The 60,948-nt window shown below is 48.3% G+C and overlaps 1 protein-coding gene across 1 annotated transcript; it reads right to left on the bottom strand.

Moving 5' to 3' along the window:
- Positions 1 to 715: 715 nt before the first annotated feature.
- On the bottom strand, positions 716 to 45,743 carry KIF3C (kinesin family member 3C). Its single transcript, XM_084792528.1, has 8 exons — positions 43,392 to 45,743; positions 20,443 to 20,544; positions 19,816 to 19,938; positions 18,861 to 18,979; positions 18,057 to 18,173; positions 5,135 to 5,243; positions 4,821 to 4,993; positions 716 to 4,636 (listed from the first exon to the last, which is right to left on the bottom strand). Exons 1-8 carry the CDS (start codon positions 44,943 to 44,945, stop codon positions 4,540 to 4,542), a joined length of 2,394 nt encoding a protein of 797 aa, XP_084648654.1. The 5' UTR covers positions 44,946 to 45,743; the 3' UTR covers positions 716 to 4,539.
- Positions 45,744 to 60,948: the final 15,205 nt, after the last annotated feature.

Here is a 60,948-nt window from a genome sequence, read left to right as displayed (position 1 = left end):
TGCTAGAGAGCCAAACTCAAGGCTCATGACTTTACTGACTGGGCTCTTTCCCAATATCCTCTCTTAAGTCAAATAGTCTCTCTATGCGGATCACGGTTTTGTTTCTGTTGTTGTTGTGTTTGTTTGTTGTTTGTTTGTTTCTGAGACAGGGTTTCTCTGTGTGTATCCCTGGCTGTCCTGGACTCACTTTGTAGACTAGGCTGACCTCGAACTCACAGGGATGCACCTGCCTCTGCCTCCCCCGAGTGCTGGGATTAAAGGCCTGCACTACCACGCCCGGCTCTGTGGATCATGTTTTACAGTGCGCATGGGTAGTTGTGCCACCCACACCATAGCACAGATGTGGAGATCAGAGGACAGCTTGCAGGCATCAGTTCTCTCTCCACACTATGTGTGGGCCCTGGGGATGCAATCAGGCTGTCCTCTTTGGCAGCAGGCACCGGTACCCGCTGAGCTCTCTTACCAGCCTGTTTATCTAGTATCGCTTTCTTTCTTCCCATGCCGGGGATGGAACCGTGCCTTGAGCAAGCTGCACAAGCACTCTAACAGCCAGGCTAATCCACCTGACATCCTTTCACAGAGCAGCTACATCCCCTCTGAAGTTCTGATGGCTGCAGGTGGCCCTTGCTGAAAAAGCTGAAGAGAAAAGTGGAAGTGAGGAGGGGCGTGCAAGGAGGAAAGGCCAAGGGAAGAGAAGCAGGCGAGGGACGGACGCCACGGTGATACTTATTCCTTTATTGTCAACTGTGTTAATCTCAACAGGGCTGGGGCCCGCAGGCTGCTGGCAGCACCAAGCTAGGGTGCATCTCCACTTAACAGAAAGGCCTCCATCCTACACCAGGGGGACAGAGGTTAACGCTTTATATATATGTATATATGTATATATTTATATATTACATATGCCCCAGATAGTCTTATGTATAGAGTGACAAGAATGGGCCACAGCATAACTTTAATTAAAGACCATAGCAACAGACATGGAAATTTGGTCCTAATTAAGGCCCTTACTTTGTCAGTCAAATGTCTGATACAGTAAAAGAAAAGGGAGAGAGAGAGAAAGACAGAGACTGAGATCCGGCCACCTTTGGTAGCCTTGTCCCCAGGGTATCTCACATTGAGTGCAGTGCCCCTGTACAGGTAAACATAAGCACACACATAAACACACATATACAGTACCATAGGCAGGAGTGCCTCCTCTGACCGCACCTTGGGCCCCCGCACTCAGGCTGGGGTGCTGACGTGGGCTATATTGTGCTATAAGACTGTGAGGGACAAGTGAGGGGCGTGGGGAGTCAATGTGTCCAAGTGACGAATGGGTGACATGTGCAGCTTCATCTACAGATGCCAAAGTGGCCAGGGGGAGGCCCCTCGAGGCCCAGGTCACACAACTCCTGTCCCAGATAAAGCCAAACCTCTGATTTAAATCCTGAATGTCAAATCATCATAGGGCTCTGGTGAAAAACTAAGATTTCCTTAAAGAACAGGCAGCTGAGAGGCTCAACCGTCTGGTCCAGTAGAACAGCAGAAGACAGCAGTGGGAGGTCAAGCGGGTGATCCTCGGAAGAGAACTTGAATGGCGCAAGAAGGGGCTGATTTCCCAAAAGGACAAGAATGCCCAGCAGCCCTTTGCCACACATAAAACTTCTGGCAGATCTATCAGCTTCATGCCTTACAGAAATAACAGCGCTGCTCGTAAGCCAGGGGACTCTCAACATTAGAGCGCCTGAAATCTTAATTTCCTGTTTGCTTTCATTGAAATTACCCACCACCACCCACCAAAATATACATCTTTAAAATAAGTCAATGTATTTGGCAGTATGATTCTTAGTATTAAGTGAAATTTCTAGCCGGGTGTGGTGGCACAAGCCTGTAATCCCAGCATTCAGGGAGGCAGAGGCAGGAGAATCTCTATGAGTTCCAGGCCAGCCTGGTTTACCAAGAGAGTCCAGGATGGCCAAAGCTACACAGAGAAACCCTGTCTCGAAAAACCAGAGAGAGAGAGAGGGAGAGAGAGAGAGAGAGACTTAATTTTTTAACCAATAAATAATAATTAAATAGTAAACAGCAGAAATTACAATTCCTTATACAAGATACTATGTGCTCATCAACATCTTTTGAGTAGCTCCAAGACTTGGAAAAGATTAGACATGGGGTAGGCATGGTAATACACACCCATAATCCTAGCACTCTGGAGGCAGGGGCAGGAAAATGGCTGCCAGTTGCATGCCAGCCTGGGCTACACAGTGTGTTCCAGGCCAGCCAGGGCTATGTAGAGAGACCATGTCTCAAAACAACAAAACAACAGAAACGGAGGATCATGGATTTAACTTAGCAATTGGGGGAGGAATCCAAGTTAGTTGTGGAATAAATAGAACTGGATGATTTTAACTTAAATTGAAAAGTTTAAATTTTATTCTTTATTTCTTTTTGCTATGGAGCCAAGGAAGATCTTGAACTCCTGATCTGCCTACCTATACCTCACAGGTGTTGGGATTGGTATGTACCACCAAGCTCAGTTTAAACCCAAATGCTAGAAACTTCATCTTTAGTTGTGTGTACGTCTGTGTCTGTAGGTAGGTATGTGCAGATCACTGCAGAGGCAGAAGAGGGTGCCAGATCCCCTGGAGCTGCCTGAGGTGGGTGCAGGGAACAGAACTTGGGTCCCTCTGGAAGAACAGCAAGTGCTGTCAACCTCTGAACCATCTTTCCAGCTTTGATTTTTTTGTTTTTTGTTTTTTGTTTTGAAACAAAGTTTCACCATATATAATGGGCTATGATCACTGGCAATTCTCCTACCTCAACCTGAGTGACTTTCAGCAATGTTGGGGGGGTTGTAAATATACAAAAATCATTTTCAAAATAAAGACTGGGTATCATAGCTCACACCTATAACTCCAGCACCTGGGAAGTGGAGGCAGGAGTTGCCTCAAATTTGAGGCAAGGGTGGCCACATAGCAGGTGAATATTAGTAGCAAGCCCGGGCCACACAGAAAGGCCCTACCTTAAAAAAAAAGAAAGAAAAGAAAAAGAAACAGCAGTTAGAGATGGCTCAGTGGTTAAGAGCGCGTATCGCTCTTCCAGAAGACCTGAGTTCAATTCCCAGCACTCATGTCAGGCGGTTCCCAACCACCTGTACTTCCAGCTCCAGGGGGTCCACGCCTCTGACCTCTGCATTCATGTATACAGACACACATAGTTTAAAAATAATAAAAATAAATCTTTAAAAAATAAGTTTTATCTTGCATGTTAAAAAATAAAGGTCAATGAAAATTAACTTTTTTAAAATAGAAATTTACTTATCACTTGCAGTACCTGGAGACATTTGGGGCGGTCACAGAGGAAGGTAAGGAGGGACCAGTTCACACAAGTAGTAAAGAGTGGATCGATTTTTCAACAAAATAGTGTTGTTGTCCCCATCCCCCCAAGATGTGACTAAGAAATAGGGAAAATAAGTAAATCTGGCAAAGATTGTGCCTGGGTTTGTTTCTTAGCTGGAGGGGAAAGCGAAGGATTTTGCTATCTGCGTTTAGTAAGGGGCAGAATGACACCATTCTTCCCACAGCGGACTGAGACCTGACAGCTTCCGAGAACAATGAGCAAAGCAGGAAGAAGCCGCACCTCCCATGAGGAGAGGTGTCTGATCCTCTGTTCACCAAAGGAGCTTCTTGGAGGAGATAGAAACCCAGGGATCTGAGGAGGGGACTTCTTCCACGGACAGTCCACGCTGTTTCCACAAGGTTCCGTTCCCTGCAAGTCTCACGGTGGCAACAACTGTTTGGCTCACAATTCCCAAGGGTGGAGGAGGGGGCTGGCAATGAAGCAGATGGAGCTGGGGGAAGCCTCGAGGCCTTGCCCAGGAGGCTGCAGAGCCCGGGATGAGTCTCAGGCCACTGAAAGTCCTTGGGAAAGAGGCCTGGAGGCTGGAAGAGTCTGGGGCCCAGCAGGAGGAGAGTGGAGGCTCAGTCCATCAGGAGTCGCAGGCGCCAACACTACTAGGGTATACCTCCTGCCCTCACTGGTTGCCGGCAGTTCCCCAGGCCCAGAAAGCATTTCAGGGGCTGCTCACCATCAGATAAGACGATGGAGACGGTGGACTTGGGTGGGGAAAGGAAGCACTCTCTTCTCAGGCACTAGCTATCTTCCCTTCTTGGAGCAGCTGACAGGAGGAGGAGCTTGGCGCCTGAATGAAGTCTCTCCCCAGCCAGAAGAAAAAAAGGGGCTATGCAGTGATCACAGCAGGCCCAGGCAGCTCAGGTGAGGGGATTTCTCCTCACTAACCAAGCTCCATGAATAAATAATATGAATTAAATAAAGGAGGCACAGAAAACGGGCAGAGGCATCATCTGCCAGTTCCTTGTCCCTTCACACACACCAGTACACACATACACACACACACACACACACACACACATACACACATACATACACACATGCATGCATACATACCACACACAAACGCACCAAGCATCAGATGGGATGAGCCAGGGTTGGCTGCCCTATCCTAGGAGTCTGTATGATAGGCAGCCTGACTGAAGGCTGTCAGTCGTGGTCTACCACTGTGGCAGGGTGCAGGGGAGCAGAGGCCACGGCGGCATGGGCGGTGGAGGGTGGAGGAAGCCGCTGAGGACTCTGGCACCTGTGGAGAAGCAAGGAGACAGACCAAAGGAGATATTAGGGGAACCAGAGGATGGGACCTGGAGACTTTTCTTTTCCCTCCCCGTACTCTCTTTGGTTGCCACTCAAGCCCTCTTCAGCCTTGAGCAGTCCGTGCAGTCCTACCTCCTAAGTCTGGGGCTCACCTTGACCCTGGCAGTACTAACCAGGATCTCGACTTTCGCACTTTAGACGAGGAAGGCCTTTCCAGAAAGCTGTCCAACCTCATGAGCCTCTCCATGTGCAGGACCCGTGGATCTTGTTTTTGGTCATGAGAAAATTCCATCTCAAAGATAGCTGGTGGGGACACATCCAGTTCCAAAAACATTATATTTTCAGCCTGTGGTAAAACAATACATGAGACGTGAGGAGCAGTGTAGCTTCCAGGCGCTGGACCTTGGGCATCATAAGTATGATCGGATGCTTAAGGGGAAGTGCATGCGGTAAGCATCCTTTCTCCTTGAGTTTCTCAACTTCTTACCCTGTATCTGGGATGGGACCCCATTGCCATGGCAACCCGAGCATACTGGCTGATAGGTCTCTTGTAGCCCACTGCAGAAGTTGGCCGCTTCTTCATTTGACTGTTATTCCTGTAGGGAAAATGGGATATTAGAATGAGTTTATTGTTGGTTTAGTGGGCTGTTAGCTGTTTTTGTTTTTTGAGACAGGTTTCTCTGTGTAGCCTTGGCTGTCCTGGACTCACTTTGTAGACCAGGCTGGCCTCGAACTCGCAGCGATCCACCTGCCTCTGCCTCCCCAGTGCTGGGATTAAAGGCATACGCCACCAGAGCTGGCTCAGCTTTTAGCATTTTTGAGATAGGGTCTCATGCAATCCAGGTTGGCCTTGAACTCATGTAGCTACTGAGCCTCCTGCCTCAACTACCAAGTGCTGGGACTATAGTCATACACCACCACACTGGATTAGAAGGGATTTCCTCAAACCCAAAGAGGAAGTGGCATCATTAGGAACTGTTAGCCAGGTTGCTGGCAGGCCCTGCGGACTTCAGGCTCTACAATAACTTAAAACTAGTGTAATATAAGCAAGCACACATCTTACCTATCTTGTGGCTCTAATTTTTCTCTCATAATAAAAAGGCTGATTGCATGCTGGAAGGAGGAGCATAGTTCAGTCCCCAGAGCCCATGAGCAGTGATCTGAATGACCACGGCCCCCTAAGCTCATAGATTTGAATGCTTAGTCACCAGGAACTGGCACTATTTGAAAGAATTAGGAGGTGTGGCCTTGATGGAGGAACTGTGTTACTGGGGATGGAATTTGAGACTTTCAAAAGCCAAAGCCCGGCCCAGGGGCTCTCTTCTTGCTGCCTGTGGATCCAGATGTAGAACTCTCAGCTACTTGTAAGGAACAATGCCTGCCCGCATGCTGCCATGCTCCCCGCCCATGAGGATAACAGACTAAACTCTGAAACTGTAAGCCAGCCCCTGACACCCCCACTTTTTTTTTTTGAGACAGGGTTTCTCTGTGTAGCTAAATGCTTAAAAAAAAAAAAGATTTATTTATTTTTATTATGTTTACAGTGCTCTGCCTTCATGTACACCTGCAGAGGGCATCGGATCACATTATAGATGGTTGTGAGCCACCAGGTGGTTGCTGGGAATTGAACTCAGGACCTCTGGAAGAGCAGTGAGTGCCCTTAACCTCTGAGCCATCTCTCCAGCCCCTTAAATGCTTTTTGTTTGTTTTGTTTTTCAAGACAGGGTTTCTTTGTGTAGCCTTGACTGTCCTAGACTTGCTTTGTAGACCAGGCCTCGAACTCACAGTGATCCTCTTGCTTCTGCCTCCTGATTGCTGGGATTAAAGGCATGTGCCACCATGCCTGGCCTTAAATGCTTTTTAAAAATAAGTATTATTATGAACTGGGCTCAGTGGCACATGTCTTTAATCCTAGCACTCTGGGAGGCAGAGGCAGGTGAATCTCTGTGCATTTGAGGCCAGCCTGGTCTACAAAGCAAGTTCAGGACAGCCAAGGCTACACAGAGAAACCCTGTGTTGAAAAATCAAAAAATAAAAATAAAAAAAAAGTTATTGTGGTCATGGTGTCTCTTCAAAGCAATAAAACACTAGCTAAGACACCATGTAAAAATAAAAAGGTAAGCATGATCACATATACTTATCACCCTTGTGCTAGCAACACAGAGGTGGAAGATCCCGACCAGTCAGTCCTGCCTAATTGGTGAACTCCAGGCCAACGAGGGACTGTCACAAACAAAAGGCAGACAGTGTTCAATAATGACACCTACGGTTGTCCTCTTAGCTCCACAGGATGTGTACACAGGTGATGTGCATGTGTACCATAGGACGAGTACACACATACACACACACACACACACACACACACACACACACACATACACACACACATTGATTATTGATGGCCGCCTTTCCGTGCCATTCCTAAGAGTTAACAAAATAAAATGGTTAAACTAGGCCAGATATGTTAGTGCATGCTTTTGATCCCAGCTGGAAAATCAGGAGTTCAAGTTTATCTTCAGCTACAGAGTGAGTTCAAGATCAGTCTGGGCTATGCGAGATCCTATCTAAAACAAGCAAAAAGAACGTGCAAGAAGAGCTGTGGATGCGGGCTGGAGAGATGGCTCAGAGGTTAAGAGCACTGGTTGTTCTTCCAAAGGTTCTGAGTTCAATTCCCAGCAACTGCACAGTGGCTCGCAACCATCTATAATGTGATCTGGTGCCCTCTTCTGGTGTGCAGGCACATATGCAGGCAAAACACTGTATAAATAATAAATAAATTCAATCTTAAAAAAAAAAATAGCCAGATGCAGTAGCGCACACTTGTAATCCCAGCACTCAGGAGGCAGAGGCAGGCAAATCTTTGTGAGTTCGAGGCCAGCCTGGTCTACAAAGTGAGTCCAGCACAGCCAAGGCTATACTGTCTCTCAAAACAAAGCAAACAAAAAAACAGCTGTGGATGTGGCCCAGTGGTAGAATACTTGCCTGTCATGTTCAAGGCCTTAGGTTCAATCCTTAGTACAACAAAAACAAAGTAACAGAGACAAACACACAGGAACAGAGAAATGGAGACTACCAGCATTGGTCTTCTGTTTTGAGACAGAAGCCGTGTGAGAGCTGGACAGAGACAAGTGCCTGTGGTCCCAGAGCTGGGAGGCAGGGATAGACAGATCTCTGTAGATTGTTTCCCAGTCAGTCTAGTTTAGCTGCTGAGCTCCAGGGTTAGGAGTATAGATCTTGTCTCAAAAGATAAGGCAAGGGCCGGGTGTGGCAGTGTACCCTTTTAATCCCAGCACTCGGGAGGCAGAGGCAGGTGGATCGCTGTGAGTTCGAGGCCAGCCTGGTCTACAAATGAGTCCAGGAAAGCCAAGGCTACACAGAGAAACCCTGTCTCAAAAAAACAAAAACAAAAACAACAACAACAAAAAAAGATAATGCAAGGGCTGACTCAGGGGTTGATTCCCAACACCCACATAGTGGCTCCCAACCATCTGCAGCTCCAGTTCCAAGAGATCTAATGCCCTCTTCTGGCTACTGCATACATGCAGTACATAGGCATACACGTAGGCAAAATGCGCATATACACGGAAAATAACAAAATAAAGATTAAGGAATAAGGTAGCTGGGTATGGTGGAGCACACCTTTAATCCCATCACTGGAAAGGCAGAAGCTGGCAGATCTCTGAGTACAAAGTCCGCCTGGTCTTCCCTAGCCCAGCCAGGGATACACAATAAGACTCCGTTTCAGAAAAAAACAAAACAAAACAAAAACAAAAGCAAACTAAGAACAGCAAAGGTGGGGCTGGAAGGATGGCTCCGCTCTCAGGAGAACCCACACTCTTGCAGAGGACCCTGATTGGGTTCTCAGTACCCACATAGCAGTTCCAGGGGATAAGAACATCCTCCCGGCACTTGGGAGGCAGAGGCAGATGGGTCGCTGTGAGTTTGAGGCTAGCCTGGTCTACAGATCAAGCCCAAGCCAGCCAGCCAAGGCCTCACAGAGAAACCCTGTCTCTGAGGGCACCAGGCATGAACATAGTGCACATGTATACATTCAAGGAAAAACACTGATACGGGCTGAATGAATGAATGAATGAATGAAGGGAAAAAAATAAAAATAAAAATTTTTGTAAGTGGACCAGGTGACCCGTCCCTGTATTGTTTTGCTTTATTGAGACTGGATCTCACCTAGGCCATGGTGATCTGGAATCTACTACATAGCAGAGGATGACCTTGAACTTTTGACCCTCTAACTTCCACCTTCTGGGTGCTGAGGCTCTAGGAGTACAGTAATACACATGGTGTACCATGATGCTAGATGCAGAACCCGGGGCTTCATGCATGCTAGGTCTACCAGCTGAGCTAGACACCGATCTGTTTTCTTTCCTCCCCCCACCACCCCTCCCCCACTCTCTCTGTCTTGAGACAGTCTTATGTCACCACGATGGCTGGCCTTCAGTTCAACACCCTGCTTCTACCCCCAAGTTCTGGGGTTACATGCATGAGCCACCACATCCAGCCAGTTTTGTTTTTATGATGCAGCGTCTTGACATGTAGCTGGCCACAGACGCTCCATCTTCCTGTAATCTTGCTGATCGGGTTTCAGTCTCCGTAGTGCTTGGATCGCAGCCATGAGCTACCATGTCCGTGTCCACAGCCGCAGACTTCTCCCCCTCGGCCACTTAATGAACATAACACAGTATTTGAATCACTCAAAACCGATGAGTAGCAAACAAAGAAAACAAGAAAGTGGTGTCCAATTTTTAAAAAAAAAGAAGAGGGGGGCATAGGTTTGGGAGGGAGACAAAAGCTGGGTTTGAACGCTGTCTTGGCCCCTTACATCTCGGTCACCCTGGGAAGTAGCTTACTGTCTTTGGCCTCCAACATGCCCTCCCCTCAGAATCGCTGGGATACAAAAAGGCAAACAGCACAGGGCGTTGCCAGGGCTGACACAGGACTTCAAATTAACTCCATCTGCTAATTCAAGCAATGATACAAATAAAAGGAGCAATGACACATTCAATAGGTGACACTAGAAGGCAGAAGACAGGAAGGAAGGAGCCACAATAACTCTCAGACAGGACATTCTGTCCTTGCATAAAACTAACTGTACACACCAGAGTGGGGGGTGGGGGTGAAGGGGGGTGGCACACACCTTTAATCCCAGCACTGGGGAGGCAGAGGCAGGTGGATCCCTGTAAGTTTGAGGCCAGCCTGGTCTACAAAGCAAGTCCAGGACAGCCAAGGCTAACACAGAGAGACCCTGACTCAGAGGAAAAACAGCAACAACAAACACAAACAAACAAACAAAAAACTAGCTTTACACAAACCCCAAGGCTAATTTGCATTCTGCAGTAGAAATGAGAAGTTACATTCAGTGCAGGGTGTGTGTGTATGTGTGTGTGCGTGCATGTGCACGCTTGTGCAGTGCAAGTGCATATTTGAGAACGCCTCAATAAGATCAGGCCATAGGCAAGCCTGGAGGGTTTTTTCTTAATTAGTTATCACTGAAGGAAGGGCCCAAACCATTGTGGGTGGTGCCATCCCTGGACTGGCAATCCCAGGGGTCTATAAGGCTGAGCAAGCCATGGGGAGCAGGCCAGTAAGCAGCACCTCTCCATGGCCTCTGCATCAACTCCTGCCCAACAAGCTCTTGGGAGTGTATTTCTGCCTCTCCAGTGCTGGGATTACAGGCATATACTACCATGCTGCCTTTTTAAATGGGTGCTTAGGATCTGAACTTGGGTCCCCATGCCCGCTACTGACATCTCTCCAGCCCTGAGAAGCTACCCTTTACCATGCATACCGTGGCCTAGGTTCACTTTACCATGCATACTAAAAAGTGCTGGGAACAAGGACTAAAAGCCCCCATTTCCTTTTGTTCTCAGGAGTGGGGGTGGGGCAGGGTGGCTATAGGAAGCCAGAGAGGCTAAGTGCCAGAGGCAGCTTTAATGGCAGCCTTGCACAGCATGCTGGTGGAACAAGCAACATCACCCCACAGAGAACAAAGTGGGAAAATTAGGACAACAGTTTATCAATGAGAAGGTACAGGCCACACCTCTTTGAATCTTATAACCCGCTCCTAAGGTATGGATGAACCAGGAAGCCGGGCTTAGGAAGGTCAAGTACCCTTTGTATCTAAGGCTATAAGATTAGCAACCGCAGAAATTTGAACCTCCCCAAGTACTCTTTTTATGACTATGTACTGTCTCTCAGGAGTATATGTCGGAGAGGATCTTTGAACGATGCAGGTTCTGGGATTAGGACAGAGGAGCACGGCTGAGCAGGCTGAGCAGCAGCGGGTCAGTGGGAACTGGCAGTCTGACCCAATAAAGCTGCCAGGGTTATTCTGGGTGGCAGGCATGGGGAAGACAGGGCTGGGGGGAGGGAGTCCGTGACTGGGATACCAGTCCCTCCCTCCCTCTTCTGCCCCAAGCCGACTTTCATAGTAAACAGGTTATGCCTGATAGCTCAGGGGGGGGGGGGGGCCTGGCTCTGTAGTTATCCACATCTCCAAGAGACCCAGAACAACAGTTACTATGCTCAGCAGCGGTGAACACTAAGCTCCTAGGACTCTCATCCTAGCCTAACATCGTGACTTTCTCTTTAATATTAAAAACCTATGCCTGGGACTGGGGTTGGAACTCAGTTGGTAGAATGCTTGCCTAGCATGGACAAAATCCTGGGCGCCATTCTTGAGACTACACACATCAACCAGGCATGGGGGTATACTCCTGTAATACCCACACCCAGGGGGCAGAGGCAGGAAGAAGTTTAAGGTCGTCTTTGGCTAAATAACAAGTTCAAGGCCTACCAGTCAGCATGTGCTACATGAAAACCTGGCTTTAAAATAGTAGAGGGGGGCCGGGCGTGGTGGCGCACGCCTTTAATCCCAGCACTCGGAAGGCAGAGGCAGGCGGATCGCTGTGAGTTCGAGGCCAGCCAGGTCTACAAAAGTGAGTCCAGGACAGCCTAGGATAGATAGAGAAACCCTGTCTCGAAAAACCAAAAAATAAAAAAATAAAAAAATAAATAAAATAAAATAAAATAGTAGAGGAGCTGGAGAGATGGCTCTGGTAGCTTACAACAGTCTGTAACTTCAATCCCAGGGGATCAGATGCTGTCTTTCTAGGCTCTGTGGGCAGCAGGCACACAGGTGGTACAGGCATTCATGCAAGCAAAACACCCATACACATAAAATAAAAATAAAGTAAATAAAAATAATAGTAATAAAAGGGAAATTTAACTGTGAGTTCCATCTCAAAGTTTGATACTATTCTCATTGGTTTTTTGTTTGGTTTGGCTTTTTTTTTTTTTCCAAGAGAGGGTTTCTCTGTATAGCCTTGACTGTCCTAGACCAGCTTTGTAGACCAATCTGGCCTCAAACTCACAGTGATCGCCTTCCTCTGCATCCCAAATGCTGGGATTAAAGGCGTGTGCTACCATGCCCGGCTCTATTCTCATTTCTAATCACTCTCTTTCCTCTTAAAGATTTAAAGTGTGTGTGTGTGTGTGTGTGTGTGTGTCTGTGCGCGCGCGCGCTCGCGCGTACAGGGGATGGGCTGGGAATCTGGTTCAGTTGGTAGAGTGTTTACCCAGCATGCAGGAAACCCTGGGTGGGTTTGGTCCTAAGCACTGTGCAAACCAGGCATGGTGGCACAAGCCTGCACTCTCAGCATCTGGGAGGTAGAAGCAGGACATCAGAAGTTGAAGGGCATCTTCAGTTACATCGGGAATCTGAGACTCAGGAGACTCTCAAACATAACCTCTCACCCCAAAATCCAGATCAAATAAAGGTTGGAATCTTAATGTAAAAACTCAACATCTGGGGCTAGAGAGATGGCTCAGAGGTTAAGAGCACTGGTTGTTCTTCCAAAGATCCTGAGTTCAATTCCCAGCAACTACATGGTGACTCACAACCATCTATAATGAGATCTGGTTCCCTCTTCTAGCCAGAAGGCATACACGCAGGCAGAACACTGTATAAATGATAAATAAATAAATCTTTAAAAAAAAAAAAGTGAACCTCCAAACCAAAGCAGCAAAGAGTGGCACTTCTCGGGGACAGACACAGCCCTTACTTTGCTGTCTTCATCAATAAGATGGCCGATATTTGTTAACCTGCTCCTCTATGTCTGGGTCAGGCCTGGAACCTTCCACATGCAGTCTCATGTCAACTTAACAATCCTGCATGGCACACATGACTATCTGCACTACACTGGCTGAAAGTCATGTTCAGCCAGGCAGTGGTAGCGCACGCCTTTAATCCCAGCAGAGACGGAGACAGGCGGGAGTTTGGGGCCAGCCTGAGCAATACCTGAGCAATAGCCTGCTTCTAGGTTGCCTAGCACCTGCCGCAGCCAGGGGCGAAGGATAAAAGGCCCTTGAACACTCCTGACTCCCTTCCCCCGACCCCCAGGCTCCTAAGGCACTCCCCCACTGTCTCTCTGTCTCTCCCGGCCCTCATGGCCCACTCAGGCCCTAACTACTCTCCCTCTTCCTTCCTCCAAATAAATATCCTCATACCAGAGCTGTTGCATGGCCACCTCTATTGTTTATATATTACAACAAGTAGAGTAAGACTGGGGTTGGGAGGCTGGAGACATGGCTCAGAGGTTAGGAGCACTGGCTGCTCTTCCAGAGGTCCTGAGTTCAATTCCCAGCAGCCACGTGGTGGCTCACAACCATCTATAATGTGATCTGCTGCCCTCTTCTGGCCGGCAGGTGTACATACAGGCATAATAGATAAAGGTTTTTATTTGTTTTTCAAGACAACGTTTTTCTGTGTAGCCTTGTCCTGGACTCACTTTGTAGACCAGGCTGTCCTTAAACTCATAGCGATCCACCTGCCTCTGCCTCCCAAGTGCTGGGATTAAACGTGTGCACCATCACGCCCAGCTAATAAATGAATCTTTAAAAAAAAAAAAAAAAAGACTGGTTTTAAAAACTAAGTCAAGCCAAACTACTTTCTCATGTGGCAAAGTAGGGACCGATTTTAATAATATATATGATTTTATTTATTTATTGTGTGTGCACGCATGAGTGCATATGCAATGCATATGTGCCAGGGCACTCATGTTGAGGTCAGAGGGGGATTTGTGGGAGTTTGTTTTCTCTTTCTTTTTTTTTTTTTTTCTCTTTCTTTCTTTTTTTTTTTTTTTTTTTTTGAGACAGGGTTTCTCTGTGTAGCCTTGGCCACCCTGGACTCACTTTGTAGACCAGGCTGGCCTCGAACTCACAGTGATCCGCCTGCCTCTGCCTCCTGAGTGCTGGGATTAAAGGCGTGCGCCACCACGCCCGGCTGTTTTCTCTTTCTATCACATGGGTCCCAAGGACTGAATTCATGTCCTTGGAGTTAGCACCAAGTGCCTTTGCCTGCTGAGCCATCTCATCAGACCCCAAATTCAGAATGCTTTCAATCCAAGTCCAGTGTCCTTCAACTATACCATGACGAGTTTGCAAAGAATCTATCACGGTTCTGGTTTGCAGAGGCCGAAATGCTAAAGTTACAGTATAACTGTGTGGACTACAATCTAGGGGCTGGGGGCCACTGACGAATATATAACCCTTAGAAGATACTTTTTCTATAAATATGATTAAAACTTAAGGGTTTGGGGGGGGCAGGGGATGTTTATAGTAGAATTGAACCCAGGCCCTCACACATGCTAGGTAAGTGCCCTACCACTTACCTAAAAATAAAACTTAAGAGAAATTTAAACGGTGTGCTTATGACTGGCACAACCCACAAAAACTTGTTTTCAGGGCAAATTTAACCAAAAAGGTAAAGGTGAAAGAGACAGAAAGAAGAAAAGGGAGAAGGTGGCAGGCTTCCCAAATAAGCTGCAGTAGGCATGTCCAAACATTGCTAGCAATGACTCCGAGCTCTGGAGGGGGGCCTGGGTGGGGTGATCCCAGCCGCTTCTGACAAAAGCTTCCCTAAGGGACAGTGTGACCTTAGGTAATTTACTTCGAACAATGTCTTTGCACTCTGGGCAGTCTTCAGTGTTCTCATCCAGAACCGCAGACCTCAGAACGCCCACTCTTGAGCTGAGCTACAGAACAATGCTTCTGTGTCTTCAGTCCTGCTTAAGTCCTGTTTTGTGAGTTATGGGAGCTGACTGGGAAGGAGAGGAGGGAGGTTCCTTCCAGGGCCACAGATTCCGAGCATCCAGGGTCAAGGCCTTCACTGCCCCCAACCTCCAGTTGTAACAGAAGAGCCAGTGGGGCAAATCAGAGTCTGGGAGACAGGAGGTGGCTGCCACTCCCCTGTGCCATCAGCCCACCCTCTGGGCTCACAGGCGGTCTCACAGTCACACCTGGGATTTTGATAAGGAATTGTTTTTGGTTTGTTTGTTTTTCTTTATTCTAACCACCAACTGCTGTCAAAATTAAAAAGAAACAAAGGGGTCCCCAAAGACAGCTCAGTAGTTAAGAACAGTGGCTCAGCACCACTGTAGTCCCAGCACTGGGGAGGCAGAGACAGGCAGATCTCTGAGTTTGAGGCCAGCCTGGTCTACAAAGGGAGTCCAAACCTGTCTCAAAAAACAAACAAACAAACAAACAAAAAACAAAAGAACACTGGCCATTGCTCTTCCAGAGGACCAACACAGTGGCTCGCAGAGGATCCTATACCCTCCTCTGGCCTTTGTGGCCACCGAAAGCATGTGATGCACAGACATACAGGCGGGCAAAAGGCTCATACATATGAAATATAAAATTAAATTTTAACAGAAAATAGTTTTTAGGAATTCTCTCAAAATTGGATGGGGTTGCACACTCCTGCAATCCCAGCCCTGGGAAGGCTGAGACAGAGAAGCAAGGCTAGCCTGGGCTACATAGTGAGACCCTGTCTGGAAAAACAAAATCATCTAGGTATGGTGGCCCATGGCTGTAAAACCAGATTTGAGAGGTGAAGGCAGGATGATTAGGAGTTCAAGGTCAGCCTCAACTACATAAAAAGGAAAAAAGGGGGCTGGGTGTGGTGGCACACGCCTTTAATCCCAGCACTCGGGAGGCAGAGGCAGGTGGATTGTTGTGAGTTCGATGCCAGCCTGGTCTTCAAAGTGAGTCCAGGACAGCCAAGGCTAACACAGAGAAACCCTGTCTCGGGGCGGGGGAAGGAAAAAAGGGCTGGGGTCACTGCTCAGAGATGTAGCCTGACTACATGGGCTCCCATCTCAGATACACACACACACACACACACACACACACACACACAGAGGAGGGGGGACTAAACAGCTAAACAGCCAGAAGTTTTGGAGGAATGACCAGCTTTCAGGTTTTCTAATACCAAAGAGAACTCTGTCCTTCTGTGACTTTCTTTGCTTAGGAAAGATAATGGAGGGCTGGGGAAACAGCTCGCCGGCTTAGGTGCGTGCCAGGAAACATGAGGACAGCTTGGGGGGAGTCGGTTCTCGCTTTCCGACATCTGGGTCCTGGGGTTTGAACTCAGGTTGTCAGACTTGGCTGTAGGAACCCTTATCCACTGAGCCATTTTGTTATCCCCTAACTATTATTAAAAGTAGCTTTTCTAGGGCTCAATGGTAAAGGCACTTGCTGTGAAAGCCTGTGGCTAAGCTAGATCCTAGAAACAATTGCAGGGGCAGGTGGAGGTGGAGGCAGCGGCTGCGGCAGTGGTTCACGCCTTTAATCCCAGCACTTGGAGGCAGAGGCAAGAGGATTGCTGTGAGTTTGAGGCCAGCCTGGTCTACAAAGCGAGTCCAGGACAACCAAGGCTACGCTGAGAAACCCTAGGCAGATGCATTTGTGCCTAGGCCTGGCAACTTCTGTGAGTTCTCTGACATTCAAATAAATGCTGTATCATGCTCACCTACCCCCCACAATTAAATGTAATAAAATTTGTTAATGAAAATGTAAAAAAGTGAAGTGACTAGCTAGTATTAAAGAATAAAATGAGGTATGTTTTTAAATAGAATTAAGTTAGAATACAAAGGAATGGGCCTCATCATGGCACTGACATTCATACATGTCATATACTTTTCTCATTTGTTCCCTTCCCTCAATTAATTTGTCACACATATGAGTAAGCCCAGCACTCATGAGGCAAGAGGATTGAATTTAGGAGTTCAAAGCCAGTCTGAGCTACACAGTGAGTTTCAGGCCACCCTTGGCTACATTGCAGGACTCTAGTCTCAAAAAAAAAAACCAACAAAAAACAAAAAACAAAAACAAAAAACCCAAACCAAACCAAAACAACAACAAAACCCAACAGAACAAATATTCCTTCTCAATTCCTCATGGAAGAACACTAAACAGGAAATTAAATATAATAATGATCTTAGGTAGGGAGAGGGAAACATCCATAAATTGCATAAGGGGGAACTGGAAAAAATAGAATACAACCCAGATAATAGAATTCTCTTGGTATGAAACTTCTTAAAAATAATCATGGAATGATGAAAGACAATGTTTTGGGTTTTTTTTTTTTCCTTACTCTGTAAACCAGGCTGTTCTGGAACTCACAGAGATCTACTTGCCTCTGCCTCAAGAGTTCTAGGGTTACAGGCATGCGCCACCACATCCAGCTAAAAAGGTGGGTTTTATGTGCAAAATGCCAACACTGAAAAGGCATTACTTGTAAATGTGCTATTTCCAACTTGTATCACATCTGGGTGGGTAGGGTCACTCCTGCAGAAAGCAGATTAAATAGGCAGGCAAAGCACTAAGACTTATGGGCCTCATCCTAGCTTCCACCTCAGCTCTGGGGAGGGGGCTCCCCTCCGTGGCTGTAGCATCCCGAGGATACAGAGTAAAGAACGTCCGGGTAAGTGCTCTCTCCACAGCTGTATATACGCAGCTACCAGCAGAGGGCGCTGCAACCCAGCTAACTGACGCAGCTGCGCCTAAGGGCTCAGAGCGCTCCAGGGCTGAAACAGGTGGAACTGCTGAATCACTCAGCCACGAAGAAGCCAGAAAGGCTGATCAGGCCTCTATGGTGCCCGGGTCTTTCCCTCTGGACCATAATAAGCTCCGACCATGTCTGACTTATCTTCTGCCTGTATTCTTACACAGACCCGACACACAGCAGAGTTGGGCAAATATTAATAACTGTTGCTAGTTCTGGTAATCAAGAAAAGCACAAATGTGTAGCCACCAGAAGTAGCCAGCTACTACACCCGAGACTGGGGTGTCTTGCCTGCACACCCCTCCTCTTACAGGCTCCTTTCGAATTCCTTCAAGGAGACACTCCCTCCTACACACACACATACACACACACACACACACACACACACACACACACACCCTCCTTGTGCACCTCTTAATCCACTGCTCAAGCCCCCAAATATCTTGTCTTTCTGCAGGCGCGGTCTCAAGCCCCTCACCACCCACACAGCCCCGGGAGAGGCCTGCAAGTCAAGTCCCAAGGTCAGACAAATGGCGGGGGGACTCACACGCCAGCTGGCACCAGTGGCTGGAACTTCCACTGATCTTCTTCACAGTCCAGGAAGAGCCGGTTCATGATCTTGTTCTTCTCCTCAGGAGGGATGAAGTTCTCAATGATGAGGTACCTGAGATCAGGAACATGAGGCAGAGGGGAAGGAGGGCGGGAGGCCCCGTCACAGAGGCCACAAAGAAGCTGGGAAAACAAAGGGTGGAAGGGGGTGCCCCCCCCCCCCACAGGGACAACGGAACTGGAAGAGTGCTGGTTCTGATGGGAAGATCGTGGGCCAGGCTGGGCCCCGAGGGCTAGTCCACCAGCCCTCAGCATATGCTTTGGCAGAGGGAGGTCGAGCCGTCAAACCAGGCTGAGGAAGTAGACCAAACGTAAGAGCTGGCCTCTCTCATGAGCTCCGGTTCAGCGAGAGACCCAGTCTCAAAAAAATAAGGTGGACGATGGTAGAGGAAAACTCTCCACTGTCAACCCCTGGCCCTCCTCACGTGCTAACAGGTATACATACGTACACCCTTAGGCCCAAAACACCAAAGACATACAAACTAGGCAGGGTGGCCTATACTTGTTAACCCAAGAACTGGAAAGCCGAGGCAGGAGAATAGCTGAAAGTTCCAGGACAGCTTGGGCTATAGTGTAAGACTCTCAAAAAGCCAGAAACACAAACAAAGAAAAAAAAAAAGGGTGGGGGACATACAGGTGAGTAAATAGTCAAAATATGGCCTTCAGAAGAATCTTTCACAGAGGCCCTAAGGAATTTGGGGAGACTGTGGGGACCCAGAACCAGAAGAGGAGCCAGGCCTACTTGAGCTTGAGTTCCCGGGTCTGCTCGTTCTGCGCCTCCTCCAGGTCCTGCCGCACGCGGATGTACTCCTCATGCTGGTCCTGGATCTCAGCCTTCACCGCCTGTAGCTTGGCATAGAGCTGTACATGCACAGGTGTGGGTCAGAGGCTGCTCAGCCAGGCCCCAGTCACCCAGCCTGGGCTTTATGGGGTGCAGGACCAGTCCAGGCTGAGGCTGGGGATCCTGGCCTGAACGCAGAATGGCTGCCCATCCCTGTGAATCCGGATGGGCTATTTCGAGGGCTGCCTTTGTCCTCCGCTGAAACCGTGGCTGTTACCTGTGCGCTCCCCCCCCCCCCCCCCCCCGTCCACTCTCTCTATTGGTGTCATGAAGTGTTCAAACTGGAAGAGAGCTGAGCCTAGCATTCTCTTTTTACAGGAGGAAAGTGAGACACAGACCAAATAAAAGGTCATAACTGATCAAGGTTCCCTCCTAAGCTACCGAGTGATGCTCTAGTAACTGCGATAGGAGTGGGCCTGGCCTGGCCTGGCTAGCTCTGAGGTGACCACAGCAATAATCCTGGGGGTTCCCCTGGCTCTTCCCTGAGTCGACACTGGAATTCCCTACCTTAGACCTTTATCTCAGGCCAAATCTTTCCATGATTTTTGCAGGATCCTGGTGACCAGGGTCTTGTCCCTTGGTGTGGTGTGGAGGACCACTTTTCCTCCTAATGCATCTCCTTCTTAGCCACATCACATTCCCTGACCCAGCTCCCAAAGCTGCGACTCATTGGTGACAGTGGAGAAGTTAGCCTCCCCTCCACCAAGCCCCATAGCCTGGAAATGACACCCTGACTCCAGATGCCTGGCTGTCCCCCACCCCACAGCCCTGGCAGTATAGCTCAGGGGTTGGGCAGTGGAGAGGGGCCTTTGAGACACACCCTCTTGTACAGCGTCTTGTTTACCCTGCATCTCACCTTCTTGAGCTTCTTGGTTTTGACTTCCACCTCCTGCTGCAGAGACGAGTAGGTACCACGCAGCTCCATGGTCTCTTCATCTCGGAGGAGCATCTCCTGCTGCATTTCCCGCTCACGGCGTTTCTAGGGCGGGGCGGGGCAAGGGGCTCATGACAGAAAAGCATGGCACACCGGGGGAGGGCTGAAGGGGCACCCCATGGCTCGTGTCCACTATTCCTCACAGTGCTAAGTGGAACACAGGACACAGACCCCTGTACTTAGTGGTCCCAGCCCTAAGTGCTGGTATGCCGTGGGGACATTACTTGTAGCATCACAGGTGATTGGTAACTAACTAGCATGATGACTCAGGAAATGGTCACGTAGTTGGCAGTGAACTCACATCCCCATGGAAGGCCCGGGAGTGACACCAGAGGTCTGGTGGAGGCTAACTGCGTGGAAGGCCACCTCTTCCTCTCACCCAAAGAGAAGACTCTGAGCTGGCAGGTCCATGGAATCCAAGCAATTTAGCTTGAGTTTCAGCATTAGGATTGCAGGACCCCCAGTCCACTGGGGCTCATGGTCCCAGCCTACCCCACACATGACCCGAAGGCCACATGCCTCAGAGACCCGGAAGCCTAGCAGCCTTACCTGTTCTGCAATCTCCTGCCGTTTCAGTTCTAGCATCTTCTGTTGCTCATTGGTGTGATCCATGATGTTCCTCCCCCCGATGAGTAGTTTGCTTTCCATGGCCTGAGGACACAAGGGGGTTCAGAGGTGAGACTGGCAAAGATGCATAGTATCCCAATTTTGGGTTTTTTTTATCTGTTGGTCACAGGATCTCATGTAGCTCAGACTAACCTCAAACCTTCTATGCAGTGGAGGACAACAGTGTTAGGGCTACAAGCATGGACCAGCACATAGCTCTATTGGTTCAGTTGGGTTTTTGTTTTGTTCTTTGAGAAAGAATCTCACTATGTACTGTTGGCTACATAGTGGAACTTACTACGCAGACCAGGCTAGCCTGGAACTTGTGGCAATCCTCCTGTTGTTTTCTGCCACCTGAGTGCTGGGATCGCAGGCATGTCTCATCATGTCTGTTGACAGTCTCTCTCTCTCACCACCACTAATCCCAGCACTTGAGAGGCAGAGGCAGGCAGATCTCCGTGAGTTTGAGGCCAGCCTGGTCTACAGAGCCAGTTCTAGCACAGTCAGGGCTACATAGAGAAAACCCTGTCTGGAAAAGCCACAGGCACACAAAAGAGTCTCTCTCCCTCTCCTCACCTCCCTTTATGTAATGTAGTCAAGCATAACCTTGAACTCCTGATCTTCCTGCTTTCAGTCATAAGTCCAGAGCGGAGGCTCTGCCCCTTTCCCTGTGATCCTGCTAGGAGCTGATATAAACCATAGCCGGACGGAGCCTTGGAGCCACTGGTGGGAATGGAGCTTTCCCCTCCGGCCCCTGGAGCCATGGCACAAAGCTTCCATTGTAGATAGGATCCTTAGGATGAAAAAAACCGAGGGAACCCCCCTCTGGGAATATAGGGCACCTGATCTCTTTGCTATGGATACGAAGGAACGGCTGGGTCACCATGCCTGTGAGGAGGGTGGGTGGCAATCTATTCCTGGCAACCAAGCCCCAGATGGCATGTAGCAGCAAGGAGGAGAAACATCAGCCACTGGGCAGCCCAGCCCTGTCCTGACTGGTTCCTGACTCAGGAAGACAGCTCATCACTGGGGCAGCAGGAAATCTTGGTCTAATCTTGGGCTGCTGGGGAAATCAAAACAACCCAAGGGAGAGATTCCACAGTTGCAGGGCACAAAACGATGCCCCAGAGACTGAGTGAACTTTAGACCCAACCTAAAAGGCTCCTCCAGCCCTGCCCACTAAGCTGGAGGCCCGACCTCCTCATATAGGCAGTATCAGAAAATCACTTCATGTCCCGACAGCTCACAGACACAGGCAGCAAAATGTCAGGCACTAAATAGAACCCTCAACAGAGTGAACTTCTCAGATGGGAGGCTGTTCATTTCCCCACAAAACAAAGAGACAGGATAACTAGTCTTGGACCACCAGCTGGAAATAACAGAAAGGAGAGATCTGCAGGCCACGTGCCCAGCCTCAGTGAGCACTCCATGCTGTGTGAAAGCCCTCTTCCCCCACCCCATCAGTGCCTCCAGTAGGGGCTTCTGGAACTAGATGCTGACACGAAAATGGATTTGTGCAAAGTATGACTCCCTAAAATGCATTGTCATTGTTGTCAAGAAGAGGGAATTTTCCCGGGGGCAGCCAACTGCCCTCTGATTGCATCGCTGGCCTCCCGGAAGGTTGACATCACCTTGAGCCACTGGAAGAAACTGGCTGTCTCCCCTACTGGAATCTTTCCCAGTGGAGCCAGCTGACATGTCTGAGGGCTCTCAGAGCTGCGGGGGTGGGGTGAAGGTGGGGTGGGGGGGAGGGGTGCTGCCAGTCTGGGGGAGTGGGCAGCCACCTGTGAGCGTCACATTACTGGGAACAGAGCAGGACAGGGGTTAAAGGATGCTGTGGGCAGGTTGGAGGCTGGCTTGTGCAAAAGGGCCGTGGACACAGCCAGTTGGAGTGGCATGCAGTTACAAAGACAAAGGGGATATCGAGGAGCTGTGGAGGGCCTGGCTGTCCTTGGTGCCACACCATAGCGCTCTGCACCCCTGGATAACTGTCTTACATCTAGCCAATCCCTATGTCACAAACTCCTCTCAGTTCAAGGTTACAACTTGCACAACCATGAAATTTGGTACCCTTGGCAGCTTGCCTCAGCACAGTCTTGCACCTCACTCACCCCTACAAATGGCCAGTCATTTTTTGTCACCGTCAAACGCTTCTAAGTGCAGGTTACATCACCATCTCCTTTTTGTCCTTACTGATACCCACTGACCTTACTGAAATCTTCAAGACTCTCCTGGACCGCCCATAGGGTTTTACAGCCTCAGTTTCCTCTTCCATGCATCTTCCAAACACCCAAGTCTAAACAAGTTCTCTTCTGATCACATTATCCAAAGGCCCGGACTCTCCACAGGGGGAAATCCACTGTTGTCTTCTTCCCACTCCACAGCTACCTGGAAAACTGCTACTCATCTCTCAAGACCTAATGGGAGCAGCTTAGGAAATTTTTGTTGCTTCCTGCAAAGCTGCTTGTTTGGACCTCCTCCATAATCAGGCTGTGTTCCTACAGTTTCCCCATATTAGAACTGTTCCGGGTCTCGTCCCGTTAGCTCCATCAAGGCAGGAGTCATGCCTCTCTGAGATGTCAGGGTCCCAGCAGAGTCCTCAACATAAACCAGTGCCAGGTAAATATTTGAGGACAGGAACAGAGTCCCTGGGCTCATCCCAAGGCGGGTCCCAAGCCTTTTTACTAGACTCCGTGGCAGCTTCTTCTTTCATCCATCAACTCATGGGGTCAGCATCCAGGAAACCCAGCAAAGTGGTGGGGTAGGTGTGAAATAAATAAAGCCCCTTCCTGTTGAAGGTCACAGGTAAGTGAGCACTCTGACTCCTGGATAGCAAGGCTTCAAGGGCCTGGTAGAGACCTGGCACACTGCCCGTTCAGCAAAGTGTCTTCATATCTGCCTCAGCACTTTATGTAATGCGAGCGTCCTTTACTCTTTGCCACTTAACAAAAAGACAATACTTCTCAAATTCTGCCACATATTGGAATCACCTGGGAAAGTAGCAAGGCGCCCAGACTCAGAGAATCAGAACCTGCACTTTCGGGCGGGGGGTGGGGGTGGGGCTAGGGGTGGGGTGGGGGGGCCTGGGGACATGGCTTTGTGGGCAAAAGGCTTGCTGAGTAAGCAGAGGAGGCCTGAATTTAGATCAACAGAGTTGAGAGCGTTGGTGGAGACAGGAAGTCCTGGGACTTGCTGGCGGGCCAGTTTAGGTTCACCGAGAAAATAAGGTGTCCTAAGTCCCCAAGTGACTTTTGTGTGCCCCGTATTGAGGACTTTAGGAAACAGGACCAGCTACAGGAAAAGCAACATCTTTTCAGTAACAGAAGATTAAACCTCACTAACCTCTCAGAGTTCTTTCAAACTGGGACAAAATGACTGCTGCATTAGGGAAGCCAATGGCTAAAACGCCGCCCTGAGAAGGTTGTCCAGCAGTGGCTCTTCCCCATTGCGTGGGAGGTGGGGATGGAGAAAGGGAAGTGGCTTAGGGTAAGGAAACACATACCATGTGTGGGAAAATGCCTAAGTGTGGGACGGCAGGACTGATCTCTGTCAGAAATTGTACAAGGAAGTTGGACAGTGTTCACGCAGGCCTTTAATCTCAGCTCTCGGGAGGCAGAGGTGGGCAGATCTCTGTGAGTTCTAGGCCAGCCAAGGCTATACGGAGAAACCCTAGCTTGAAAACAACAACAAACTAGGCTTGGTAGCACACTGCCTGTGATCCCAGTACTCAGGGAGGCAGAGGCAGGCAGGCAGACCTCTGTGAGTTTGAAGTCAGCCTGATTTACAAAGTGAGTTCAGAAGAGCCAAGGCTACACAGAAAAACTTTGTCTCGAAAACAACAACAACAAAACAAAAACAAGCAAAAAAATTGTACAAGGACACACGTATTGATTAAATACTCAATTTCACAGAGACCCCCAAATCATTCTACGTCATAAGGAACAACGTGAGCTGACTGAAAATAAATAAATAAAAGGCAGGCAGGTAAGGTTACAGTTTTCCATTTGAGGGGAAAGTGATCCTGACTCCCAGAAGACTTCAGCTTAATATGCTGCCACAGCCAAAGCCCAGTAGCAGCCGGCCAAGGACCTTTGTGGAGGCTTTTTGGAAACAATACAAATGAGTTATCCCCTTGCAGAGGACAACGATCCAGCCGAATCTGGAATACTGTGTACGGTTCCATTCCGAACCTCCAGAGACTCAAAGGAGACAGGAGAGCCAGAGAAGGCCTTCCCAGGGCCTTCTTAAGAGATGGCAAGCTGAGTGTGGTGGCGCACGCCTTTAATCCCAGCACTTGGGAGGCAGAGGCAGGCAGATTGCTATGAGTTTGAGGCCAACCTGGTCTGCAAAGTGAGTCCGGGATGGCCAATGCTACACAGAGAGACCCTGTGTCAAAAAAAAAAAAAAAAAAAAGAGAGAGAGAGAGAGAGAGATGGCAAAATAGGATTCTTCAGGCTGCAAAGGCTAAGAAGGAAAGAGTGAGAAAGTCAGAAAGAATGGGGAGAAGGGGGCTGGAGAGATGGCTCAGAGGTTAAGATGGCTCAGAGGTTAAGATGGCTCACTGGCTGCTCTTCCAGAGGTCCTGAGTTCAATTCCCAGCAACCACATGGTGGCTCACAACCATCTATAATGAGATCTGGTGCCCTCTTCTGGTAGTCAGGCAGAACAGGGTATACTAATAAAACAAATAAATACATATTTATTTAAAAAAAAAAAAAAAGAATGGGGAGAAGGAAGCACCCGGACTTTCCCATTTGACCCTCGTACATGGACTGAGGGTATCCATGGGATTTCAAAAGGAGCAGGTTTTAGGACACCCAAAGGAAAGACTGCCTGGGCAGCGTGGCATGCCTATGAACCCCAGCACTTGGAAGGTGGGAGAAGGAAGATGAGGAGTTCAAGGCCAGCTTTGGGCACACACTGAATTCAAGTTGGAGGCCAGCTTGGCCTACAGGAGACCCAGACTCAAAAACAACCCAGTGAGAGGCTGGAGGGGTGGCTCGGTGCTGCTCTTGCTAGGCCCTAAGCCTGGTTCCCAGCACCCACAGCAGGGGGCTCGCAAATGCCTACAACAAGCTGCAGGGGGATCCCGTGTCCCTTCTGGAGGAGACACTTGCACTTATGTGGCATACACACACATAGACATCTAATAAAAATGAATAACAAATTAAAAATAAAATAACTTTAGGGAAAAACTAAGAAACTTTCCAAACTTCCTCGCATGGCTAATTTCTTCCATTTTTCTTCCCTGCCTACTGGGTTAGTCCATATGTACAAACCTCCTCCCCATACCACCACCCCCTTCTACAGACATACTTAAAACGACAAGCTGAACCACTCAGTGCATAAAGGTACTTGCTGTGAAAGTCTGGAGACCTGTTTGACCTCCTAGAACCCACAAGGTCATGCTTTGATCTCCTCCACAGATGAGCTACGGTAAAAATGCATGCACACACACTCACAAAAAATTAACTTTAAAAAATTACAAGCCATGCCGGTCTGTGGTGGCGCACGCCTTTAATCCCAGCCCTCAGGAGGCAGAGGCAGGCGGATCACCGAGAGTTCAAGGCCAGCCTGGTCTACAGAGCAAGTTCTAGGACAGCCAGAGCTGTTACACAGAGAAACCCTGTCTTGAAAAACCAAAAATAAATAAATAAATAAATATTACAAGCCATGTCCTGCTATTTCTACTTTTATATTTAGTGCACTTCATTACTTATAGACTATTTATAATTATATATATATACACACATCTATCTATCTATCTATCTATCTATCTATCTATATATATATATATATTTTTTTTTTTTTTTAAAGACAGGGTCTCGCTGGGTGTGGTGGCGCACGTCTTTACAGCACTCAAGAGGCAGAGGCAGGTGGCTTGCTGTGAGTTTGAGGCCAGCCTGGTCTACAAAGCGAGTCTAGAACAGCCAAGGCTACACAGAGAAACCCTGTCTCAAAAACAAAACAAAACAAAACAAAAGATAGGTCTTACTGGCTGGTCCAGAACTCACTATGTAGATCAGGCTAGCCTCAAATTCTCAGAGGTCTACCTGCTTCTTCCTCCCAAGTGCTGGAATTAAAGGCATGCCCCACCATGCCTGGTTGAAAACAATTTTTTTTTCCACAGTAACGTTAGCATGAAATGTTGTCTCTTAAAATTGTTATAATAATATATAAAAAAGTGAGCCTCCTCATTTAATGAATTTAATAATCAGGGTTTTTTTCCTCAAGACAGGATTTGGATTGACTGTGGTCCTGGCTGGCCTCCAGCTGAGGACGGTGCTACATACCTGACTTTCCTGTCTGTCTTCAGGTGCTGAGACTACAGGCATGGGTCACCCTGCTTGGCTCTTTTCCTTTCCATTCTCCATGTCTTCCTGGTGATCCCGCTAAGGCTTGCTCTCGTTTCTCCCAACCACTCTTTTTGTGCTGCTTGGGGATAGATAGCTTTTTCTGTTTTGGTTTTTTGAAACAGGGTTTCTCTGTGGAGCCTTGGCTGTCCTAGAACTTGCTCTGTAGACCAGGTTGGCCTTGAACTCAGAGTTCTACCTGCCTCTGCCTCCTGAGTGCTGAGATTAAAGGTGTGTGCCACCACCACCCGTCATTATTTTCTTTTTGAGACAAGGTCTTGTGATGTAGGTCGGACTGACCTAGAAATGTCCTTGGACTCACGTGATCCTTCTGTTATTCAGGCTTGTTCCGTGATGCCCAGCTGGGGCGAGTGTTGGGTGAACACGTGGACCTTGAGACGTAAGCAAAGCTGTTTATCCAGACTCCATCACCCCAGACACCTATACCTAGGCTCCTGTTCTCCTTACCCAAAGGCTACCTATTCCTGCCTTTTTATCCCATCTGGACATTGTCAAACAGAACTTGAGCTGGCAGTCAGGCATCTAAAGGGTTAACCAAAACTGAGTCACCAGGGGTGGCAACCCCAGCTGGGCTGCCACAATCACCAATCACCAAGGCCTGAGTCTGGCCTGCTTCCTGTTAGGGCTTCTTGGATCTAGAACTACTTCAAGACCCCTCCAGCTGGCCGAACCTCCATGAAAAGATTTCCCGGATGGTGACTAACAAGCCATTTCCACCCCATTCCATTTACTCCGTGCCCCTCTCCTCAGCTGGCCCTGCCCAGGTCCAGTGACAGCTGAATCTGCATTAGCACCTCCCTTAGTCAAGACCTCAGTGTCTGCCAAGCTTGGCAGACAAGACCAGCCTTGTGTTAGGAGAGGGGGGGGGGGGCTGGTTCTGGTATGAGAATCAAGATGGGGGGTCCAGGTGCAAGGTCTCACTCAGCCTGCACTATTTCACTCCCGCACTCTGAAAGATGCCATGCCAGCATCTTCTGTTTTTTCTGTTCCTTCTGAGGATGGCAGGCTCATCTCTTCCTTTGCCTTAGAGATCTCTCTCCATAGCCACCACCTGTGGAAAGCAGAGGGACAAGGAGGCCTCCGACCCTTGTCCAGTTCAAGCTGAGTGTGTGGAGCAGAGGGCCTGCAATTCGGGGTCCTTGTCCCAGGGACAAGTTCCTTGGAGATCTCAGCTGCACTGGTCAAAGCTTCCTCTGATCTCTCAGGGCAAGAGTATAGGTGGGTGGGGCCTGGGGACAGGGCTCCTTGCCTCTCTGGATGTTAAATAGGTCCAGTGTGAGTGAAAGGCCAGCAAAGGCTGTGGGGCAGAGCGGATCTGGTTGGGAGCTCCCGGGCTTGTGAGATCACACGGTGGCCAAGTAGACTTTGGGAGAGTCATTGCCGCAGACCTCCATGCTTTAGCGACAGAGAGGCCCAGGAGCAGAGCGCTGCAAGCTTGGGGTCTCCTGACTAAGGAATCTGTGCGCATAACTCCTGTTTTATTAACTTTACACTTTCCAAGTAACTTCCCGATTTGATTAGAGCTCCAGCCTGAAGTCTCCGAGGCGGGTCAGCCGCCGTACAACGAACAGGATCACCACAGGGAATGTGTCAGCTTATACATCCAGCCGGACCCTTTTCCCCAGTTCCAGGAACAGGAAGACAATACCAGCGGTTGATCTGGGCATGGAGACTCACACCTGTGATCCTAGTACTTGGGAGGTTCAGGGAGAAAGACCTCAAGTTCAAGGCCAGCCTGTGCTACAAGTGAGATTTCACCGGAAGGAAGACAGGGGGAAAGGGTGAGAGGGCGGCTGGGGGATTTTGATCAGTTGGTAAAGTACTCGCTAGCATACAAGAGACCCTAAGTTTAATCCTCAGCATCCCATAAACCAGGCATGGTGGGGGCACATTAATATAGATGGTCAAGAAAGCCGGTGTGACCAGCCCCCCCCCCCTTGGGGAGAATACCATCAAATGTGGGTCTCCAAGAACAGAGAAGGCAAACCAGCTCTGGCCTGCCACTGCCAGCTACCCTATGGCCCTCTACAGAGGACTGGAGTCTCAGATACATCTCGTCCTATGTCTGGCTAGACTGGGTCTCTTAAAAATTATATTCATTAGCTGGGCACGGTGGCACACCCCTGTCTCGAAAAACAAACAAACAAAAATTATATGTATTTATTAAAGGGTAGGAGGCCACAGCTCACATGTAGAGGTCAGAGGACAACTTTGTAGGCCCCGGGGCATCAGGATTGGCATTTCGCTCACTAAGCTATCTCTCTGGCTCCTGGACTAGGTCTTTTTTTTTTCTTTCTTTTTTCTGTTTTTCCCCCTTTCTTTTCTCCTTTTTAAGGATTCATTTATTCATCATTTATACGGCATTCTGCCTGCATTCACACCTGCACACCAGAAGGGGGCACCAGATACCACTCTAGATGGCTGTGAGCCACCATGCGGTTGCTGGACACTGAACTCAGGACCTTTGGCAGAGCAGACTGTGGTCTTAAGCTCCGAGCCATCTCTCCAGCCCCTGGACTAGGTCTTTGTCATCTTAATCACACCACCCGGTCACGGCAAGAATCTATGACATGACACTATGCTCGTGGCCTATAGTTGAAACATAGTTAAACTAAGGCTCAGACTTGCCACGATCACAGAGACAGCCAGCTAGATGGTATCTATCCCTACTCCAAGTCAGTGCGCTTCTCCCAGCTCCTCAGCTACCCAGCGCTTCGGGTCAGCGTACGGAAAGAAGCTGCATTTGACACTCGCACCTTTGCAAGCTCAGAGACCCACTGCCTTCTCTTCCAGCAGAAACAGCTTTTGCCTATGTGGGGCACTTATGGGGTCTCTGGGATGAGGGTGGGCTAGAGAGCTCTTACCCAAATGCAGGAGGTTCTATCCTTAGAGTCCTAGGGAGACTGAGAGGGTTCACCTCCTTAGAGCTGTCCTGGGGTAGCATGAAGAACGCTGGGCATGCTGAGCCTTTCCTCACAGGCTCTGCCACCCTGTGTTACAGCAGAGACACCTGCTGAGATGTCAGCCCTCTCTCTGTAAAGTGGGAGCCAGTACACTCACTCCCTTCCAGGCTTTGGGTAAAGAGGATCAGTTGGGCAACAGATGCAGAGGTGCTTCATAAATGGCCATGCGCAGAGAAGGGCTGGGAACGTAGCTCATTAGGTAGCACAGCTGCCTAACAAAACCTGGGGTTCTGTTGGCAACTCCGCAAAAGTAAATCAAGCGGCCGGTGGTGCTGAGGCAGCGGCGTCAGCGGTGGCGCACGCCTTTAATCCCAGTGCTCAGGAGGCAGAGGCAGGTGGATCTCTGAGTTCGGGGTCACCCTGGTCTACAGCATGAGATCCAGGATGGTCAGGGCTACACAGAGAACCACTGTCTCGGAAAATCACCACCACAAAAACAAACAAACAAACAAACAAGCAACCCAAATCAAGCACAATGAAATAAAATGTATGGTAAGTCGCTGATTGGCTGCACCGATGGGATACGCTCACCACTCACTGGAAAGGGCCAAACCAAAAAAAAAAAAAAAACCCTACCTCATCCAAAAAACAAAAACAAAACAACAACAACTACAAAAAAAAAAGAAAAAGAAAAAAGAAAAGAAAGAAAGAAAAGAAAAATAAACTTAACAGCCCCTGCTCCCATCTCTTAAAAGACACAGCCATTCCTACCCAGACCTATTTCTTCTTTTCAGGTACCGATTGTAGGTCTTGAGGAGTCAGCAACAAAGTTAGAAGAAAGGAGAGATGAAGGGGAAGGCTGAATAGGTCTATTTTCAGATGAACAGGGCTATTTTCAGTGGTTTCTACCCTGGGGACATAAACCAGGACGTTATGTCTGAGTCTCCTCCTTAGATAGCTCAAAACGCAATATAAACGGCTGATGGAAAACGAGAAATCAGAGATTGGGAAAAACATTGGCCAGGGAGTGAGGTGCATCTCACTCTGCTGACAAGGCGTGCCCGGAAATGCTCTGTCCATGCCGAGAGAAGCGCTAAGGAAAAGGTGGGCCGCTTCCTCCAGTGGGCAGAGTGGGCGCACCCGGGCTGAGCGAGAGCTCACCTCCCTTCCCTATTACCCTCTCTAAAAAAATTTTTTTAATGTTAAGCTGGACATGTGGCGTACACCTTTAATCCCAGCACTTGGGAGGTGGTGTCCAGGACAGCCAGAGCTACATAGAAAAACCCTGTCTCAAACAAAACAAAACTAAAACAATTATTACACTATTTATTTATTGTATGTTTGCTTGTGCCATGGCGGGAACTCGGAGGTCAGCTTGTGGGAGTCGGTTCTCTTGTTCTACCCTATGGGACCCAGAGATAGGACTCCAGTCACACACAGGCTTGGTGGCAAGTGTCTTTGCCCCTGAGCATCTCACTGGCCCCACTATTTCCCTCTTGCATTTGTAGCTTTCTAGAAGGTTCTCTCCAATATGCGGGATGCAAATCCAGGTGATAGAATAACAGTGCCAGGACTGACAAAATCTAAGGATGTAGATGGGCTAAGTGACATCAGCCTTTGACAGAGGAAGTGCAGGGCCCAGAGGGGTGCACGACTCCAGGTGACGGAGCCTCCAGGCTCAGCCAGGCTCCTCTGTCACTATCTCCCCAGGCTGTCTGACCCTGAGTTCTTGACTCTCTGTAGCCAGGGCTCGTCAGCAAGTGACGGAGTGAACACCTATTGATGGATCATCTCTTATGTTCCTTGGAAGATCAAGAGATGTGTACGGGTCCCAGGATTATCAGAAACTACATCACTTGGATATTACTACAAACCCTGGCTTCTCTAAATTATTTACTGCTTCTAAGTGAATCATCCTACAAGGACGGACACACACACACAGACACACACACACACACACAGATTTTTTTGGAGGGGGTGCTGGGTTTGAACCCCGAGCTCATTCTTCCTAGGCTGTCATTATGTTGTAACTCAGTTATAACCCTAGCCTTTTTGTTTGGTTTTGGTTTTTAAGACAGGGTGACTCTGTGCAACAGAGCCCTGGCTATCCTAGACTCAGTTTGTAGACCAGGCTGGCCTCGAACTCACAGAGATCCACCTGCCTCTGCCTCTGCCTCCAGAGTGCTGGGATTAAAGGCGTGTGCCACCATGCTCGGCTACCCTTCTCACTTTTTATTTTGAGACAGTTTCTCAGGTCATCTAGGTTGGTCTTCAACTCGCTCTGTACGCAGGTCAGCTTTGGGTTTGTACATCTCTGTTTCTGTGTTGTGTTTTTAATTGTTTCCGCGTATGTGAGTAAGCCTGTGAGAGTCTATGTGCACCACATACACGCCAGAGCCTGAGAAGGCTAGGAGAGGGCACTGGCTTCCTTACACCTGGACTTTCAGGTGGTTGTGAGGCGCCACCTGGGGGCTGGGACCTGGACAGAAGCAGTATGCACCTCAACCTGGGACTCATCGCTCCAGTAGCTGGGAATACATGCCTTAGTTATCAGCCTGGGTTAATACTATTTTTTTTTTTTTTTTAAAGATAGGGTCTCATGTGGCCCAGTTTGGCCTCAAACTCCCTAAGTGGCCAACGCTATCCTTGAACTCCTGACCCTACTGCCTTTACGGTTCAAATACTGAAATTACAGGTGTGAGATGCCACATCTGGCACCCTTCCTTTCTATGTGTAGTCTAAACTCTCCTTAAAAAAACAAAACAAACAAACAAACAAAAACAGCCAGGCGTGGTGGCTCGCGCCTTTAATCTCAGCACTCAGGAGGCAGAGGCAGGTGGATCACTGTGAGTTTGAGGTCAGCCTGGTCTACAAAGCGAGTCCAGGACAGCCAAGGCTACACAGAGAAAACCTGTCTTTTTTGGGAGAGAGGTGTTTTGGTTTTGCTTTGTTTTTTTGTTTTTTTGTTTTTTTTTTTTTTGAGACAGGGTTTCTCTGTGTATCCCTGGCTGTCCTGGACTCACTTTGTAGACCAGGCTGGCCTCGAACTCATAGTGATCCACCTGCCTCTGCCTCCTGAGTGCTGGGATTAAAGGCATGTGTTACCACTACCTGTCGAGAAATCTTGTCTTGAAAAAACAAAAACAAACCAAAACAAACACACACACACACACACACACAGAGAGAGAGAGAGAGAGAGAGAGAGAGAGAGAGAGAGAGAGAGAATACAACCAGGTATGTGTCAGTAGTCCTAGTACCTGAGGAAGAAGAATCATGAGTTCAAGGGTAGCCTGGACTACACAGTGAGACCTTACATCATAAAAATAAAAAGCAGTTGGCCTGGAGGTGTAAGCTATCTGCAGAGCACTGTAGCATATATGACCCTGCATTCAATGCCCAGTGCTGCAAACCAAACCAAGCCAAACAGGAGCAGTATGTGCTTATTGTAAAAACAAAGAAGCTGAGCGTGGCAGCACACACCTGTAGTCCCATTGGGGAAGACCGAGGCAAGAGGATCACGAGGTCCAACCTGGGCTACATAGTGAGTTGCAGGCCAACCTAGACTCTATAGCAAGACCCTGTTTCAGGAAAATGCAATGGTGGTAGCTATAGTTGAATGGTAGAGACCTTAGGTTCAATCGTTAATGTTGTCTAAAAAGAAAAAAACTAAATAGCTTAGCTTACTAAAGAAAATACTGTTGCTCTTCTTTTTTTTTTTTTTTAAGGGGGTAAAAAGTAGCAAGGCATTGGAGATTGAGGTGGAAGGATCTCAAATGCAAGGTCAACCTGGGCTACGAGGTTTGGCCAATGAGATTGGATTTAAAATTTTTGTTTTGTTTTGTTTTTTGAGAAAGGGTTTCTCTGGGTAGCCTTGGCTGTCCTGGACTTGCTTTGTAGACCAGGCTGGCCTCAAACTCACAGCGATCCGCCTGGCTCTGCCTCTTGAGTGCTGGGATTAAAGGCGTGCGCCACCTCACCTGGCTGCTTTTAGGGTTTTTTTTTGTTTTGTTTTGTTTTGTTTGTTTTTAAGATTTATTTATTTATAATGTATACAGTGTACACCTGCAGGCCAGAAGAGGGCACTAGATCTCATTATAGATGGTTGTGAGTCACCATGTGGTTGCTGGGAATTGAACTCAGGACCTCTGGAAGAAGCAGACAGTGCTCTTAACCTCTGAGCCATCTCTCCAGTCCCTTGTTTGTTTTTTGAGACAGTGTTTCTCTGTGTAGCCCTGGCTATCCTAGGACTCACTCTGTAGACCAGGCTGGCCTCAAACTCAGGACATCATCCTGCCTCTGCCTCTCTAGTGCTGGGATTAACAGTGTGTGCCACGAAGGCCCGGCAAAAACAATTTTTTGAAGATTTAATTTGATTATAATCTTGGTGGTGATGGTTGAGTGCAGAGGCTAGGGGTTTGCATCATATGGAAGGAAGGCATGAGTTCAGCATCCCAGGGGACCAGAGCTCCCACTGGGACCTGTTAGCAAGGAAGCTGGCATCAATCTCATCAGCTGGGTTGTCCCGTAGAGGGGAAAGTTGTGTACCATGGTGCCAGCTAGTCACAACCGTATAATTCTGGAATTACCATGTCCAAGGCATGTGACGCTATTCAGTATCCTTACTTGTCACATGGAAATTGGAACAGCCCTGCTTTGTGGTGCTTCCATGAGGCTGAAATAAAACAATGGCCTTAATTACACAAGGGGAAAAAATAGCTTCATTATTATTACTACCGCCTCCTGCATCTTCCTGGTAGCCAGATGAAGAAAAGAAAAAGCCTGCATGATAATTACCTACTGCAATAGAAACAGCTCAGCCCAGGCCCTGGTAGTCTTCTGTTTGGAATATGCAGGAGCTAGCACCAGTGTTGGACTCAGGAAGATCAGGAGTTCAAGGCTAGCCTCAATGAATAGCAAGTTCCAGGCTATCTGGTTTAGAAAACATGAGACCCTGCTTCAAACAAACAAATAAACAAACAAAGCCAGAAGTAAACCAAGCAAAACCATGCTCATACACAATCCTAGCACTTCAGATGTGGGGTAGGAGGATCAAGCCGGGGCAGTGGTGTATGCCTTTAATCCCAGCAGAGGTAGGCAGATCTCTGTGAGTTCCAGGATAGCCTGGTCTACACAGAGAAACCCTACCTCAAAAAACAACAACAACAAACAAACAAATGGGCCAGGTGTGGTGGTGCATGCGTTTAATCCCAGCACTCGGGAGGCAGAAGCAGGCGGGTCTCTGTGTTCTGGGTCAGTCTGGTCTACAAAGAAAGTTTCACAATAGCCAGGGCTGTTACACAGAGAAACCCTGCCTCAAAAAACAAAAACAACAGCAACAAAAGCAACCAACCAAACAAGTAAATGGATGGTAATTGTTTAGTCTGACTGGCAGTTAATGTCCAGTACTGTACTTGGGATATTAAAAATTCTAGGAATGGGGTTAGGGCTTAGAGATAGGGTATGGCTTAGCATGCATGAGGACTTGGCTTCATTTTCCAGCATCAAAATGTGCTGGAAATAATAATAATAATAATAATAATAATAATAATAATAATAATAATAATAATAATGGAATGGGCACATGTCTTTATTCCCAGCATCCAGGAGAAAGAGGCAGGCAGAACTCTCTGAGCTTGAGGCCAGCCTGGTCTATCTAGTGAGACCTTGTCTCAAAAAAAAAAAAAAAAAAAAGCAAAAATTCTAGATCCAAACCCTAAGTGCAGGGGGTGACAAGCTCCAGGCATGGAGGCTGGTCTTTCATACCCACAGAGCATTTACTAAGGAGAAACAGGCCATTCTCCTACCCACTCAGACATGCCACCCAGTTCTGTAACCACAAAAGAAGTGGCCCGGGCCAGGCACAATGACTCGCAGGACAGAGTCAAGAGCAAAGTGCTATTCTTGATCTGAATTCCAGGCCTTTGCTCTGGGTCCTCAGAACACAATACCAACATTATCACAGCCACTTCATCCAATCCTACGTTTCCGAGGGCCTGGAAGGACCGAAGGTGGTGATGTTAACTTACTCCCCCAGTCAGCACAGCGCTGAGAAGGCTGACCTCACCAAAGGCTTCTCCTTCATCAGAGCCTGGAGCCCAAATCACAGGTGGAAATGAATTAGTCTTACATATATTTCCCCACTGGCCAAATCATTTTTCAAATGTATTGTCAGCCATGGTGGGTACACACCTCCTGGGACATGAAGGCAGGAGGATTGGGTGTTCAAGGCTAGCCTAGGCTACAGCAGAGCCTGTCTCAAAAACCAAGCAAAGTGGGGGTGTCGATACAGTTCATCTTCTCGAGTGCTCACAGGCATACATGGGTTCAATCCCCAGCACCACATAAACTGAATATGACAATGTAAGCCTAGCTGGGCGTGGTGGCGCACACCTTTAATCCCAGCACTCGGGAGGCAGAGGCAGGTGGAGCACTGTGAGTTCGAGGCCAGCCTGGTCTACAAAGCGAGTCCAGGACAACCAAGGCTACACAGAGAAACCTTGTCTCAAAAACAAACAAACAAACAAACCAGACAATGTAAGCCTGAGAGCCCAAAGCTAAGGAAGTAGAGGCAGGAAGATTAGACATTCAAGGTCACCTTCTCTTTTCCAGCCCTATAGAGCAAACTCACGGCCTTGTTCTAGGCAAAGCTCTGCCATTGAACCGCGTGCCCTCAGGTCCTGAGAAAGGGCCAGTGTTGTCCTGCCTCTACCTTTCAAGTGCTGGTGCCATGACACCTTCTCACTGGTTTCCCGCTGGTCAGATTTGTATGGTACAAATGCTCTGGGAACTGACACTTCTGTGAAATAACCACCTTCCCCAGTGACGAGAGGAAACACTGATGCACTCCCACCAACAAGGAGGCCACAGGCGTTGACCTGTATGTTAAACCCAGCCCCGGCACATGGGCCATGTCTTACACCAAGCTTTTCTCAAGGCTCTGACAGTAGAAGACTCAGCTGGGAAAAGGGGCTGGGGTGCACGCAGAGCTCCCATGACTAAGCCCACACATTTCCCAGTGTCTGCACGGGGCTGACTGACGTCCTTAAGAATCAGTGAGTTTGGAACCAGATCAGCTTTTGGAAAGAAGATGCTCTCTAGGTTATTAGGGGCATTTCTGAGGCAGTGTCCAGCCCTAGTTGGATCTTGACAAATTAAGCAACCATTCTGCCACTGAGCTCCACTTCCAGATAGAACCCGTTACTGTATCGAGGGATGATTAACACAGAATAATGCTGCACATATTTAATGCATTCCAAGCATATCCCCTCAGCGAGTTTGGGGATAAATATGAACTCATAGAACCAACTCCACCAATGCCACCCAATATGGTTTTTTTTTTCCGAAAGTGGGGCTCAAGCTGGCTTCCCATATGCTATGCAGCTAAGGATGACCTTGAACTCTTGATCTGTCTGCTTGTGCCGCTTTGCCTGGTAAGTGCCGGAGATTGAATCAATGGTTTCAAGCACTCTACCAATTACACTACAGCCCCAGCCCACACTCAATGTTAAAGCAAGTGGATTCTGTCGAGTAGTTCTTGAAACCAACATGGTGGTCCATGCTTACATGCTCCAGCACTCAGGACATTGAAACAAGAGGCTTGGGAGTTAGACCCTAGCCTGAGTCACATAACAAGACTTTGTATCAATAATAATTAACAATAATAGTTTGGGGGCGGGCTGGAGAGATGGTTCAGGAGTTAAGAGCTCTTGTTCCTGCAGAGGACCCAGGTTCAATTCCCGGCACCCATATGGTGGCTCACAACCATCCATTACGCTTGTTCCAGAAAATTACACCTCCTTCTGACCTCCAGGGTACTGTATACATGTGGTGTACAGCCAAGCACACACACAAAACACCCGCACACAAAATAATAAAATTAGATTAAAGGAAATAATAGTACTGCCAGGCACAGTGGCACACAGTTTTAATTTCAGTACTTGAGAAGCAAAGGCAAGTTGATCTCTAAGTTCAAGGACAGTCTGGTCTACTTATCAAGTGCCAGGTTAGCCAGCACCGCATTGGTTTTTTGTTTGTTTGTTTGTTTGTTTGTTTGTTCTTTCGAGACAGGGTTTCTCTATGTAGCCTTAGCTGTCCTGGACTCACTCTGTAGACCAGGCTGGCCTCGAACTCACAGTGATCCACCTGCCTCTGCCTCCCGAGTACCGGGATTAAAGGCATGCGACACCACGCCCGGCTTTTTTTTTTTAAGCCCCACATTGTAAAACCTCTCAAAAACAGAGTGCTGGGGTGATAGCACATGCCTTGGGAGGCAGAGGCAGGAGGATTGCTGTGAGTTCGAGGCCAGCCTGGTCTACAAAGTGAGTCCAGGACAGCCAAGGCTAACATAGAGAGATCCTGTCTCAAAACACCAAAACAAAACAAAACCAAAACAAATCAACACCCCTTCCCAAAAAAAAACCCAAACACAGCAATAAACAATAGTAATAATAGTAAATAATAACAGTAATTTGTAACAGTTATTTTACTATGTGGGGGATATTGCTCAATGGCAGATTGGCTCCTTGAATAAACAAGCAAAGTGCTGGGTTCAATTCACAGCACAGTGGGAAAAAAAAAGCTAAATAGTGTTAGGAATGAAGCTCAGTGGTACAGGGGTTATCTAGTTGCAAGCCCTGGATTCTATCCTGACACCCCACAATAAAAACAAACAAACAAACAAACAATTAGCATATAATTTAGCAAAGCAGATCAGATCTTAGTGAACCTCATTAATATTGCTGAGACTGTTAATGCTTGAGTTGAAACTTCCTGTCTGCCAACCCGACTGCAGATAGCGCTCATGCTCCAACATGGGAGGCCGAAGAGGGACCCACGAAGGGGACAATGACTATTCAGTTTGGTTTGTCCTCCCTGCAGTGATCTCATCCCTCCGGCTTTGGTGGCTGTTTCTGAGGGTTTCTTTTCTAAACCCACCAGAGACAGAGAGTTGGGCTCCGGCCAGAGTCACTGCTCCTCGCTCTGCAGACCAGCTTCCTGCAGAACCACCCCAATGCTGCATCTGCCTCGCTCCCATTCCAGCCTGAGTCTCTGTGTCCTTCCTCCCCCAGACAGCTTCCTTTCTACGGCGTTGAGAAATAAAGCTTGCGAAGTCAATATCAGCCTCTCAGAAAAAGTTAACTTCAAGATTAAAACAATCACTTATAAATTCTTGCACAATTAAATTGAGCAGAGAGTGCTACATGCTGGGTCTTCGCTGGTACTGTGAGTCTGTAATAATGTCACTTATCTCTCCTGCTTCATGGGATAAGAGTGCTAGTGGGTCCCCCAGATATGACCTAAGTATGTGGCTTGCTAATGATTAAGGCTACACAGGGCACAGGCACATCTATACACCTAATATTCTGAGGCTCACATTAATGTGGTAAAAACCAAAGGAGAGATGAGAGAGAGAGAGAGAGAGAGAGAGAGAGAGAGAGAGAGAGAGAGAAGAACAAAGAGAGAACCAGAAGGCTTGAGGGTGGCAGGCAGGCAAAGCAGTGAGACAGACTGGAAGATGACTCAGACACAGTGAATGAGGGCACTGGGTCGACTCAGCCACACTTAGCTGGCCTCGGGGATGGAGGGAACTAGAGGAAAGGCGTGGCAGGTGGCAGGGGGCAGGGGGTGAGCAGTGCAGGATGGTGCCTAACCCAGAAAGTGGCGGAAGAGTTAAGTGAAGACAGAGAGGGAAAGCTCCCAGGCTCCTGAGGTCTCCGAGGCCTTTCCTGCCTGCCTCTGCAGGGCTGTGACAATGCTCTTACAAAGGCAGGGTAAGGAAAGAGTTAAGCGAACAACAAAGCTGTCAGCGGAGGACCCCTGCTTGGCAGACAGAAGGTACTCTGTGGCTGCTAATGCCCTCCATTCATTTCAATGTTTTCAACCTATTTCAAATGCCCCCATGCTAATGATCTCATTTCATCTTCCGTGCAACCCTGGGAAAGAGGCGGGGCTGGGTTGTTACCGCTACCCTGTGGCTCCCTAAGGAGCTGTCAAAATGTTTCCGCCATCCCAGGGCCAGGCTGTACCCTACCTAGGAGCAGCACAGGAAGGTTGGGTATTCTGTCTGGGTTCCATTTGGCCTCAGTCCCTGCTTATTATCCGGGCTGGGTGTTTCAGAAATCACAGGATAGACTCATTTCTCTCCTAGAATTTCCCAGGCTGTTCTTGCCCTCAGCTTATATCTGATAGCAAGTACTTAATGGCTACCTCACCCACTCCCCAGGGAGCTATGTCAAGCCTCCATCCCTCATTAGACTACAGAGAACCCAAGACTCAGAGAGGCAAAGCCTTTGTCCTGATTTGCACAGGGAGAAGGCACGCAGGAACCTTGGGTGACTTGAAAAGAACCCAGGGCTGGAGACATCAGAAGACTCTAATTCTGATGCAGGCTCTGCCACTTCAGCAAGAGCCATAGACCAGCCAACATCTCCCCAGCCTTGGAAGCAGTGCCTGTGACTCCAGCACTCCGAAGGCAGAGGCAGGTGGATGGCTGTGAGTTCAAGGCCATCCTGGGCTACATAGTTCCAAGACTACACAGAGAAACCCTATTTCAGAAAACCAAAAAGATGCTACAGTGTTACCTAAAAGCAAATGGCTTGAGCTGGGGAGATGGTTTGGTGGCGTGGTTAAGGGGGCTGGAGAGATGGCTCAGTGGCTAAGGGCGCTGCCTGCTCTTCCAAAGGTCCTGAGTTCAATTCCCAGCAACCACGTGGCGGTTCACAACCATCTGTAGTGTGATCTGATGCCCTCTTCTGTCCTGTAGGTGTACATGCAGGCAGAGCACTGGATACATAATTAATAAAAAAAAAAAAAGAGTGTTTACTGCTCCCCCAGAGTACTCAGGTTTAGTACCCAGGACCCACATGATGCTTCACAACTTCCTGAAACTCTAGGGAATCTGATGCCTTCTTTCAACTGATCTCTGCAGGCTCCTGCACATACATGGTGCACATGGCTCAGGCACACACATACATATAAAATAAACATACCTCCAAAACAATTACTTTCGTGCAGTTAATGTTTGCTGGAGGAGGGGGATATTCCCTTTAATGAAACTCATTGGAACACTGTGTGTGTGCGCGCGCGCACACACACACACACACACACACACACACACACAGAAAGCAGAAGAGTGTTGGTTGGAAAAAGTAAGGGGATCAGTGGAAGTAGGAGGGGACAAGAGAGGGTTTTGGAAGTGAATATAATTAAGATACATAATATACTAGTGTAAAAGTGTCACAGTGAAATTCATTGTGATAATTAATATTCACTAATTAAAAATAGAAGACGAAAACAAACCACATTACTTTGTGAGGAATGTAATCCACAATGGAAAGAGGCTAGCCTGCACGTGAAGAGGCTGGGCTCTGCTCAGGCCATCTGTGTGACCCTGAGCCTCCCTACACTGGTACCCTACTAGCCTTGCCAACTATAAGATTGTAATGCGGTATGGGCTACACCCCCAGTGCAGGGACTCCAGTTCTGGTCACTCCGATCTTTGTATTGATCAGCTGATTGACTGACTTGCTTGTGGGTTGCTTGTAACAGGGTCTCATCACGCTGCCCTGGCTGGCCTCCACTCCTAGGCTTTTCTTCTGCCTCAGTCTCCCATGCAGCTGGGAGTCCAGATGCTTGCTACTGTGCACGCCTCTACCCTGCGTTCTTGACTGTTGAGTTACCTGTGTTCTTCCATTGCCTTAGATGCAAAGTGGAAAGATATCAGTCAGTTCCCAATAAGAGTATGTGAGGTATCCGCCTGCACTTTCCTCCTTTCGTAACCCCTGTAACCCGCACTACCTTCCAGCTTAACAGGGTCAGGGATGTCTTGGAAGAGAAATCAATGACTGATGTGCTAGATAGGATTTCCCAGTCAATACCAGCAGCCTGCATGTTAGATTCTCTCCCTGCTAACGGGACTAGACCAGCAGCCTTCCCTTTGTACGAAGCTGCTCAATATAGCCCTGCTTGCACTTCTCCATGAGTGAATTAAATATTAAACACCCAGGCCACAGCCCTGGTGCAGCAGCACGTCCCCAGTACAGAGACAATGCACACAGCTCCACTTGTCAACTCTTCCGCTGGCCGTGGGCTGGGCCTCCCCATTCCTAGCCCACACTCCCAAGAATACACAAGAAATGGCAGTGTTTGACCTTCCCAGTAAGCTCATAGGTCTTCATAGTTTTCCTCCAATCTCAGTGCTGCAGGCACCGGGGACCCAGAAATGCCTGGAACCCTGGCTCGTGACACGTGCAGCACTGAAATGTAACAAGCAGCTGGAGATGTGGTTCAGTCAGGTGAGTGCTTATAGCATGCACAAAGCTCTGGGGCTGACCTCCAACTGTGCACAAAACCAAGCATGGCGGCGGTACTTGCCTACAATCCTAGCAACCGGGAGATGGAGGCAGGAAGATAATTCAATAGTTCAAGGTCATCCTCAGCTACATAGACTACATCATTCCATTTGCAAAGAAGAAGGAGAAAAAGAAAAGAAAGAAAGAAAAAGAAGGAAGAAATTTAACAGGTGTATATAACTGACTCAGTAACTTAGTTTCACATAGGGCCAGAGACTCCCTGGGAAACCGACAGGTCAGGAAGGGTGCTAAAGCCCTGACATCTCTCAGGACAATAGGGAATTAGACATAATTGACAAGAGGCCTCGTTGTGTAAGCCAATCGGTTTTTCTTCTTTTTCAGATTAATATGGGTCATAGAATTACCAGACTGGTAGAATCCCAGCGATCCCCCAGGGCTAACATCCTCGTTTATAGAAAGGGAAATGGAGGTAGGATTAAAAAGGAGAAATCACAGCCATCACTCAATGAACTGTAGCCTAAGAGGCTCCAGATCTCTGGGATAGAGCCCAGGTCTCTTTCCAGCCTACCTCCTACGTGACACTCTGAGTCTCCTCGTAATGACACCGAGGAGCAGGCCTGGCACCGTGTCATCCGGTGGGTCATTTCCACAGGAAGCAGGATTCTCTCATTCTCACGGTCTGGCCTTGCTACCAAAGCCAAAAGCGTGGAGTCTACAGGTACCAGCCCAGCTCTGCTGCCCTGAGGAACGGAGCTTGTGGTCCTGCCACTCTCTGAGCCTTAATTCCTTAATCTGTAAGAGGAGGATTTAAAAGCCGCTCTTTGGAACGGCTCCTGGGAAGATGGGACAAGATGGTATGAAAGTGGGGTGTTTTGTAAACTGTGAAGTGCTATCCAAATGTTAGATACTATTAATATGTTATGAGGTCTGAAGACACTGCAGAGAGGAAAAAAAAATAAGTATCAGGGGAGGAGGTCATACAGGAGTAAGAAGCCATTCTCACAAGAGGAGAGTCCTGCGTGGGCTCCTCATGGATCTGACCAATCCTAAGGTCATTTGAGAGATGGATAGCACTAGGTCACACCATCTCAAGTGCACCGATTCAAGACTAGGCGTGTGTGCACGCACGTACAATTACCTGGCTATCTAGTACCACAGCACTTTACTTAGCTGCCCCGGGGGCAGTCGTCCGTGTGTGGTCCTGAGGTGGGATACCCCACTTCGGGCCAACTTACAGGCCCTCCAGGGAAAAACCTACTAATCAAAATCCTGTGAGGACCCTTCTCATCCTCTAGAGTCCTTACCTTGTACTTGGCCGCAAGCAGCTCGGTAGCCTGTTGCTCCCGCCGCAGATCCTCCAGCATCTTCTCCTTTTCTTCTAGAAGCTTCTGCTTCTCCTCGCTCACGAGGCTGCGATCATCTTGGATGGCGGCCTTCTCCTCCTCCAGCTGCTCCTTCTGTTCCTGCAGGTAATTCTCCATGTTCTTCTCCAAAGCTGACTCCAGGATCGGCTGGGGTGGGCGGTGATTGTTGTTGTTGTCATCTTCCTCATCGGCCACCCAAGCCTCAATCACGGCCCCCTCTGGGTAACCGGCTGGGGCGGACACAGCCTTCTTTCTGCGGCTGCTCTTTCTCCGAGGTCGCTTACCCAGCATCCCCTTCTTCTCCAGCTGGGCCTTCAAGCGCGCGATCTCTTCCTGGAACTCCCTCAGCAGCGTGTCCTTGGGGTCCTCGTTCACCCGGGGTTTGTTCTTGATGTTCTTGGCTCGGTTTGCAAAGCGGAGGGTGGAAAGGCTCTCGTCATAGCTATGAGAAGCTGGACCCAGTGTGGCCACCATGATGGTCTTGGCATTGCCCCCCAGTGAGTCCTGGAGCAGCCGGGTCAGCTTGGAGTCCCGGTAGGGGATATGGGTGCTCCTGTTGCCGGCCAGGGCAGCAATCACATTGCCCAGAGCAGATAGCGAGAGATTGATTTTAGAAGCTTCCTTAGGCCTCTCCCCGCTGCTGCCACCACCACCACTACCACTGCCACCTCCGCTGCCACCACCAGTTGTGGGCTGTGTAGCTGACCCTCCAGCTGTGTTGGGACCTGCCTTGTTCTGCCTCTCACTGCCGGCCAGGTCTACCAGGTTGAGCTTACCTACTCGGATATGGTCTTGGCCGTCGGAGCCACGCTCGCTACACTCCACTGTGATGACAAAGATGGCATGAGAGCGGGAACTGACCTCATTCATGTGAGTGCTACCCACCGCCCGGGCCTGGTTCCCCAGGTTCATCACATGTTCGATCTCCTTGACATTCTTGGTGACAAAGGAGGAGAGGTCCTTGATATAGACCCCTGTTTCAGGATTCTCCTTCAACTCTAGCCTCTTGCCTGGCTCCTTGGAGAGCAGGTCTCGAATCTCCTCCTGGTAGATCTCCAAGTAGGAAGCACGAACCAGGTACTGCTGGTTCTGGGACCGGGAGATGTGGGTGAAGATATGCTCAAAGGCGTTAGGGATAACCCCGCGGAGCTCTGGCTCCACCCAGGTCCCCTGCATGGTGTAGGTCTTGCCAGTGCCTGTCTGGCCATAGGCAAACACGGTGCCATTGAAACCCTGAAGCACCGAGTCTATCAGGGGCCTCACCGTTTCATCATACAGGTCGGCCTGCTTGGAGCTAGCATCATACACAGCATCAAAAGTGAAGGTCTTGGGCAGTTCCCCGGGTGCCGCGCGGGGGTTTCGCAGAGTCACCTGGCCCAGTTTCACGTCCATGGTCAGAATCTGCTCATGACCAGCAGCCTCCTCCTTCCTACTGAGGGGGCGGCACCGGGCCACCACCTTCAGGGCCTCGCTGGCCTTGGTCTTACTGGCCATCTTGCGGCTCTGTTCTTCCAGATGGGCCGCTCTGCAGCCTGGGCGGTCCTCCTGCCCTACTCCTAGGTCGGGATCAGCGATGCTGGCCCAGCCCCCAGGCACCGCTCTTCAATCCGCATGCAGCCTCCCAGGGTGGGGATGCAGGGAGTTGGCCCCGAGTCTGCTGCAGTCCAGGCCTCCACAGCTCTCTACGGCTTTCTGTGCACAGGCTGGAGAGGTAGAATTAGGCAGAATCCCCAGGCAACCGCGCAAGCCGCTCCTGCCGAAGGGCAGTGCCTGGAACCCGCCCCATGCTGGGGCAAGAGGGAGAGCTACGGTAAACAGCTTCGGTAACAATGAGATAAAGGAAGAGGAAAATGAGATGGGGGTGGGCGGCAGAGCTGTCTTTTCCTCCCCCTTTTCTCTTTCCCCTAGGGATCCATGGCGGGGGATGCTGGTCCTGGGCGGCCGGGAGGATCCCGATCCTCCCGAGGGCAGAGGCTCACCTGGAGTCCTCCCCTCCGGCTGGGGGAATCATTCATTGCAGCCACAGCTGGCTGCTACAGCCTCTCCTCCGCCTTCCCCGCCGCCGCCACTGGAGAATGAGAGAAAAACAGAAGGGGATGGGGCGGAGCAGCGGCGGCGAGAGTGATGTTGCTGCCGCCGCTGCGCTGCGGCCCGGACTAAGTCTCCCGACTGGGGTGGGGCAAGGGGCGGGGCCGCGGGGCGGGGAACACGAGCCCGGCGCGGCCCTTGGTCGAGGGACAGCGGTACATCGCCACCCGCACCCCACCGACCCCTCAGGGATGACAGGCTCTGGTGCCCACCCAGGTCCCGCGCCCACCAGTGGGATGCAGCGCAGCCACCGCCAGCCGTCACCCCACCGAACCCGAGCATGCTGGGAGATGTAGTCCTCCCTTTGTTAACTGGGGTCTGTCAGGTTGCTAACGCATTCTCCAGTCCTCAAGTCTAGGAGCCCCTCCTCCCACATGCAACCTCCCCGAGTGTGTCTGCTGAGGCTGCACCACCCACGCGTGTTCTCTGTGAAACCGCCATTCTTGGTTTCTCACCGCTCCAGCCATTTTGCTTTCAGATGGGGACATGTCACACTGTCTTTCACTCCTCAGGCTATCACCAGCCCTCCTGGAGCTTAACTCCTAAACGTTATTGAGCTGGCTTTTCCTCTCCCTATCCTGGTTTACTCCCGGTCTTCCTTTTAAACATTCTGCTGAAAGCGCAGTTAACTGATTCCACTCCTGGTGTCTGCAAATGGCCTCTGGTGCCAACCACATCACCTTCAATATCCTTTTTATTTATTTAATTAATTTATTTATATTTTTATTTTCAGGTTTTTCGAGATAGGGTTTCTCTGTGTAACAGTCATGGCTGGCCTCGAACTCACAACAATCCGCCTGCCTCTGCCTCCTGCGTGCTGGGATTAAAGGCGTGCGCCACCACAGCCGGCTCACCTTCAATATCCTACGAAGGCATGTCCATCTTCTGACCTTCACTGATATGATCCAACCTATACTCCTGATAACCATGCCATCACACTTTGCTTGGTCCCACTGAACCCCGATGCTATTCTAGGAGCTGGATCCTTCTGAAGGAGCTCCCACGCTGTAATAGAATCGACGCCGCCTTGTTGTATCCTCACGCCTTTGCCCAAAGCTCCTGTTGCCTTTCTTCATCTGCCGGTCTGCCGCTTGCGCGTAGCACAGGCACTTCGTCATCTATGGAGCTGCGGGGGTTAATTTTTGTCAACACAAACTAGAGGGATTGTCTCCATTAGACTGGTCTGTGGAGTATATTCCTGCTCACTAATTGTCTGATTGTTGCAGGAGAGAGCCCCGCCCACAGTAGGAGGTGTCACCCCTGCGCAGGTGGTCCTGGGTTGTGTATGATGGCGGAATACAAGCCTGGAAGGCCGCCAGTAAATAGTGTCCCTCCGTGGTTACCACTTCAAGCTCCTGCCCCGAGCTCCTACCTCGGCTCCCTTGAGGATGGACTGAGCCCTGTAAACCAAATAAGCTCTTTCCTCCCAGAGTTGCTCTTGGCAGTGTTTTATCACAGCAACTGAGAAGCAAATCAAATCAGAAGCCTTCTCTGACTGGTTTGTTTCCATAGCAGGGGGCAAAAAAAAGGATGGAATTTCCATAAAATAAAGCGTGGGCCTAGCATTCCAGTTCCTGTATGGTGTGTGTGTGTGTGTGTGTGTGTGTGTGTGTGTGTGCGCGCGCGCGCGCGCGCTCGTGCGTGCATATTTATGGGTTTGTGTGGGTGTATACACGCATGCATGCATGTGGGTGCCTCTCCAGGCTAGAGACTGACCTCATTGAAAAAAATTCTTAGCCGGGCATGGTGGCTCACGCCTTTAATACCAGCACTCGGGAGGCAGAGGCAAGCAGATTGCTATGAGTTCCAGGCCAGCCTGGTCTATAAAGCAAGTCCAGGACAGGCAAGGCTACACAGAGAGACCCTGTCTCAAAAACAAAACAAAACAGAAAATTCTTTTTAGCCAGGTATGGTGATATATGCCTTTAATCTTAGCCCTTGGGAGACAAGCAGGTGAGTCTGTGAGCTCAAGGCCAGCCTGGTCAACAAATCGAGTTCCAGGATAGCCAGGGCTACGCAGAGAAGCCCTGTTTTTATTTTACTTTTTAGAATTTTAAATTTTATTTTATATGTATGAATGCTTTGCGTGCATTATCTATATTTGTTTCTTGTGCGTGTTCCTAGTGCCCACAAAAGTCAGAAGTGGATGCTGGATCCCCTGGAAGTAGAGTTGAAGATAGTTGTGAGCTGCCTTGCAGGCGCTGGGAACCAAACCAAATTCCTCTGTAAGAGCAACTTGACCTCTTGACCACTGAGCCGCGTCTCCAGAAGCCCCTTGACTTCATTTTTTTGTATATTTGGTTGGTTGGTTGGTTGGCTAGTTGTTCTGTGTTTTATTCTTTTGTGATGAAGTTTGTCACTGAATGTGTGAGCTGCACTGGTTGGGTGGGCTGCCTGTCTTCATCTCCCCAGCGCAGGGATTCCTCCTGCCAAAGAAACAGCGCATGCGCCTAGCTGAGTTACCTCCCCAGATCACGTGGTTCCAGTGCTGAGCTCCACCCAACAGGTGGAGTTTCAGCTTTAGCTCCCTCAAGGGCTTAGAAATGGACCTGCGAGCTAGAGAGGAGGCTTGGGAGTTTGGAGGACGGGTCTGCATGGTGGCTCACAACCATCCATAACGCCTATTTCCTCGGCTCACCTCCACCAGTACAAGCACTTGAACATAAAATAGTGCAGTTCAACACTCAAAAACATTTTTTAAAAAAGGATAAATAATCATAAAAAAAATGGATTGTGGGCCGGGTGTGATGGCACACGCTTTTAATCCCAGCACTCAGGAGGCAAAGGCAGATGGATCTCTGTGGGTTCGAGGCCAGCCTGGTCTATAAAGTGAGTCCGGGACAGCCAGGCCTACACAGAGAAACCCTGTCTCAAAAAAAACAAAACAAACAAAAAAATGGATTTTGGTGTGTAATGTGTGTTTTACTCACAAGGGGTTTTTTTTGTTGTTGTTGTTGTAGTTGTTGGTTTGTTGGTTGGTTTTTTAAAGATAGTGTTTCTACATGTAGCCGTGGAACTTGCTCTGTAGACCAGGTTGGTCTTAAACTCCTTCCTGCCTTTACCTTCTTGAATGCTGGGATTAAAGGTGTATGCCAGCATGCCCACCCTTTTTTTTTTGTTTGTTTTTGTTTTTTTGTTTTTTGAGACAGGGTTTCTCTGTGTAGCCTTGGCTGTCCTGGACTTGCTTTGCAGACCAGGCTGGCCTCGAACTCACAGCGATCAGCCTGCCTCTGCCCCCTGAGTGCTAGGATTAAAGGTGTGCGCCACCGCTCCCGGCCAGCATGCCCAGCCTTATTCACAAGTTTTTTATTTTTATTTTCCAGACAAGATTTCATTTTGTGGGCTGGTGAGTTGGCTCAACGGTTAAGAGCACAGTCTGCTCTTCCAAAGGTCCTGAGTTCAATTCCCAGCAACCACATGGTGGCTCACAACCATCTATAATGAGATCTGGTGCCTTCTGGTGTGCAGGTGGACATGTAAGCAGAACAGAATATTGTATATGTAATAAATGAATAAATCTTTTTTTAAAAAAGAGAAAAAAATAAGATTTCATTTTGTAACTTTCCTGGACTCACTCTGTAGACCAGGCTGGCCTCAAACTCGCAGAGATCCACCTGCCTCTGCCTCCATGAGGGCTGGAATTATAGGCATGAGCCACCATGTGTGGCAATTCACAAGCTTTTTTTAAAAAAAGATTTATTTATTTATTACATATACTATGTTCTGCCTACATGTGAGCCAGCAGGCCAGAAGAGGGCGCCAGATCTCATTCTAGATGGCTGTGAGCCACCATGTGCTTGCTAGGACTTGAACTCAGGACCTTCGGAAGAACACCCAGTGCTCTTAACCTCTGAGCCATTTTTCCAACCTTAACAAGTTTTATAAACCTAGTCATGGTCCCAGCCACACTCAGTAGGAAGACCAAGAGTTTAAAGTCATCCTCAGCTATATAGCAAGTTCAAGGTCAACCTGAGCAACAAGAGACTCCCCCACCCCAGTCTCAACAACAACAAAAAACTTATCTGTTATGCCATGCTATCCCCAATTCCTAGAACTCGTCAGCTGGGCCAGCGTGAGGTTTAGCTGGTAGCTTGCCCACTTCCAAAGTTCCCTGGCCTTCCTCTCCACTCTGCCGGTCCAGCTCCACTGATGAGTGTGGCCTTTGGGCCAATTGCTGGTGAGTTTTGGCTGTGCGGACGGTACCTTTCTTGGCTCTGACAACATGACTTGTGGATACTGTTTGATTCTTGAACTATTTCCTTGTTGTGCTTGGCTCGGCTTCTGCACACCCCTCTCCATCTTGGCTAACTCACCTGCCACTAGAGCGCTGGATAAAATGCAGGACTATGCTGCTCTCTCCATGTAGTCACCGCAGGCCCAGGTCCTTCTGTGTGGGAGCCGAGGGTGAAAAGCCACTGCTTAGGTCTCTGAACAGCTGTTTTCACAGTAGGCTAAAGGTGTTTACCTTCCCTCACAGGACTTACAGAAAAATTAAGTCAAATGATATATGTGTGCACTCTCAGGCCACAAAAGGCACTCAAGAAAGGAGAATCCGAGCCTGGTGGTAGAGCATGGGCACATCTCTGAGTTTGAGGCTAGCCTGGTCTACAGAATTCCAGGACAGCCAAGGCAACACAAAGAAACCCTGTCTTGAATAACAACATGAAAGAAAGAAAGAAAGAAAGAAAAGAAAAGAAAAAAATGAGGACGCAGGGCTGAGGATCTATCTGGCTTAGCCAGGAGACCACTTGCCCAGCAAACGTGAAAACCTGGGTCTGATCCTCAGCCTCTGAAAAGCTGGGCACAGTGTCACATGTCCATAATCCCAGTACTTGGGACATTGAGGCAGAAGGCTCAGAAACTAGCTATACAGTTAGTTTGAGGTCAGCCAAGGCTACAAGAGGCCCTGCCTCTAAAAAAGATAAGTTCCTTTCCCTTTCCCCACACTCAACGCAGTTAGAGTTTTGTGTCTTCTATCATTTTTTCCATCTTTTTTAAGTTTAAAGATTTTGTTTTTATTTATTTATTTATTTTTACATGCATGTATGTCTGAAGGTACCAGATGCTCTAAATTGGAGCTACAGACAGTTGTGAACCACCATGTGGGTGCTGGGAGTTGAACCCAGATCCTCTGGAGGAACAGCAGTGGTCTTAACTGCTGAGCCATCTCTCCTGTCTTCCACCAATCTCCAGCTGTTCCGACCCGTGGTCTCCGGAAGCCACAGCACAGCTTCCTGTGTGCCTGTGTCCTGGTGCTGCTCCTCAGCTCAAGGTGCCCTCCTTCCTTTATTCCTCTACGCAGCCTCATCTTCCGTGGCTCAGCCTCTTCCGGCGCCTTCCTGCTCACGCCAGTTGAAGAGACTTCCCTTACTGAGACCCGGTTTCCCCTTCAGTAAGCCTCTCCAGAAACACCCTCAAAACACACCCAGATTTGTTTTATTTACTGAGTGGGGGGGCGGGGAGGAGCAGGAGGGAGGGAGAATATGTAACTCAGGTTGTGACATGTTTGTGGCAAGCACTCTTACCCACAGAGCCACCTGGCCAGCCCCTTAGTCTATTTTGAGATAGTCTGTCTGTCTGCCTGCCTCCTTTTCTTCCGTCCCTTCCTCCCTCCCTCCCTCAGTTCCTCTTCTTTCTTTCTTTCTTTCTTTCTTTCTTTCTTTCTTTCTTTCTTCAAGACAGGGTTTCTCTGTGTAGCCCTGGCTGTCCTGGAACTCTCTTTATAGACCAGGCTGCCCTTGAACTTAGACATCCACCTGCCTCTGCCTACGTGCTGGGATTAAAACTGTGTACCACCAACACTCCTTGTGAGACACAGTCCTTCTTCTTCTTTTTTTTTAAATTTTTCTTTTAAGATTTATTTATTATATATACAATGTTTTGCTTGCATGTGTGCCCTCATGGCAGAGAAGGGCACCAGGTCTCATTATGGATGGTTGTGAGCCACCATGTGGTTGCTGGGAATTGAACTCAGGACCTTTGGAAGAGCAGCCAGTGCTCTTAACCTCTGAGCCATCTCTCCAGTCCGACACAGTCCTTCTAAATTGCCCAAGCCGGCCTTGAATTTTCAATCCTTCTGCCTTGAGCCCCTGAGTAGCCAGGATTACACACATGCGTTACCACGCTTGACTGGAGGCTCACTTCTGAAGAATACAGTCCGTCTCTCCACGACCACATCGCTCTGTACTGTGCTCCTGTCTCCTTCACTGAACTCAGCCTGAAGGTGAGTACAAAAATTATTTGTTAGCCAGGCATGGTGGCGCACACCTTTAATCCTAGCACTCAGGAGGCAGAGGCAGGAGGATTGCTCTGAGTTCGAGGCCAGCCTGATCTAAAAAGCAAGTCCAGGACAGCAAAGGCTACACAGAGAGACCCTGTCTCAAAAAACAAACAAAACAAAACAAAAATTATTAGTCCACCTCCGTTTGTTCAGTGTAGATTGTTTGTTTGTTTGTTTTGTTTGAGACAGTGTCTTCCTGTCTAGCCAAGGCTAGCCTTGAATTTCCAATCCTCCCGCCTCAGTTGTCTGCGCAGTTGGATTTACAGGCCTATACCACCAACCCTGGCTCTTTTGCCACTTTTGCACTCATAGTGATTAGTTTCACTCTTGGCACATAGTGTACATTCCATTGGTCAATTTACATATTTATTTTGGCTTTGTGTGTGGCATATGCACATATGTATGATGTATGTACATGTGTACATGTGTCTATATGCCTGTGTATGCTCTTGGGTACACTTTCCCATGTGAGCAGAGGTACCTGTGTAGTCTACAGCATCTTCTTATTTTTTGAGACAGGCTCTCTCAAAGAACTCGGCGTTCACCATTATGCCTATCTTGGTTAGCCAGCCTCCATGATCTGCCTGTCTTGTTCCTCAGCACTGGGGCAACAGGCACACATAGCTGCCTGAAGGCGTCTTTGTTTATTTTATCTATTTTATTTGAGTTCTTATACCTCTGTTTCCCTCCCAACCCTTATTCACCCTAATACTTTCTAACACCCCAACACAAGGCAGGAAAGAAAGAAGGTCAGTAGGGGAAAGGGAGTGTAGACCTCCTTAGGCTACTTCCTGCTGTTTAGGGACGTAGTTCCTTGGGGCAAATCCAACCTTCGTTATAGGATATCTTCAACTTCTTGTCAAACCACATCAACAGCAACCAGGAGCAATGGGGGGGGGGCATTTATTCCCTCTCCAGAGTCCTCAGAATTAAACCAACTGTAGCTGGCAAAGAGCCGTCTCAGAGTCTACCGAAGGCAAATAGTTTGCTGCTGTGGACATTCTCAATCAACCCCCTATCCCACACCTGGGATTAAAACAAAAACATGTTTACATAACGTAACTGAGTTTTTAAAGGCACCGAAACTTTCCACTACAGTTGCCCAGCTTTTTCAGCACAGCTGGTGATGTTTTTCTGGCCTTTTCTTTTTCTTCTTCTTCTTCTTTTTTTTTTTTTGAGACGGGGTTTCTCTGTGTAGCCCTGGTTGTCCTAGACTCACGTTGTAGACCAAGTTGGCCTCAAACTCACAGAGAACCGCCTGTCTCTGCCTCCTGAGGGCTGGGATTAAAGGTGTGCGCCACCATGCCTTTTTGTAGTATGTTTTTGTTTTGTTTGAGACAGGGCCTGAGTCTGTCTCCCCAGTGCAAGTGGGGACATAAAAGACATACGCAACCTCTGCCTGGCAATTGCTTTGTTTTCTTTTTGAGGCAGGATTTCATGAAGACCAGACTAGCTTCAAATTTAATCCAGGCTGACTTTGAACTCTTGATTTTTCCTGCTTCTGCCTTCCAAGTGTTGCATCACTGGGGTATGAACCACAGCTGTGTACCACTGGACTCATCATTTTTTTCAAATAAATGAAACAAAGTCTCGGAAGACTTCTTTGACCAACCCCGCCCACCAACACTCTGCAAGAGTCCATCTTTCCTTTCCTCACCATTCAATTTCCCTTCCTTAGCTCAAGCCCAGGCCTCTACCGAGTTATTCCTTTTTTGTTTGTTTTGTTTTTCAAGACAGGGTTTCTCTGTGTAGCCTTGGCTGTCCTGGACTCGCTTTGTAGACCAGGCTGGCCTTGAGCTCACAACAATCCACCTGCCTCTGCCTCCCGAGTGCTGGGAACAAAGACATGCGCCACCACAGGCTGGCTCATCGAGTTACTCTTACAGTACTCCTTATAGCTGGACTTGGGACAACTAAGTCTGTCTTTCTCACCATAACGTGTGTGTGTTCCCTACAAAAAAGAACAAGATTTTTGCCCTTGTTTCTCCTATCTTCACACTTAACATGTTATACGTATTTCATGACTTGTACAAACTTTAGGCAATCACTCTTGTTTGTTAAACAAATGAGTACGTGTTAAAGACCTTTAGGACAAGAACATAATGGAGGGAAAGCCAGGTGTAATAGTCATAAACCCTTCTGCCTGTTCTACTTTGACTAGAGTAGCCTCAAGGTTATCCTCACGTGGACCTCACAGCACTCCTAGAAAATGGGAAAATAGCTGGGCGTGGTGGCGCACGCCTTTAATTCCAGCACTCGGGAAGCATAGGCAGGTGGATCGCTGTGAGTTCGAGGCCAGCCTGGTCTACAAAGGGAGTCCAGGACAGTCAAGACTACACAGAGAAACCCTGTCTCAAAAAAAGGAAAAAAAAAAAAAGAAAGAAAAGAAAATGGGAAAATATTTGTACCCAAGCTCTTTTCCTACTTTCACTTATTAAAATTTATTTAGTTTTAATTTTTAAAAATTAATTTAATTTAATTTACTATTTAAAAATTTTTTAGTTTTCCTTTAAAAATTTTTTTTTCTTTCTTAAAGATTCATTTATTGGCTGGGCGGTGGTGGTACATGTCTTTATTCCCAGCACTGGGGAGGCAGAGGCAGGTGGATCCCTGTGAGTTTGAGGCCAGCCTGGTCTACAAAGTGAGTCCAGGACAGCCAAGGCTACACAGAGAAATCCTGTCTTGGGGGAAAAAAAAAAAGATTCATTTATTTAGTGTGTAGGAGTGCTCAATCGCATGTATACTTGCAGGCCAGAAGAGGGCATCAGATCATATTATAGATGGTTCCTGAGAATTGAACTCAGGACCTCTGGAAGAACAGACAGTGCTCTTAACCACAGAGCCACCTCACCAGCCCATATTTTTAGTTTTCCTAAGCAAGGTTTTGTTGTGTATCCCTGGCTGTCCTAGAACTCACTCTGCAAACCTGGCTGGCCTCAAACTCACAGAGCTCCACCGCCTCTGCCTCCACCATCTGGCTTTATTTTTTTCAATATTTATTTAATATATATGAGTTCTCTATCTGCATGGACACCTGCAGGCCAGGAAATCAGATTCCAGTATAGATGGCTGTGAGCCACCATGTGGTTGCTGGGAATTGAACTCAGGACCTTTGGAAGAGCAGGTGGCACTCTTAAATGCTGAGCCATCTCTCCACCCACATCCGACTTTATTTATTTATTTTATTTGACACAGGGTTTCTCTATGTAGCCCTGACTGTTTTGGAACTCTCTGTGAAAACCAAGCTGGCCTGGAACTTCTGGAGCTCCCTCTGCCTCTCAAGTGCTGGGATTAAACACGTGCACCACTATGTTTTTGGCAACATCCTTGTTTTGTAAAGAAGGACCAGTCCAGAAGCTTCAGACTGATGCGGTAGGGAGAAGAAACTAAAATAATAGAAAAAAAAAACCCAAAATAATAAAAATGAAAGCAAAGCGTGGTGGCAGTTCACAGGCCTTTAATCCCAGCACTTGGGAGGCAGAGGCAGGCCGATCACTGTGAGTTCAAGGTCAGACTGGTCTACAAATGGAGTTGGACAGCCAAGGCAAGAAACCCTGTCTTGAAACAAAAACCAATAAATAAATTAAATTAAAATAAAGTAAGAAACAAAGCCACTGAAACATCAACCTCACAGCCCCGTGGTCTTCCGTTGTGCATTGGATGGCATTAGCATAAAGATAAGTAGCAGGGCAGCTGCTTATGACGCCGTGCTTAATAATGAAAGTGCTTGCTCATTATGTAGCCCAAGCTGTTTGATAGCCTCCTGAGTGCTGAGATTGTAAGTGTGCCCTACCACACTCAGCTCGATACAGAAAGCTCTCCCCACCACCCCAGGGGATTCCCACATCAGCTGCTTCTTCAAGCAAAGATCTAGTGACATTCCGGTTACAGCCGTAAAACTGTACAAGACAGAATAAGCTTATCAAAGTCCTGAGCAGGGGCCTTACAGACAAAAGGACTAACTCGGCACTTGGATTTACTATGCAAAACCAGGTTTGGCCAGCAGAGGGAGATATAGCTATGTGACAAAATTACTACATAGTCTCTGAGAGTATTGGCTGTCAATCACTCCAGGGTTATCTAATTTTAGCCCTTCAGTGTGATCAAGCTTAGATTCGAATTACTTTATTTTTTTTTAAGTACTTTAGATAAGTCCCCTACCCATAATAGGCAAATGCTCTACCATTGAGATAAATCCTCAACCTGTAAGCCTAGATTTCTTTTTTTTTTAAGTCTTATTAATGATTATGATTATTTTATGTGTGGGGGTGCTTTGCCTGTGCACCACCTGTGTGCAGTGCTCACGGACACCAGAAGAGGGCGACAGATACTCTGGAACTGGAGTTGTAGATGGTTGTGAGCTGACATCTGGGTGCTGGGAACTGAACCCAGGTCCTCTGCGAGAGTAGCCAGTGCTCCTCCCTGCAGAGTGAGCCAAGTTTTCAGTCCCAATTTCTTGTTCTTGATGGTTGTTGTGTTTGAGACAGTATTTCAGCTGTAGTCCAGAATGTCTGGCGCTCACTGTCTAATGCTGGCTCACATCAAACCTGCAGTCGCCGGGCGTGGTGGCGCACACCTTTAATCCCAGCACTTGGGAGGCAGAGACAGGTGGATCGCTGTGAGTTCAAGGCCAGCCTGGTCTACAGAGTGAGTCCAGGACAGCCAAGGCTGAACAGAGAAACCCTGTCTCGAAAAAACAAAAACAAAAACAAAAAAAACCCTGCAATCCTCTTGCCACAGCCTCTTGAGTGCTAGGACCGCAAGTATGGTCTCCAATACTTAGCTTCTGGCCTACACTAATGATTTCTACCATTTCTGTTTGCTGTTTTGTTTTTGAGATAGAATATCTGTTGGGGACAATAGGCCATATGGCCAATGTTCAGCCATCTTGTCAGAGCCTGCACCTTTAAGTCTGTTTTTCTCAGAGCTTGCCTTTCACCAGAAACTAGCTGACCCTGTTGTGGGTCAGCAGTTAGACTAAAGACAGATAGAGATGGAGCAACCCTGTTATGGTTTAGCAGTTAGACTAGACAAAGGGAGCCAAATACCCTGTGTGGCAGGACATTACGACCCTGCCTGGAATTCCCTGTGTTTTGAGAAAAGCCTGCAGTTGGGTTGCTATAGCAATATGCTTCCCTTATAAAAGCTATAAAAGCTGCTGCCTGACTAATAAAGTTTGAGAGCTTGATCAATCAGACTTGCTCTCCTTCTTTGTGTCTTGCATTTTCAACAGGTGAACTTCCTCCTGAGTTTTAGTTGAACCCTGCAGGCCAGGGCAAATATCAGTAGCCCAGACTGTCCTTCAACTTACATCGCTGGGGACAGTCTTGAATCCCGATTCTCTGTGACAGTGTCCAGTGTCCTGGGGTTACAGGCATTTACCACCAAACCTATCTACTTGAGCCTAGGTTTCTAAGTGCTTCTCTTCTCTTGAAAGCTGTTTCTCTATAGTCTGTAGTTTCTGGAGGCTGGGATTTGTCAATTAAAAATTGTGTTTTTATTAACTATTTTTCGTTGTTTTTTAAGATGTGGTTTCATGCATCTTAGGCTGGCCTTGAATTTACAATGTAGGCAAGGATGACTCTCTCCCACTTCTGACTCTCTGAGTACGGGGTTTCAAGTGTGCAGCACAGCCAGCTTGCATTTATATATTTATTGTTTCCTTTTTTGAGACAGGATCTCACTATATAGTTCTGGCTGTTCTGGAACTCATTCTGTAAACCAGGCTGGCCTCGAACTCACAGAGATCCACTTGCTGCGATCAAACGTATGTGCCACCACACCCAGCTTGCTAGTTTTTTGGTTTTTTTTTTTTTTTTTAACATTTTTTTGTTGTTGTTGCTTTGTTTTTTTGAGATAGGATTTCTCTATGTAGCCTTGGCTGTCCTGGACTCACTTTGTAGACCAGGCTGGCCTTGAACTCACAGTGATCTGCCTGCCTCTGTCTCCCGAGTGCTGGGATTATAGGCGCCCAGCTGTTTCTCAGGGGTTTTGTGGCAGGATTTTCCTATGTGTTCTGGCCTCCAACCTCAAACTTGCCAAAATGCACTGTTTCTGCCTCAGTTTCCCAAGAGCTGGGACTATATAGGTAAGCCCGTTTTTGTTTGTTTCACTGGTCTCACTGTTTCCCAAACTGACCTTTCACTCATGGCCTCAAGCAACCCTTCTACTCCAGCTGGCAGAGTAGCTGGGACTACAGATGTGCACCATAGTGCCAAGCTTGACCTATGACCCCAGCGCTGTAACCCTGGGAGCTAAGATTTCAACATATGAGCTGTGGAGAAGTGTGGGGAGATGCAAATGTCTGGGTAGCAATAACTGCTGACCATCAGCGCTACCCTGATGGGCAGCAGCTATGGTAGAAATTCAGGAGGCCAGATTTGGGGCCAAAGTGTGGTCTCCCAGACACTTGCACCCGACAGGAACTGTAGCTGAATCTCTCCACTTCCGTAGCTTCCTGGGCCTCCCCAGACTGGCCATCTGGTGCTTTTTCCTGACTCACTATCCAACAGCCATCAGAACCAAGGGCCTGTCTCTCTCCTTCTGGAATGCTGCAGGGGCAGTTTCCAGCTGTGACTCATGAACTGCAAAAGTCTGACTGAGAACTTGAGAAGCATTTAGGAAGCTGAGGGTACAGTTAGCAAGCTTCCTCAGAGCCTCCTGGGCCGGGGATCGCATATCTGGGGTGTTCACACACCACCACCTTTGCCATTATTTTCATGAAAGATACAACTTACATTTCACTCTCACTCTCTCTCCTCTCTCTCTCTCTCTCTCTCTCTCTCTCTCTCTCTCTCTCCCTTCTCCTTTCCTCCCCTCTCACCCTCTCCTTCGTTGACAGGGTTCGTATATCCCAGGCTGGCCTGAGGATGAGGATGATCTTGCTGTTCTGATTCTGCCTCCACCTCCCCAGTGTTAGGATTACAGCATCACAGGTGGGCTCAAGGCAGTGCTAGAAATGGAACCCAGGGTTTTATGCGCACCAGGCCAGCATCTTCAGTTCCACAAATACCGTCTCTCCAAATGTGGGTGGTATCGACCATCTTAGGTTTCTACTGCTGTGAGGAAACGCCATGGCTTGGGGAGGAAAAGGTTCGTTTGGCTTACAGGTCCATATCACAGTGCACCATCTAAGGAAGTCACAGCAGGAGCTCAAGCAGAGCAAGAACTAAAGCAAAGGCCACGGATGGGTGCTGCTTACTGGTTTTCTCCCATGGCTTGCTCAGCCAGCTTTCTTATAGAACCCAGAGCCACCAGCCCAGGTGTGGCCCCACCCACAATGGGCTGGGCACCTCCCACATCAATCACTAATTAAGAAAATGCCTTACAGGCTTGCCCATGGGCAAATCTTATGGAGACATTTTCTCAATGGAGAGCCCCTCTTCCCAAATGACTCTGACTCGTGTCAAGTTGACATAGAAGCATCTAGACAGAGACAAAGGTGGTTTTCTCTGCTTAGCTGTAACCAAGGGTGCTGGATACAGATAGATGTAGATGGGACACTGAGCCCTCAGAGGGTCTGTGGGCAGGCCTCCTGCACACTGTGTAGCCGGGCGTGGTGCCGCACGCCTGTAAACCCAGGCAGAGGCAGGTGGATCGCTGTGAGTTCGAGGCCAGCCTGGTCTACAAAGTGAGTCCAGGACAACAGGGGCTACACAGAGAAACCCTGTCTTGAAAAAAACAAAAGCAAAAACAAACAAACAAACAAAAAGTTAGACACATACCTATAATTGTAGCTCCTTGGGAAGCTGAGGCAGGAGGATTGAGAATTCAAGGACAGCCTAAGTTGCATAGTGAGACATTTTCTCTAAAAGCAGAAAGCTAAACAAAACTACCCAAGCATGATGGCTTATGCTTTTCGTGCTAACCCTGGGAGACAGAGGCAGGCAGATTTGTGAGAGTTCAAGGTTAGCCTAGTGGATATACCAAGCTCTAGGCCAGCCAGAGCTCCATAATGAGACCTCATCAAAACCAAACAAATATAAATTTGCATCAACAAAGCATCAACAAAACAAATATAAATTTAGCATGGCAGTGTATGACTGTAATCCCAGCACTTAGGAGGTCTGGGTAGAAGGGTCAGGAGTTCAAGGCCACCTTCAGCTACATCCTGGACTGTGTATGTGAGATGCTTTCTCAAGAAACTAACTGATTGACTGACTACATTAATTAATTAAAAAGAATCATGCCTGGTCCACATCTATAGTCCCAGAAATATGAAAATAGGAGCAAGATCAGAAGTTCAAGGTCATCCTTGGCTACATATCAAGTTTGAGATCCACCTGGGCTCCATATGACCCTGTCCCTAATGACAATAGAAATGCTCGACACAACAAATGAGGCAAGCACTTTAAACTTTTCAAAGAGGAACATGTCCAAACTGCTCCAAAATGTACACCCAAGGGCAGCTATTGGCTGGCTCCAGTCACAAGAAGTCACAGAAAAGTCTGGGCAACCTCCCGTGAACCGTGTGGAGTCAACTTTAAAAATCCAAGCCTGCTTCACTGGCAAAAGCCCAGGTGTTCTCTGAGAGCGCTATCAACCCAAAGGCCACGCTGACAGCCATGGGAAGTTAATCCCCTCAGGAGATCCAGTCTTACCTCAGAAGGCAATGAATCTCAAGCGGACAGCTGGTGAGTACAGGGAGGGAGCAGTGGGAGAGCTGGCAACAGGCCCCAGGCTTCAGTCAGGAACCTCATGGAGACCTCAGTGTGCCCATACCCCTGGGCCTCATGTGACGTCATCCTCCGAGCCCAGCAAGGGGCAGCCCTGCTCAGCCACCCATTCAGAGATGGTGTCATGAGCAAATATATATTTAAAAAAAAAATATATATATATATAATTTTTATAAAAATACTTTTAAAGGTTTAAAGTGCTAAAATGATATGACTGGTTGCGTGGTGTTGGTGCACACCTTTAATCCCAGCACTTGGGAGGCAAAGGCAAGTGAATCTTTGAGGTTGAGGTCAGCCTGGTCTACAGAGCAAGTTCCAGGATAGGGCAGCCAAGGCTACACAGAGGAACCCAGTTTCAAACAAGCAAACAAACAAAAATCCCAAACAGATATGACTGGTTACTAGGAAAAAAGAGAGATCCAAGTATTGTGGTGCATGCCTTTAATCCCAGCAC

This window comes from Acomys minous, assembly GCF_964271855.1.
Source record: "Acomys minous genome assembly, chromosome: 8".
In the NCBI taxonomy this organism is placed as follows: domain Eukaryota; kingdom Metazoa; phylum Chordata; class Mammalia; order Rodentia; family Muridae; genus Acomys; species Acomys minous.
Note: the sequence above shows the minus strand (reverse complement) of the source record. Positions and strands in the feature narration are given on the sequence as shown.

What these genes read in the sequence shown, in the direction of transcription:
- KIF3C (XM_084792528.1), bottom strand. Translation starts at nt 44,945, where the DNA reads ATGGCCAGTAAGACCAAGGCCAGCGAGGCCCTGAAGGTGGTGGCCCGG. An exon ending in TGCTTGCGGCCAAGTACAAG is followed by an intron (nt 20,545 to 43,391) that starts GTAAGGACTCTA and finishes TTGTGTCCTCAG; the next exon opens with GCCATGGAAAGCAAACTACT. An exon ending in GTGCGAAAGTCGAGATCCTG is followed by an intron (nt 4,637 to 4,820) that starts GTTAGTACTGCC and finishes GCTTCTCCACAG; the next exon opens with GTGCCAGAGTCCTCAGCGGC.